The 71736-nt window shown below is 41.2% G+C and overlaps 6 protein-coding genes and 1 pseudogene across 6 annotated transcripts; 3 read left to right on the forward strand and 4 right to left on the reverse strand.

Moving 5' to 3' along the window:
- Nucleotides 1–6103: 6103 nt before the first annotated feature.
- On the reverse strand, nucleotides 6104–6766 carry LOC106826406 (keratin-associated protein 4-1). Its single transcript, XM_014833733.3, has one exon. The coding sequence runs from the start codon at nucleotides 6722–6724 to the stop codon at nucleotides 6413–6415; it is 312 nt and encodes a 103-aa protein (XP_014689219.3). The 5' UTR covers nucleotides 6725–6766; the 3' UTR covers nucleotides 6104–6412.
- A 6943-nt stretch (nucleotides 6767–13709) lies between these two features.
- Nucleotides 13710–14842, reverse strand: LOC106826399 (keratin-associated protein 9-1-like). The gene has a single exon (XM_014833727.3). The coding sequence runs from the start codon at nucleotides 14806–14808 to the stop codon at nucleotides 14194–14196; it is 615 nt and encodes a 204-aa protein (XP_014689213.3). The 5' UTR covers nucleotides 14809–14842; the 3' UTR covers nucleotides 13710–14193.
- A 4138-nt stretch (nucleotides 14843–18980) lies between these two features.
- On the reverse strand, nucleotides 18981–19458 carry LOC139040048 (keratin-associated protein 9-7-like; annotated as a pseudogene).
- A 3516-nt stretch (nucleotides 19459–22974) lies between these two features.
- On the reverse strand, nucleotides 22975–23937 carry LOC139040047 (keratin-associated protein 9-7-like). The gene has a single exon (XM_070483240.1). The coding sequence runs from the start codon at nucleotides 23902–23904 to the stop codon at nucleotides 23437–23439; it is 468 nt and encodes a 155-aa protein (XP_070339341.1). The 5' UTR covers nucleotides 23905–23937; the 3' UTR covers nucleotides 22975–23436.
- Nucleotides 23938–45027: 21090 nt separating this feature from the next.
- On the forward strand, nucleotides 45028–46160 carry LOC106826397 (keratin-associated protein 9-6-like). The gene has a single exon (XM_044745996.2). It carries the CDS (start codon nucleotides 45098–45100, stop codon nucleotides 45722–45724), a length of 627 nt encoding a protein of 208 aa, XP_044601931.1. The 5' UTR covers nucleotides 45028–45097; the 3' UTR covers nucleotides 45725–46160.
- Nucleotides 46161–50710: 4550 nt separating this feature from the next.
- LOC106826265 (keratin-associated protein 9-7-like) lies at nucleotides 50711–51714 on the forward strand. The gene has a single exon (XM_014833510.3). The coding sequence runs from the start codon at nucleotides 50745–50747 to the stop codon at nucleotides 51225–51227; it is 483 nt and encodes a 160-aa protein (XP_014688996.2). The 5' UTR covers nucleotides 50711–50744; the 3' UTR covers nucleotides 51228–51714.
- Nucleotides 51715–54675: 2961 nt separating this feature from the next.
- LOC106826402 (keratin-associated protein 9-7-like) lies at nucleotides 54676–55670 on the forward strand. Its single transcript, XM_014833729.3, has one exon. The coding sequence runs from the start codon at nucleotides 54710–54712 to the stop codon at nucleotides 55190–55192; it is 483 nt and encodes a 160-aa protein (XP_014689215.3). The 5' UTR covers nucleotides 54676–54709; the 3' UTR covers nucleotides 55193–55670.
- Nucleotides 55671–71736: the final 16066 nt, after the last annotated feature.

Genomic DNA, 71736 nt, shown 5'->3' on the forward strand with positions numbered 1-71736 from the left:
CAAGTGACATAGAATCCCTGTAGTGCAGCCTGGACGTCTCTATTTTTCAAAAGCTGCCTGGGATGTCCTGAGAAGGCATCCAGGAGAGTGCAGGGCCATGACCTTCTCTCCCAACTTTTTGTTGGTGCAATTCAAGCCATAAGAATAGGGCCCAAAATTAAATACACTGAGACTTCGTCTTCTCAAGAGGATGGAACAGGAGGAGGGGTCTGTAAGTAATAAGCCGAGGTTTTTACAACCAGGTGGGAAACACCAAGAGCTTAGTGAGTTCAGAGCAAATGTGAATCAAAGACCACTCCCCTGCGTCTGGGTGAGGACGGCCACCTCCCTGAGCCATATGGAGACTCAGCACACAGGGACAGGCAGCTCTGTTTGCTTGTTGTCCGCAGTTGTGGGAGTTCGCTGATTTAGTGTCCAGGAAAGGAGGTGCACCGATGGATACAAGCGCTCCTCTCCATCCAGCGCCAGAAGGACGAAGCCTCCCTGACCACACTCAGTGAAGGCTACGTGCTGTCAGTGAAGCAGTCTCATTCCCCCCACCATCTTGCTCGTAGAGAAGAGGTCCCATGTTGAGAGGGGCAAGCTGAGATGATGAGGAGGGGGACACAGCTGAGTACCCACTAGTGGTGTGAGGATGTCACATTAGGAAAAGTGGGTCCCTGCCCTGGTCCTGAAACAGTGGCACAGAGATTCTGCCCAGAGGGAATGGCAGATCTTAAAGACTTAAAAGTTTTGCAGCTCTTCCTGAGGAGACTGACTTTACTTGGAACAGAGTTTGGAGAGTTCCATGCCTAAGGGGATTTCCAAAAATAGGGAGATATTGTTGGAGACTAATTAAAATGAGGCTGGTACCTCCTGGATACATGCAAACAGGAGAGCATCTGGAGGTCTGGAAGGCTGTGTAGTACAATTTTATATACTTGCATATTTCTTCTTTCTTCTGTCAACTGATTTAAGAGCAATATCATAAAACAATATGGAAATAGTTGTACTGTTGGACCTATAACAACTGGATCTGTAACACATTTGACAATAACAGCTCAAAGGAAAGAGATGGGAGCAAAGCTGTATTGGAGTAGGGTAATGATATCAGATGCTACCTTGAATCTACAGGAAGAAACGAAGAAAACTAGAAATGTTAAATAAAAAGGTTAATATAACTCTGCAAATAAATACATTCTCTCCTTTCTTTGCTCATCTCATTTAATAGATATAAAATTATATAAATCAATAATTATAAAAATATATTGTTGTGTTTGAAACATATGTAGACATGATATGTACAACAATAATGGCTCAAGAAAGGGGGACAGAATGGAGTTATAGAGAATAAAGTTCCTATATTTCACTGAAACTAAATCAGGATAAATATGAAGTACATTCTGTTAAATCAAGGTATATATTGTAAGCCCTACAGCTTAACCACTTATGTAAAGGATATAGGAGAATGGACTTGTATCCAGGGTATATAAAGAATTCTTACAACTCAATAAAAAACAATTAATAACAAACATTAATTATAACAAACAAACAATAAATAACAAACAAAAAATAATAATAAACAATTAAGTAATAACAATAAAAAATAAGCCAATTAAAAATGGAGAGCAAATTTGAATAGACACCTGTCCAAAGATGATACACAAATGTCTTATAAGACCATGAAAAAGATGCTCAATGTCATTAGTCATTAGGGAAATGCAAATCAAAACCACAATATGGTACCACTTTATACCCACTAGAATGGCTGTAACTTAAGAGACAGATAATAATTTGTGTTGGTGAGCATGTGCAAAAGTTGGAGCCGTTATACATTGCTGGTGGGATTATAAAGTGGTGCACTGCATTGGAAAATAGTTTAGCAATTTCTCAGAAATTAACCCTAGAGTACCATGCACAGACCCCACAATTCCACTCCTGGATACATACTCAGGAGAAATGAAAATATTTGTCCACACAAAAAGCTGTACACAAATATTCATAGTAGCATTATTCATAATAGCCAAAAAGTGGAAACAGCCCAAATGTCCAACAACTGATGACTAGATAAACAAAATGTAGTATATCCATACAATGGGATATTATTAGTCAATAAAAAGGAATGAAGTATTAACACATGCTACAATGTCGATGAACCCTGAAACAGGATACTAAGTGAAAGAACTCAGTCACAAAGACCATTTACTGTATGATTCTACATATAGGACTGTCCAGGAAGGCAAATCTAGAAAGACAGAAAGTAGATCAGGGTTTGCCTACAGCTGGGGTGAAGAATGGGGGCATGGAGTGTGACCACTAAATGGGTATGACATTTCCTTCTTTCCAGGGAGACAAAAGTATTCTAAAATTAGATGTGGTGAGAGTGGCACAACCCTATCAAGATTCTTGAAAAATTGAATTTATATTCTAAATGGGTGAATTCAATGGATTGGGAATTAAATCTTAATAAAGCTCTCTAGAAATTAAATAAAAATACATTCGTTATCTAAGTATCAAAGGGATACAATCTTCAGTTAAAAACAATGATAACTCAGACTCGCACAAACATGCCCAACTGATTTTTTGACAAAGGAGCAAGTGGATATCTGTAGGCAAAAAAAAAGGGGGGGGGGGAGAAAAACCTCAACCTGAGTCTCACACCTCCTAAGAAAATTCACTCTAAATATGTCCCAAACTTAATATAAAAAGTAAAACTTTTAGAAGAAAGCATAGGAGAACACCTTTGGGATCCTGGAGGAGGCAACGAGTTCTTACTATTGACACCAAAAGTACAAACTCTGAAAGGAAAAATTGATAAATTGAACTTCACCAAAATTAAAACTTTTCCTCTGCACAAAACACTGTTAAGAGGACGAAAAGACAATCTACAGAATGGGAGAAAACATTTGCAAATCACATATCTGACAAAGAATTAGTATCTAGAATATATAAAGATCTCTCAAACTCAACAGTAAAAAAAAAAAACCAACAGTCCAGTTAGAGCTTGGGCAAAAGACATGAAGAGACATTCCACTGAAGAAGATATGTAGATACAAAGAAACACGGGAAAAGATGTCCAGTGTTGATAGCCATTGGGGGGTACAAATTAAAGCCACAAGGAGAGATCACCACACACCCATCACAGTAGCCAAAATAAAAAATAGGCAACCCCAAATGCTGGTGAGGATGTGGAGAAATTGCATCGCTTGTATAATGCTGATGGGAAGGGTAAAAGGATAAAAGTAGTCAAGAAAATAGTTTGGCGGTTCTTTAAAAAACTAAACATGAAACTACCGTATGACCCAGAAATTCCACTCCTATTTTCATAGCAAGAAATGAAGACTTTTGTTGAGACAATTACCTGTTCACAAATGTTGTTAGCAATTTTATTTATGAGAGCCACAGAATGGGAACAACCCAGATGTCCTTCAGAGGGTTGTTGGGGTCCAGGGCAGGCTGCCCCCAAATATCCCACAACGGCATATTAATTATTTTGAATTAAAGTTTCTCGTTTAGACTTAAAGTTTTGATCTTCCTCTCTCTGTTCCCCCTGAAAGCAAGAGATAAATCCCTCGTGTGAAAGATACCATCCCCCACCAGCAGACAGAGACATTTTTATCAAGGGAGCTGAGGACTTCAGGACCAAGAGGCCAGTGTAAACAAACCTTGTTATCTTTACTAATTTATTACCTCAAACCCAAACTCCGCTTAAATTCCTCACTAATTATACACCCTAAACCTAAGTTTCTTTGTCTTGTCAAATCTTCACAAATTTATTATCTCTTTATGTACAAAGATACATACACTGCCTGTTTTGTTCACTCTCTGAGGATCATTTTTTAATGATCTCCCATACATACTTATTAAATTGGTTTTTCTCCTGTTAATCTGATCCTATGTCAAGTTTATTATTAGTCCAGGCATAAGAACTCAGGAAGGGTAGAGGGAGGAATTTCCCCTCCCTGACAGGGTGAATGCTTAAACAAACTGCGGTACATTCATACTATGGAATATTTCTCAGCATTTAAGGAGAATGAACTATTTTTATACTCAAAAACCTGAATGACTCAAGAGAAAATTATGTTGAGTGAAAAATGATGACGCCAAAATGTTACATACTGTATGTTTCCATTACATGAAATTCTTGAAATGGCAAAAGTATAGAAATGGAGAACAGATCAGAAGCTGCTAGGGGTGAAAGAGGAGGTGGGAGGGGGAGGGAAATGGTTGTGACTATCAAAGGATGACACAGAGATCTTTGCGGTGATGGAAATGTTCTGGATCTTGATTGATGCAATTGGCATATGCAGTAATAGTATTAAAATAAAAATAAAACAGAAGATTTTCTCTGGGGGAGGTGATATTTTTATTTGTTATAAAACAGAGATAAAACAACAAAACCACAAATGTGCTGAGTTTGCTTTACCAGATTTCTCAGTCCTTGTTCTTGAAACAGGCATGTGTGCACATTCTCACATGCGTTACCAGGAGAGGAATGCTGCAATGAGAATCTTAACGAGAGCAGTGACTGTTTTAAAATAAATGACTAGCAATAAATAACTGATTCTAAATGTATGATTTTATTTATGCCATATTTTTCTAATGATATCTGGAAGTGATGTTTAATTTTTGAATGTTTTTTCCTTTCCAATTAAACTTTGGTTAGAACTAATATCCTCAACTCTTGGGCCTATTGATATTTTTAGGTTATGAAATGGAAGTTCCCTTAAAGACCCAGGAAGTAGTGATTAAGCTGTATTTCCAAAAGGAAAGGTAGTTGCTGAAGAACAGAGCTGAGACAGTCAGATGGCCACCTTAGCATCATATTGCCTTGGGGGAGACCATGAGTCTGAAGCCCCCCATCGTGGTAAGAGGCCGATGGAAACACTGCAACTTGAGCTGAGTGGAGCCAGAGCGGAGAAGATGCTTGACAATGTGCTTTGCCCAACTTACACGAATTCTGACAGCTATCAGTATAATTGCCTTACCACAACAACCAAGCCCATCAAAATTAGAAATTGGCCAGTATTTCTAGCCTCAGCTTCCTCCTGTCCTCCCCACAAGCTGCATGGCTCACTAATCACTCTCAGTGGCTTTTACAGCATCTGTGCTTCAGCTTGAAATGTGGGGCATTGCTGCTCACTGCACTCTTACCCATAACTTATCATCCTTCGTAATTATGATCATTGCTGAAAAGAATACGATTTCCTCAGTTTAGAATGTCTATAATGTTTTCTTGGTCCCTTTCTTCTAATAATTGTTTTATTCTATTAATTCATTTATTTTGCCCTGACTCAAGTGTCCTCTTTTCATGTGGAGGTGGATTCAGACAGGGCAAGTGAAGCAATGTGGCTGCAGGAGACATTTGGTCTGTTGACCTGAGTGTGACCAAGTCTCCTGAGGTTCCAGAGACCTGTGGTATGTAAGAATATTCCAAGAGTGCAGGCTCAGGGCACAGCTTTCAAGTGCAACCTAAGTCCTCTCCCTGAGGACCTCATCCTTGCCCCTCTCTCAGCTCCTTCCTCAGCTCCTCCCCAGACCTTCCTGGGGCGGGGGGGGGGGGGGGGGGGGCTTGACTTGTCCACGTGGGGCCCCCACAACCCCATAGCCTCCTCATTTGCTTATGACCTTTTTAGTACAGTGTCATGAACATGAAGGAGGTTGAGGAGGGCCAGCGAGGTTTCCTCTCGGCCACATTAGGTCAATGGAAACTGATTTCTTGACTCATCTCCCTCTTGTCATCACAAGAATGTAAATACTTTCCAGTCTCCCCTTCCTCCTCTTTATCTCATGGGTTTGTGACCCGCACTTGTTCCCTAAATTTACTGGCTTAACTCATTTTATTTATAACTATTATTCCTTCTATATGACCATTTTCCAAGACAGGGGATACATGGTTTTATTGACTGGAGAAGAAAACTATTGCTTGTTAAGTAAGGTGGGTTATTTTATTTTAAAACAATCTGAAATCCTTTGTAGAATACCAGTATTAGGTAATATTTGAAAAGTCAGTTTTCTTTCCTGGACACAGAAACCCATGCTTCTCTTCATCTTGAGAGAAGGAATGCTAGAAAGAAAACTGGCCATCAACTCTCAGAAATAATTGAAGAAGGATGCAAGAATGTATGGTATCAATATAATATTATTATTGAGAAATAGTTAACATGTAATTGTGAAGGTCAAGGCAAGCATAGCTGCAGAGGCTCAGGGGTTCAGTCCAACTTCATCACGCAGCTGAGGGCTGAGCACAGGGAAGAGACTGAGGGAGACAGGAGTGGTATTGAGTGTAGACGGGCGCCCTTTCTTCAGTGGCTTAGTGGTATCACAGGATGACAAGGTTGGTGGTCATTTAAAACATGGAAAAGTTAACACGAACGACACTTTCATGCTGAGGTGGTGGCGGCTCGCTCATGGTTGCTAGTCAGATATGAATTCAAAAAGAGGATGCACCGCAGCGGGAGCGACAGCAAGTTGTGCGGCAGCAGATGGTCTGGCAGCGGACTGGGTGGTAGCAGCTGGACACACCACAGCTGGGGCGGCAGGTGGTCTGGCAGCAGACTGGGCGCAGGCAGCTGGACACTCCACAGCTGGGGCGGCAGGTGGTCTGGCAGCAGACTGGGCGCAGGCAGCTGGACACTCCACAGCTGGGGCGGCAGCAGGTGGTCTGGCAGCAGCTGGGGCGGCAACAGGTCTCCAGGCCACAGCCCTGGTCAGAGCAGACAGAGCCACAACAGGAGCTGACCATGGTGTCAGAGGGTGGAGGTTCTGGCTGGGTTTCCAGGAGAGTGAGTTTCCCAAATGTGGGAGACTCCTTATCCCATGTCCGCTTTTATACCCAGCTGAGGGGCTGCTGTCACCAGGTTGAGGGCTATTTCTTTGTTATTGTTTATCTTAATAGATAGGCAATTAGCAAATTAGTTAACTGTAGGGAATCTATATACAGTTGGATAGAATGCATTTTTTCCTTCCTCTGAGGTAGGGTGCTTCCAATCCAGTCATTCCTCCTGAGTCACTCTTGTCTTCTTCCTTCTGTGTATCATCTAATTTCAAGGAGTCCTCAGCTTCCTCACTAGTTTGGTTGCCATGTGACACATCATTTGGAACTCAACACTCTAGGTATTGTCTTTAATGTTTTTTCTCACACCAGCCCTCAACTGGGACAGTGTGTCTGTTTTCTAAAGACTCTTGAGAAACACAAGGCGTGAGCACACCAGAACACTTGGAAGAATTTTTCTTGAAACATTTGAAGTGAAGAGTCAATAGCAATAAAGGTAAAGACTGAAAAATTGTACAACAGAAACATTTAAATGCCTACCTGGTTTTTTAAGCCTCAAACAAAACCGAAAAGCTTAAGAGCCAACTGGGAATAAATAATAAATATCTTAACTAATATAAGAGAAAAGAGCTGATTTCCTGAATGCATGAATATCTCTTATAACTCAGTAAGAAAAAAGGCCAACAACCAAATAGTCATTTCACTGAAAAAGAAATACAAATGGCTTTTAAGCTATTGAAATATGTTCTGTCTCACTTACAATTTAAAACGTTTTATTTGACCAGTTTATCCAATTATCAAATCGTCTATAGAACACCTACTGTGTGCCAGGTCCTGCCCTATGCTTTGGAGATACAACAGTGAATAGTTTAGAATGACAAATATAAAATTTTTACTTTGAAAGTTTTAACAAGTTGCTGAGGTTCTATGGAAGCAGACATTCTCATACACAGATGGCAGGAGTCTAAATTGGACCAATTTCTTTATAGCCTAATTTAACAGTTTTTATAGGATTTTTAAATGTGCATTACCTTTGATTGAGCAATTTCACTTCTGGAAATGTATTCAACAGGTACACTTATCCATGTGCTCCGGGACATAAATTCAAGATGTTGTTTGCAGCATTCTTTGTAAGAGAAAAGTCAGACTGAATTGTATTGTGGTCATGGAGGAGAATGTCCTTGACGTAGGAGAAAAGGTGTTTAGTGGTGATGGAGCATCATTTCGTCCTGAAATGAACGCTCTCTTCACTACTCTCACAAGTTCTCTAACTTTAGAATTATTTCCATAAAAAAAATTAAGTACACTTTTAAGGAAAAACAGGCCATCCGTATCCAATACAGACACCACCTTGCCTTCTAGTCTGAATTATTCAGGAAGGAGAGAAATAGGGAAGGAAGGAAAGCCACAAGAACATGTTTGTTTCTGCTGTTTTCCAGTTATTGAGTCTAATTTCACCGCATTTTGGTAAGAGAAAAAGACTTATGTTATTTCTGGTATTAAGATTTTCTTTGTAGCCTGTATGTTTTGTGAATCTTCTGGGTGTATATGAAAATTATGGAAACAATTTGTTAAACATAAGAGAGCATATAAATATAAATTAAACCTAAATTGACAATGGTCCTACTCAAATCCTCTATATCCTTCTTTATTTTCTCTTTCTAATGACCATGTTGAAATGGTTGTTGTTAAAGTCTCTCCTGCTACAACTGTGGTTTTATCATTTTTCCTTGCATTCATAATAGTATTTTGCACTTAGTTCCAATGTAGCTCAAAGTGCTTATGACAACCGGAAAGTTAATATAATGAAGACATGATTAACACATCAACGAGATGTCACTATTCCAGTCAAGACAAGTCCAGGCACTGTAGGCTTAGGATTCCGATCTAATTGGGCCCCAGTTCTATGGTGATTTTTTTGTGTAGAGATGGTTGCTTCTCTGTCTGAAGGCAAAGAGACAGCTAGGAGAGTCCCCTGCTCCTGCAAGTGAGTATCATGCTTTTTGGTACTTTGTATATAACAATTATCTTTGTAAGAACATGAATACTCTGCTTTCATCTGATCCTCTCCTTCACTTTGTCTTGTCTTGTGTGTCTGTGAGCTGTAAACCTTCCCCTGAATTTTCACATGACACAATTTCCAGTAATCAATCCTTATATATTACCCTCTTCCAATAAAATGATTCCTTTTTCTCACCAATATTATCAATATACTCTATCTGACATCTATCTTCCTATTAAATCCAAGATTTCACTGTCGGTTACCTGAGGGATGGGAACCAGGTCTCCATCAACTTATGTGCTTCTCAGAGCCCAATAGCACAAGGACCTTGCTAGGTGATCCATAACTCAATTATAGGAAAGAGGGCGTTCTTGTTTTCTCTCAGTTAACTTGATGGCAGCCATGGGGGGCAATCTGATTTGAGACAAAACTAATTATTTGGCATTTGCTCTGATGTAGGCTTTGATCCTACACAAAATCAGTTTTCTTTGTTTGCATGACGGAAACACAAACTTATCTCCAGTTCATAATCAACACTAAAAAATAATTAAGGGCCACAAATGTTTCAGATACAAAGAGAGTAAGTAATTGTCAAGACATAGCTATTTTATGACAAATCCATTGGGAAGGCCAAGCCATGCACAGCAATCATAGGAATTGGAACCTGTGCCCACAAAGTAGTGTAGACATTTGGCCATCTGACTGAACGCCAAGGTAATAGCCATAGAACTTAGTGTTTTTGTGTGGTATTTAGTTTAAATTGTTGCTTTTTAAGCAGTTGTATTTAGTTTAAATTGTTGCTTTTTAAGCAGTTGTATTTAGTTTAAATTGTTGCTTTTTAAGCGGTTGCTGTGCGTCATGACTGATGGGATGAATAAGCAGTGACACATCGGAGCAAGGCCAGTTGACATGGACAAAGGAAGTGAGAACAAGGCTGATGCTGGACTCACGGTGGTTGACTCAGGGCTGGGGGTGAGGAATGAAGTTCAACAACAAGGGGATCCACCGCAGACTGGAGGGTGGCAGCAGCTGTGACAGCTGGAGGTGTTCGGCCCCAGAATGGATGGCAGCAGCTGGAACTGTAGCAGAAGGGGTGGCAGCAGCTAGAAATGCGGCAGCTAGCGCAGCAGCAGGGGGACGCACAGCAGCTGAGGCGGCATCAGGTCTTCCTGCGGCAGGTGGTCTGGCAGCAGCTGGGCGGCAGCAGGTCTCCTGGCAGAGGCCTTGGCCACTGCCCTGCTCAGAGCAGAGGGAGCTACAACGAGAGCTGGCCGTGGTGTGAGGGGGTGGAGGTCCCGGGTGGGTTTCCAGGAGAGTGAGATTCTTAAATCCTTCTCTCAAATCCTGTTTATGCCCTGCTGAGGAGCTGTCGTTACCATGTCTTGGCTTATTTTCTTGCTATTTATCATGTTTAAAGAGAAATTATCAGACATTCTGATTGTGGCAGGACTCTGATGCAGAGTTAGCCTTTAGTATTGACCATGGTGCCAAGCCCAGAGCTGCGGATCCAGCTGCTGCCACCCTTGCTGCCTCCCTGGCTACTGTCAGACCACCTGCTGCCAGCCCAGCTGCTGCTGCAGCCCTTGCTGTGTGCCCAGTTGCTGCCAGCCTTCCTGCTGCTAATCCACTTGCTGCAGACCCACCACCCACTAGAGACATATTTCCTAGACCATTTTGCCAAAGTTACTCTTCCTGGGAGAAACTTGCTCCCTAAGCTCTGCTGAGAAACAACATGCTGCCACTGAGCTTGGTTGTCATCCTTTTCTACAAGGCTTATGAGTCTACCGAGAGGATGCAGTCTACTTCACTTTGATTTTCTTCTTCTTCATTTCCTTCTGATCATTGCAGCAAATGCTCGTCAGCTCCATCTGAATTTGACACGGATTCACAGTCTCAGGCTCAGCAAAATGATCATCACCTTTTGCGTCTATGGCAGTTAAACAGATTCTTATGACTGCATATTTAACTCTCCACAATGATTGGTATTGATCGTCTTTTTAGATATACCCATTAAATTTAGTAACTTCTGCCAGGTGACTCGACTCTTCACAATCACTCGAATTGTCTTTCCACTTGTTCTTTTCTAAGGAAATCTGTGTTCTCCTATCGTATGTGTTTTATTTGTCTGTTTGTTTATAGTACTTCCTTTATGAAGCCTTGCTTTCAAGTTTCATTTTTTATTTATTATCTCATTCGAGTCTCACAATGACCCCACAAGTTAGGTGGAGCAAAGATTAGCATTCCTTTATCATTCTCATTTTAATGATCAAAAAATGGTTTGCCATACAACTGGTAGCTGACAGAAGCAGGTCGTATGCACCAGTCTTTTGGTTCCAGGTTGAGGGCACTTTATACACTTCTTTTGCAAGTAGAGGTAACATTGGTTATTGGGCACAGAGAAAGTGTGCATTTTGAGTTGCTTCTCTGATGATGGAAATAATTATATCTTTCATATACAGAAGCCTTTTCTGCCTACAAAGCTCTTCTCAAATATTCTTCCCAACTTTATGACCAATAGTGACTGCCTTTAAGAGTTTTAGTCAACAAAGGGAGCCCTTATACCTTCTCTGGGTTCTAGTCCACCACTGGTGCAATTTGTCACCAACAAGCAATGTGAGGGTCATTGGTATTCCTGGCCCTACCCTTGTCTGGAGGAACCTGTTCTTTGGTGTCATGGATTTGGCATCCTGTTATCATTTCGTTCATCGCAACAGAAACTTGAGTTAAGAATCACCCTTGCAAAGCTCACAACCTCAGGCCATGCTTTCTGGGCTACCAAACTTTGAGGCAATTTGGTCTCCTGATCTGGACATTGTTAAAGGAAGATAAATTTGTAGAGTCCTGAGAATTGAAGTTAACCATGCAATAAGCCTGTAACCTTTGATCCAATCATAATCTTTAGGCCAAAAAAGGAAAGAACAATTTCCCAAATTCTATGAGATAAAGACACATAAACTAAAGGAAATCAAAATCAGAACTTTGAGGAAAAAGAAAAGAAAAGGAGAAGGAAGGATGCATGATTCAAAGTCAAGATGGGCATTCGGTTGGTTCCCAAATGGAGGGAACCTGGATCTTCAGATGAAAAACTGAATAGTAAAGGGAATAGTGAAGGCACCCAGCAGTACAAGGGCTATTACAGCTCTAGGAGAAAAATAAGAAGTTTTGATAACAGCCATCTTCTTAAGAGATATTAAGGTGCTTTGGGTTACTTAACACACTAGATGTGACAGAGAGTGTGATCTTCCCAGAGGATACATCTGGAATTCTTTGCTGAATTACTAAACTTTCCAACATGGGGAATGGATGGGAAGAATTACCATTTGAATCGTGCATTCTTCCTTCTTCTTTTCTTCTTCCTACTTTCTTCTCTTTTTCCTGAAAATTCTGATTTGATTTCCTTTAGCTTACGTGTCTTTATCTCACAGAATTTCCTCAATTATCTGGGATTTGCCTCTTTTGTTTACACCTGTATCCCTGACTTAACTTAAATGATACCTCAAATTTACAAGTTAAACCGCCAGACCAAGGTACTCACAAGAAGCTATAACACATCCAGAGTTTAGTGCTGATCTAAATGACTAAAGGAGAAGTGATTTCATTACAACTACACTTGATTCCTGCAGAAACCTAATGGAATATGGTATATTATCATGGAATATCTTAAACTTTATCAATTGATAGCCCCACAAGCAGCTGTCATGACCCATACAGAACTTTTACAACGGGTTAGCAACTTCTGGTCTGAAAAGGCAGAGGAAAGCGGAAATACTCCCCGCAAAAAGAACTGGGAGCAGTACACATGGTTATATATTTGGTTTGGAAGAAAAGTGGACTGAGGAAATGATGTTCATGGGCTATTGGCAAGTGGTGGAAAAGTTGGTTGATTGGTCTGAGACCTGAAAGCAGCAAGATGGAAAGGTTAGAGGCACAGAGATTGGGAGAAGAATCATGTAGATAGAACTAAGTGTGTGGACAGAATGTGTTCCCTCTCTGTGTCCCAAATCAACGATGCCCAGAGGGTATCCACCAGTTACAAGGCACTGGACAACTAGGAGTTTGGGCAACTCATCCTGTCTCCCTCCTCAGGCGCTGTAGTACTTGCACAATAGCCCACGAGCAAAGCAGCCCTGGTGGCAGGGATAGAGGTTTTGCATGGAACCACCACGGTTGCCTCTGCTGGATGTGCAGTTAGTCAGTAGCAGAGACAGATGTTGAGCCCTTAATATGATAACATCCCTCATTAAAACTCACCACATCACACTGAAGCAAGTTGGGGCGGTGAGCACAATACAGAGTCTATGTTTTGCAGGGAATTACCTAATTCCTTTTTGCTCTAAAAACTTACTCGGGAGAAGGAAGCTCTACGAGAATTTGATTTACATGATACCAAAGAACAAGTCCCGATAAATGAGCCTTTCTCTCGTGAGGACACAATGGATGCTCAAAATTATCTGATGCAGACGAATTGCATGAGGGGTTGATCAGAGCCTGAGACAAAGGAAGTTTCTCTGCATTCATGAGAGCCCTTAAACGCAGCCATTGCTCCTCTGCCTGAAACTCAGCTGCTGCTCGCTGAGATGTGGGACACTGATTTGGGGAGAACTTTGTAAACACAAAAGTTATCTGCATATATGAAAGACTACTTCTTCCACCGTTAAAGAAGAAACCCAAGAGCACATCTTGCTGGTGCTCAGTCCTACTTTCATCTCTACTTGTCTTGATATGTAAATGTAAGTGCCGTTGAGCAGAAGCAGAAGACCTAGTCTTTCTCTGAGTACGTCCATTTTCAGCTACGTAATGTTACACAGTGAAATTTTCTCATCTGAAAAATGGAGACTATAACTTGAGGGACGTTGTTATGAGGCTCAGAATGGATAAAGCATATGATATGCACTATGTATATAGGTCCTTATGTCAGGAATGCTGTACAATGAAACAAAACACAAGTGAGGGTGAATAAAGGTACAGGATTTATTATGAAATATAGGTAAGACCCCCTCCATCTAGAGAGACTGAAGTGATCACGAAAAGAAGAAAGCAGGGTACAAGAGCCATGAGTACATTGAAAAGAAAAACATGATTCTGAAGATTATTCAACAATTGCAGAAATCCATGTGAAAGTTGTGGGGATTTGTTTTTCTAAGTTACTTAGAGGAAGAGGGTAAAGATTCTGACTTCAGGTCAAAGCAGATCATGACTCCGGATGGAGGATGCAAGGATCTGGCACATGGTCCACAGACACCAGGAGGAGGAGAATTGGGGGAAGTCCTCTGCACTCCATCAAGCTTGTTCACAAGCTTTTCAACAGTCAGATGAGTAACAGAAATTTAGTGATAGCATGCTGGCTTTCAGCAACCTTGGGCAGTAAATGTGTCCTAGGAATGGCAAGGCCATAAAAAGATTGGTTTGTGCAGACGGTGGTTCTTTGGTGGGGTGATCAGCAGCAGGAAGGCTGGCAGCAGCTGGATCCGCAGCTCTGGGCTTGGCAACAAGGCAGGCAGACGCAGGTGGGGTGGTAGCAGGTTCTCCGGCAGTACACGGGTCCAGAGCAAGCTGGCTGGCAGCAGATGGTCTGACAGCAAGTTGAGGGGCAGCAAGGCTGGCAGCAGCTGGACTGACTGCAGGTTTGTCCACAGCAGCTGGACTCAGAGCAGGTGGGCTGGCAGAAAGGAGCGCTGCAGCAGGAAGGGCGGCAGCAGCTGGTCACACAGGTTGGTTGGTAGCAGGTGGTCTTGCAGCAGGTGACTTGACAGCGAGTTTGGGGGCAGCAAGGCTGGCAGCAGCTGGACCCACTGCAGGTTTGACCACCGCAGCTGGGCTCAGAGCAGGTGGGCTGGCAGCAGGGAGCGCTGCAGCAGGAAGGGTGGCAGCTGGTCACACAAGCTGGTTGGTAGCAGGTGGTCCTGCAGCAGGTGACTTGACAGCGAGTTTGGGGGCAGCAGGGCTGGCAGCAGCTGGACTCACAACAGCTGGACCCACTGCAGGTGGGCTGGCAGCAGGTGGTCCTGCAGCAGGTAGGCTGGCAGCAAGGGGAGCAGCAGGAGTGGGTCATGGTGTCAGGGGTGGAGGGTGGGCTCCTGTTCAGAGGTGAGTTTTCAAGAATCTGACGACTCCTTCTTTTCTGGGGCTTTTATACACTGACCCCCCAAATTTGGACCAATGAGCAGGACTTTGCTTGTTGTTGTTTACGTTGTCTTCCAGAGTCACTGGGGGAGTTGTCATGGAGGAAGTTGTTCCCTAAATGTCATGAATCTTTAGAAATTAAGTGTTGAATCTGTTTCCTAATTGAAAATAACTCATATAAATCTTTTTCAGATCCAAGGAAGGCAGTCACATCATCAGCATCATTCCTGCTTCCATCACAATCTGATCATGTGATATATTTCCTGCTGACCTGGGGAGTCAGAGCAGTTGTCCCTCCCCAGCTTTGTCCCTTGGGTGTATGCAGATTGGGAAGTGTCCCTGGGGAGGGGCATGATGCTGATATGTTCACAGTGAGGAACTGAATCCGTGCTGAGTCTGTTTACCCACAAATCCTGAATCAAGACAACCACAGGCATCTCTCTCTGTAGCACCCTACCCATGTGTGTATCCCAGTGCTATCAAAGACACTTGGGTGGAGGATGTTGGCACAATCTCTTCCATATGGCAAAGCAGGACTAAAGCAGGTGGGTTGAAGCAGAGGCAGTTCCCTGGGACTAAGGAAGCATCAGTCAGTTTTGGTCCTGGGTGACCAGTTGTCCTGATATGCCTAGGACAGAGGATTTTTCCCTGGAATTGAGTCTTTCAGCAACATAACTGGGGCAATTATAGATGAGTTTTGGCCTTTTTTTTTTGACCTTTATATAAATGAAAAAATATAGAATTATCTTTTCTTTACCGTATGATTGTAAGAGTCAACAATGCAATTATTTGTAGTGTATTCATTGTTTTTGCTGTATAATCTTCCCCTAAATGAATATGACACAATTTTTTTGTTACTGTCCTCTTGGTAAACATGTAGATCTTTTTGAATTATTAAAAATAGTGCTTCTATGAATGTTTTCGCACAAGTTGTTTGGTAAACACATATAAACATTTCTTTGGATATACCCCTAGAAGTAGATTATTCATAGCATTGCTTGGTCAAAAAGCTTATTCTATTCACTGTGGAGGTCTTGCCCATCTTTCACTAGATTTCTTTCTAGATAATTTAATGTTTATGCTATTGTGTATGTTATCATTTAAGTTTTTAATTTTTAACTGTTTGTGACATACGGAAAAACAATTCATTTATGTATGTTTATCTTGTGACCAAACTCCCTTATTATTTTTAAAATTTTATACATAGATTTTTTTTTTTTTTGGTTGTTGAGGAAGATTGGCGCTGAGCTAACATCGGTGCCAATCTTCCTCTATTTTGTATGTGGGATGCTACCACAGCATGACCTGATGAGCAGTGTGTAGGTCTGCACCCAAGACCTGAATCCATGAACCCTGGGCCACCGAAGCAGAGCGCACAAACTTCCTTGCTTCACCACCAGGCCGGCTCCGAGAGATTTGTTTTGGAAATTTTGCTAGCACAGTGACAGCAACTACAGATGATGATAGCTTCATTCATTTCATGGCAGTCTTTTTATCTTGTAAATTTTTTCTTTCCCTAGTGTAAGTGAGCATAAGTGAGGCCATCTTGTTAGGCTAACTGGCCCCAGCCCCTCCTCTGTGTGACTACTCGCTGCTCTGCACGTACTCTAAAAGATTCACATGCGCTCCTGATTTATGGCCTCTGCTTACATATATACTCCCTGGTACCTTGATAAATTAAAACTTTGTTCTATGAGTTTCTCTCCACAAACAGGCTGACCACAGGCGGGAGACACATCTACAAGGAGGCATCCATCACAGCTGACAGAAGAATGGAACAATGTGACGCCTGTCATGCCTGGAGACCAACATCACTGGACCCCCTCCTTACTGCCCATTTTCCCTATATAACTGTCTCAAGATTCTGTAATCCGTGAAGATGGTTTTTTTGAGACATTAGTCTGCCATCTTCCCAACTATGCCGGCTAATTGAATCAAAACCTCCTTTCTTGATCTCTAACTTGTCGTGATTAATTGGCTCAGATTGTAGCCAGCAGAGCAAGCCCAACGCTCAGCATCACTAGTCTGCTGGGGGGCCTACAGTGCAATGATGAAGTGGGCGTCTTTGTGTATTCTCTATAGAGCAGAGACAATTCTCAATATTTCACAATTAAATAGGAAGCTTTCTGACTTTTCTATAGATTCTTCCAATCAGAGTAACTAGGCTTTTTCCATTCCTTATTAGCTAAGATATTCTACATTGGAAATGTGTTGAAATTTATAAAATGCTTTTTCTTTACCTATTGAGACGATCTTATGATGATTCTCATGTTTTTTTGGCGGACGTGATTTAAAAAACATTTGTTGATGTTCAAAGGTTAAACCAACCTTGTGTTTCTGAAAACAATTCAACGTGGTTATGATCATAGGTTTAGGGCACTGGATTTGATTTGCTTATATTGCGTTTAGGATACATGCTCTCACTGCGTCCCACAAATTTGTCCCCCTATTCTTACTCAGCTTCCTCCACCTTCTTTAAATAAGTCAGCCCTCAATGGGGCAAGATCCTCCTCCCCACTTTCTGTGACCCAGTTTGACCCTGCTGTGGCTCCTTGTAGTGGAATTTCTGAAGGCACTTTCATGCCCCACGAGACTAACCAGCAGAGCTGCTGCAGAGCACGGCTGGAGGAACAACAGTCCTCTTTTAAACAGATATACTAGAATATTCCACGGGTCACTTTCAGGCACACATGCCATGGAGAAAATCCCAAGGAGAAACTTGTAACCAAATAACTGAGGTTTCTTATCTACTTTGAACAGAGGCAACAAGTTCCTAATTTTCTGAAATTAACAATTGGTCATTTCTACAGCAATATTGCATTATTCTGGAGAACTTAAGTACGTTTTGCCTCACAAAACACAGGAGGTTGTTTTGTTCAACTAGATGGTTCAGAGGTTATGGATTGCTCAGAGTCATAAATGTGCATTGAACAGTTTCTTAATCCAAAACTTTATCAATATTTAATTTTCTTGAAAACATTTTGATCAGAACAAATTGCCGTAAATTTGGGGGAATACAATATATGGTCCATTTTTTTGCAGGGAATTATTTAATTCCTTGTTCTGTCGATACTCAGGAGACAGAGGCAATTCAGAATTTGATTTATGTGATACTAAGAAACAAGTCCCTTTAGACGAGTCTCATGAGGACACAGACGCTAGCAGTACTTGATGCAGATAAATTGACAGTAAAGGCTCCCTGAATTCATGAGAGCCCTAAAATGCAGTCCCCATTGCCCTAACATATAGCTGCTGCTTGCTGAGGTGTGAGAAACTGATTTTGGAAGGACTTTGTAAACAAATGTTATCTCTATATATGAGAGCTTATTCCATCGTTAAAGTAGAAATTCAGTTGCACATCTTACTAGTCCTCAGTATTCAATAGCATTGACGTCTATTGACATATAAATGTAGGTGCCCCTGAGCAGGGACCAAGGATCCAGTCCTGGATCTGAGTCTGTCCATTAGTAGCTATATGACACCACACAATGAAATTTTCTCATCTAAAAATGTGGAAAATAATTTATAGTGAGATGTTTTGCAGCTCAAGTTGGGTAATGCATATGGTATGCAATATGTATATAAGTTCCTAATTCAGAAATACTTTACAGTAAAGAAAAACAGTATATGGAATGAAAATGGTATAGAATATCATTAAGAAATATATAGACAACTCAAAGTGATTATGGAAAGAAGAAAGCAGGATAAAGAATCACAAGTACATTGAAAAAGAAAATATGATCATGAAGAGTATTGATCAGTTGCATAAACCAATGAAAAAGTTATGAAGATTTATTTTCCTAAGTTACTTAGGGAGAGCAGGTGGCCCTGACTTCAGAGTCCAAGCAGGGATCATAATTTCATATTGAAGATGCACAAAGCTGGCACATGATCCACATACACAAAGAGGAAGAGAACTGGGGGGAAATTCTCTGCATTTCATCAAGCTGGTTCACAAGTCTTTCAACAGATAGATGAGTTACAGAAATGACGGTAGAGCATCCTGCTTGTCAGCAAAGCGTAGGAGTGAATTTGCCCCCAAAATGGCAAGTCAGCTAACAGAAGGCATTGTGTGCAGACGGTGGTTCTTTGGCAAGGTGATCAACAGCAACAAGGCTGGCAGCAGCTGGACTCACAGCAGGCTGGGCGGCAGCAAGGCTGGCAGCAGCTGGATCCGCAGCTCTGGGCTTGGCACCAAGGCAGACGCAGGTGGGGTGGTAGCAGGTTCTCCAGCAGTACACGGGTCCAGAGCAAGCTGGCTGGCAGCAGGTGGTCTGACAGCAAGTTGAGGGGCAGCAAGGCTGGCAGCAGCTGGACCCACTGCAGGTTTGTCCACAGCAGCTGGACTCAGAGCAGGTGGGCTGGCAGCAGGGAGCGCTGCAGCAGGAAGGGCGGCAGCTGGTTACACAAGCTGGTTGGTAGCAGGTGGTCCTGCAGCAGGTGACTTGACAGCGAGTTTGGGGGCAGCAGGGCTGGCAGCAGCTGGACTCACAACAGCTGGACCCACTGAGGTGGGCTGGCAGCAGGTGGTCCTGCAGCAGGTAGGCTGGCAGCAAGGGGAGCAGCAGGAGTGGGTCATGGTGTCAGAGGAGGAGGGTGGGCTCCTGTTCAGAGGTGAGTTTTTGAGAATGACTTCTGTTCTGGAGTTTTTATACGTGCAACCCCCAAAGTTGGCACCAAAGAGCAGGACTTTCCTTATTCTTGTTTACATTGTTTTCCATGACCACTGGGGGAATTGTAAAGAGGAAGTTATTCTCTAAATGTTATGAATCTTTTCAAAATAATTGTTTAATCTGTTTCTCAATTGAAAGTAACTCACAGAAACTTTTTTTTCGGATAAAAAGAAATGGTCACATTCTCAGCTTTGTTCCTGCTTCAATCACAACCTGGTTGTGTGCTATGATTCCTGCTGCCCTGGGGAGGTCAGAACAGTTGGTCACTCTATGCCTAATCTGTTTACTACCAGAGTCATTCGGGTCACTGTACTTCCTTTTTCTTCTCTTTCTTCTTTTTTTTGGTGAGGAAGATGGGCCCTGAGCTAAGATCTGTGTGAATCTTCCTCTATTTTGTATGTGGGATGCTACCACAGCATGGCTTGATGAGCAGTGTATAGGTCCACAGCCAAGATCCAGACCCATGAACGCCAGCCTACCGAAGTGGAGCACACAAACTTGACCACCATGACCCTGGGCCAGCCCCTCTTTTTCTTTTATTAATGAAGTAATTAGATTAGATGAGGTGATAACTGAGGTATCTTTGCATTCTGACATGTTCAAAACTTTTTTGAGGTTTAACATTAATTTTAACAAGTGCTCAAATTTTTTATTTCCAACTTGATAAATTCTTATCAATGTCCAACTTGATCAATTATCTCAGAGCAAACACATCCATGTCACTGTTAACAAGTTACGAAATAGAACTTAAGCCTATCTCCTTCCAATTATACTCCCATTCCCAAAGGTAGGTAAGTTTAGACTGTTTCTAATCTTTATGTAAATTAAATAGTATAGAATTGGCCACTTCCTGTTTATATTATAATTGGGAGACTGATCCATGTGATTACGTGATTATCTGCGGTTCATTCATTCTCCTTGCTGTATAATCTTTTATTGCACTAATATGACACAATTTATTTGTTCACTCTACTGTGGATATACATGTGGATTGTTTGCAATTTTGAACTAATAAAAATAATGCTGCTATGAATGTTTTAGTACAGATCCTTTGGCAAAAATACATAAACATTTCTGTTGGATAAACATCTACAAGTAGAATTGCTCACAGAATAGCTTGGTCAAAGTGTTTATACTGTTTTCTGTAGAGGTCTTTCCCATATTTTATTGGATTTATTCCCAGGCATTTTCTTTTTCATGCTATTACAGGTTACAATTTGAAATTTTAATTTTTCACTGTTTCTGACATATAGAGAAATAACTCGTTTCTGTATGTTGATCTTGTGACCAAGCTCCCTTATTATTTCTAATAGTTCATCAATAGATTTTTTTTTGTTTTTGAAATTTACCATGCACAAATCATATTAACTATAGTTGATAGGACTGCCCTTCTAAAGCTGGATTTAAAAGATACAAATAGGAGCAGAACCAATTTATGCAAAAAAGCACTTTAAAGCTAAAGAATGGTGCCTAGACTAATCACAAACATAAAATGTGGGGTATGAGTAGTAAAAATGTAGGGCTTTGAGTAAGAGGGCAAACTTAAAGTGCCATAAACTTAACGTAGATTGCTGTTTCTGTAGGTTACTACATACGAACCTCACGGTACCACAAAGCAGAGAGCTACAATGAATACACAAAAAATAAAGAGAAGGAACCCAAACATAATACTAGAGAAAGCCATCAAATCACAAGGGAAGAGAGTAAGAGAAAAAAGAAACAGAAGAACCAGTAAAACACTATGTTAACATCCCTCCCGCCTTGGGTCTCCTGCATACTTTCCCCACTGGAATCACTGGTCAGTCAGAACAGCACTGCTGAGCAGTTCCTCCTCTCATCAGAACCCTTGATATTCTGTGCTGCAAAATCACTTTCATTTTACTCTAATCTCTGGTGTGTGCTTTCCCACCTCATGGGATGCACCTCCAACTATGGACAGCTTTCCGCTATTGACTGCATGAGTTTTAAGATGCTCATTTTTCCCCAAGGCCCCCGTCACCGACCTTGCCAAATAGATCTTTGTTGTTAAGATTAAGTTCAGAGCAGTTTCCCTAAATATTCTAGATGTTACCAGATTCTGGTTTAGTGGAATGAAATATCCTTGAAATATACGGATGTCTGTTACCATTCTTATCACTCGCATCTGTGCCAATTTTGTAAGATGCTTCTAGTTGCATTATCCATTCTCTCTTCTAAGCTCCCTCAAAGATTGTGAATCTATTCATCTCTGATTTTATCTTCCACCACACATTCTCTACTGCAGAAGTAGAAGACAAGAGATCTTGGTTATGGGAATTAAAATCATATGGAACAGTATTCAAATTCCTGTTCTGCCACTCACTAGCTGTATACCTGGGGAAAAATATAGAAAAATTAGTCACCTCATGAATTGTTTCTCATATATATTGTGCCATCATCCTTTAAATATTCCTTTCTTTTCGCACTATCATCTTGCATATTACGTCCAGGCATGGATGAATCTGGAAGCATTTTCTTTCTCTTTTTTACCCTCTTTTACTGGGTCAGCCAGTCTACAGGCAGATGCCTTCCTGAAGAGACCACGATTCTTGTATTTTCAAGGGATATCACAAAAACAAATTTATTCATCACCCTTATTTTTTGTAGAGAATATTTTCTTTTCCTTTTCTTTTTCTTTGGTAATTTAAGATTTAGTCTCTTTTTTTTAATCTCTGTAACCCCAACTTAACACAAACTAACTTCAAATTTATAAATTATAAACATCCAAACGAAGGTATTAATGAGAAACTATAGCCTGTCCACGGAGAACAGCAGAGTTTAGTGCTGACCTCAGTAACTAAAGAATACGCGACAATGGCCAGCACAATTCCATTGGATTCCTGCAAAAACCTAACTGACTGTAATATACGATCATGGAATACCTTAAGCCTCATCAGTTGATAGTCTTAATAGCAGTTTTTATGCCAGATGGAGAATTTCTACTGCTACAGATCAACAGCTTCTGGTATCCAAAGCCAGTGGAAAGAGAAAATACTTCCCAAACCCCCCAGTACCTAGCTATGTATCTTTTAGTTGTGGGTCCTTATAGTTGTGGCATGTGGGACGCCGTCTCAGCATGGCTTGATGAGCAGTGCCATGTCCACGCCCAGGATCCAAACCGAGGAAACCCTGGGCTGCCGAAGCGGAGCGCACAAACTTAACCACTTGGCCACTGGGCCAGCCCCTAAAAGTAAGTGCTTTTGAGCAGGAATAGAGCCCATCCTGAATCTGAGTCTATTCATTATTGGCTATATGACATTACACAATGAAATATGTGTTTCTGAAGAATGGATACAATAATTGGGGGCTATTACAGTGCTCCGAGCAGATAATGCTTATGGTGTGCAATGTGTATTTAATCCCAGGATCAGGAATGCTGTACGATAAATCAACACAATATGGAGTGAATTATGGTGTAGAATTTATTAAGAAACACAAAGGTAAGATTCCTGCATCTAGGAAAACAACTCAAAGTGATCATAAAAGAAGAAAGGGGAATACAAGAAACATGAGTACATTGATAAAGAAAATATGACTATGAAGAGTATTGATCAGTTGCAGAAACCTATGAAAAAGCTATGAGGGTTTGTTTTCCTAAGTTACTGAGAGGGAGCAGGTGATCCTGACTTCAGAGGATGCACGAAGCTGTCACATGATCCACATACATAAGGAGGAAATGAATTGGGGGAAGCCCTCTGCACCCCATCAAGCTGATTCACAAGCTTTTAAACAGGAAGATGAGTAATAGAAATGATGATAGAGTGTGCTGCTTGTCAGCAAATTCTAGGAAGTGAATTTGCCCAAAACATGGCAAGTTCAATTAACAAAAGGTGTTTTGTGCAGATGGTGGTTCTTTGGTGAGGTGATCAGCAGCAGGAAGGCCGGCAGCAGCTGGACTCACAGCAGGCTGGGCGGCAGCAAGGCTGGCAGCAGCTGGATCCGCAGCTCTGGGCTTGGCAACAAGGCAGGCAGACGCAGGTGGGGTGGTAGCAGGTTCTCCGGCAGTACACGGGTCCAGAGCAAGCTGGCTGGCAGCAGATGGTTTGACAGCAAGCTGGGGGACAGCAAGGTTGGCAGCAGCTGGACTGACTGCAGGTTTGTCCACAGCAGCTGGACTCAGAGCAGGTGGGCTGGCAGCAGGGAGCGGGGCAGCAGGAAAGGCGGCAGCTGGTCACACAAGTTGGTTGGTAGCAGGTGGTCCTACAGCAGGAGGTTTGACAGCGTGTCTGGGGGCAGCAGGGCTGGCAGCAGCTGGACTGACTGCAGGTTTGTCCACAGCAGCTGGACTCAGAGCAGGTGGGCTGGCAGCAAGGGGAGCAGCAAGAGTGGGTCATGGTCAAGGGTAGAAGGTGGACTCCTGTTCAGAGGTGAATTTCTCAGATTCTGATGACTCCTTCTGTTCTGGGGCTTTTATACACTGGACCCCCGATGTTGTGACCAATAAGCAGGACTTTCCTCGTTGTTGTTTACATTGTTTTTGCAGTCACTGGGGAATTGTCGGGAGGAAATTGTCCCCTAGTGTTTTGCGGCTTCTGTAAATTAGTGTTTGATCTTTTTCTTAATTGGGAGTACCAGTTAAGAACCTTTTTCAGAAATGAGAAAGAGAGGAAGCATCACCAGCATCATTTCTAGTCAAGCGACACATCTGGTCCTGTGATAGTCCTGTGATTCTACTGTCCTGGTGAAGGTCAGAATAGCGTCCCTCTTCAGCTTTGTTCCTCGGGCTGTGCTTAGACTGGGAAATGCCCCGAGAGGGTCAGGATGCTGAGACATTCTGTGATGAATGGAGCCCTGCTTGGGTCCCAGTCTGAGCTCCCAGAAAGTCTTACTGCAGTCCACAACATGTCTATATCTGTGGCAACCTATTCGAAATTTGTTTCCCAGTTCGATCAGAGACACTTGGGTAGAGGATGGTTGGCACATTCTTTTTCATATGCAAATTAGTGCCAAAGAAAGAGGATAGAGGCAGAAGCAGTACGCTGGGTTTCAAACAGCATCAATCCATCACTATTTCCTAGCTGGGTCAGTGATCTCAGGTGAGACATCTCAACTTGCGAATACTCGCTTCTATAAATTGAGGTAGATAGGTTAGATAAGATGATAGCAAAAGTATATTTGAAGTTGAAATTTATGTGTTTCACCTGATGTGGAAAATTGTCAGCCACAAGTTCTTAAATGTTTTTTCTCTCTTCTGGGTACATACGTAGGAGTGAAATTGCCAAGTCATAGGGAAAGCCTACAGCCAACATTAACAGAGAAATAAAATAGTTTTTCAACATTTCACTCCCTGCAGTGTCTCCTGTTGTCTGATATTGCGAGCCTACTGAATTATACTGGTATGTACTTATGTTTTAAATTTGCATTTCTTTGATGACTAATATATATCAGACGTTTGTTGTTCCTTTTCCATGAAGTTCCTGATCGAGTCTTTTACCATATTTCTTCTTGGTTGTCAGTTTCTTATTGATTTTATAGATTCTAGATATATGTTAAATATACATACTATTTAGATTATATATGTTACAAATATTTTCTCTCACTCTGCATTCTGTCTTACCTTTTCAATTTTTTAATGTTGTCTTTTGTTAGAAGTTCTTACTTTTAATGAATCTGCCTTTTTCTTAATTTTGCTGTGTTTAGAGTCTTTAAAAATCTTTTAGTAGCTCAAGATTATGAAAATGTTCTCCCTTATTATTTTCTAAAAGCTTTATTATTTTACCTTTTACACTTATATCTAAAATATAGCTGTAATTAATTGTTATATATTAAGAGATAGAAACAAGTTTCATTTATTCCCAGCTGGATATCTTACTGTCCCAGCATCATTTATTAAAAGACCATCCTTTCCCCATTAATCCGCCTTACTACATTTGCTGTAAATCGAGTCATGTTATTTGCATGGATCATTTTCTTGCATTCTTATTCTGCTCTGTAGGTCTGTTTGTTCTTGTGCCAATATCAATCACACCATCTAAAGGACAGCAAAGTTTTAGTGTATTTTGATGTCTGGCTGTGTAAAACCTCCTACTTTGTTCTTATTCAAGATTGTCTTGGCCTTTTGCCTATTCAGATACATTTTAGAATCTCGTAAGTCCCACTCTTTCCACACAGCCCCCACACACACCCACAAAAGCTGCTTGCCTTTTAACTATATCATATCGCGATCATCGATCTTTTCGGGGAGAATTGACATTTTTCATGCATTGAGTCTTCCAACTCATTAACATAATATATCCCTTCGTTTGTTTAAATCTTTTTTAACTCCTCATAATTGTGTCTTGTAGATGTCTGTGAAGAGTTCTTGCACATCTTTTATTACATTTATTGTTAGTTAAATAATGTTTATTTATGATATTATAAGTAGAATTATTTTAATTTAGTTTTTTTACTTGGCTATATCTGTCATATAAATAAAACTTTTTTTCCTCTTTTGATAGATACCTTTTAATATCTAGCAACCTTGCTAAACACCCCTGTTAATTCTAATAATGCAACCAAAGATTGCCTTGGATTTTTATGTACACAGTAATTATGTTTGTGAATATTGAGTATCATATTACTTCTTTGTAAATCCTCTTACCTGTTGCTCCTTCTTCTTGCCTTTGTACGTGAGATAAAACCTCCAGAACAATGTGAATGAAAGTAGTGATTACAAAGATCTTCATTTTGCTCCTGATTGATAAGGAAGATTTCCTAAAGTATGATGTTTTCTATTTTTAAAAAATAATGATATATAATTCATAAGCCATCAAATTCTCAACTTTGAAGTGTACGTTTCAGTGGTTTTTGGTATATTCAAAAGGTTGTGCACCACCACCACTATATTATTCCGGAATATTTTCACCACTGCAACAAAGAAATTCTATACTCATTACCAATCATGGCTTATTCCCCATTATCCCTCTTTCTTCAGTGCCTGGCAAGCACCAGTCAACTTGCTGTCTCTGTGGATTTGCCTGTTCTGGACCCTTCATATAAAGGGAACCATACAAGAGGTGGCCTCGTGTGTTTGCTTTTTTCACTAAGTATAATATTTTCAAGATTCACCTATGTTGTAGAATGTATCAGCACTTCCTTCTTTTTATGATGGAATAATATTCTCTTGCATGAATATACCACATTTTATTTATCCATTTATCAGATGGTGGACTTTTAGGTTTTGTCCATGTTTTGGTTATTATGAATTATGCTGCTATAAACATTCCTATACAAGGTTTTTAGTGTATATGTGAACATATGTTTTCATTTCTCTTGGGTAGATACCTATGAATAGGTCACATGTTAAATGTAGGTTTAACTTTTGCAGAAACTTCCAAAATGTTTCCCAAAGCAGCCTCACCATTTCACATTCCCCCCAGCAATGTGTGAAGATTTTCTTTTCTCTATATCCTTGCCAATAGTTATTATTATTTATCCTTTTATCGAAGGCATTTTTGTGGGTAGTAAGTGGTATTATATTATGGCTGTGATTTGCGTTTGCCTAACGACTGAAAATGTTGAACACCTTTTCAAGTGCCTGTTGGTGATTTGCATACTCTCTTTGGAGAAATGTGTAGTCAATACTTTGCCCAATTTTTAATTGGATTGTCTTTTAATTGTTGAGTTGTAAGAGTTCTTCATATATATATATATATCTATAGAGAGAGAGAGAGAGAGAGAGAGAGAGAGAGAGATCTCAGATAAATAATTTGCAAATATTTCCTCCCATTCTCTGGGCTGTTTTTAGGTTCTTGATAGCGTCCTCTGAAGCGTAAAGGTTTTTATTTCTGATGAAGATGAATTTATCTATTTTTCTTTAGTTGTTTACGTTTTTAGTGTTATAGCTAACAAGTCATTGCATAATCCAAGATCAGTAAGATTTTTACCTGTGATTTCTTCTATTTTTTATAGTTTTAGCTCTTATATCTTTGTTGTTGATCTATTTTGAGTTAATCTTTGTATATGGTGTGAGGTAAGGGATTAACTTCATTCTTTTGACTGTGGATATCCAGTTATCTCAGCACAATTTGCTGAAAAGACTATTCTTTCACCATTAAACTGCCTTGGTACCCTCGTCAAAAATCAAGCGAACATAAATATATAGGTTTATTTTTGGACTCTCACTTCTATTTCATTAATCCCTATGTCCTTCCTTATGCCAGGACCACATATTGAGTATTGTATGTTTGTATTAAGTTTTGAAATTGGGGAATGTGAGTCCTCCAACTCTGTTCTTCATTTTCTAGATTGTTTTGGCTACTGCATTTCCATATGAATTTTAGAGTCACATTTCAATTCCCGCAAAAAAGCCAGCTGGGATTACGTTAGGGATTGCATTGAAAACATAGATCAATTTGGGAAGTATTGCCATCTTAAGAATATTAAGACTTCCAACCCATGAACAAGGGACTCTTTTCCATTTTTTTACATTTAATTTCTGTCAATGTTTTGTAGTTTTCAGTGTACAAGTCTTATACTTCTTTCGTTAAATCTATTTTTGCGTATTTTGTTCTTATCGATGCTAACACAAACAGAATTGTTTTCTTAATTCCACTTTTAGGTTGTTCATTGCTAGTCTGTGGAAATACAACTGATTTTTTTTAATGATCTTGCATCCTACAATCTTGCTAAACTCATTTATTAGTTCCAAAACTATTTTGTAGATTCCATAGTGTTTTCTATGTCAAGCTCACATCATCCAATTATAGACATATTTCCTATTCTTTCTTTCCAATCTGGGTGGTCTTTATTTCATTTTATTTTTAACTTCCAGTACAATGTGAAGCAGAATGTCCAGTACAATATTGAAGAGAGGAGGTAAGAGCAGACATCCATGTCTTATTCCTAATACTTGGGGAAATTTTTCAGTTTTTCATCATTGAGTTAATGTTATCTGTGAGTTTTTGATAGATGCCATTATTCAGGTTGAGGAAATACTCTTCTGTTCTTAGTTTTTTGAGTTTTTTTTTTTATCATGAGCGGGCATTAGATATTGTCAAATGTTTCTTTCTGCAGCTATTGAGATGACAATGTGGAAACTACTCTATTATTGTTGTCTTTCATTCTATTAACATGGCTTATTGCATTCATTGAATTTTTTATATGTTGAACAAACTTTGCTTCTTTTTTTAGTTATAGTACTCTAGGCCTCCTACATTTTTCCTTCATTGACTCACTTGTGATTATACAGTCAGGATGACATTTTGCAGAGTTTCTATTCTTATTAACCATCTTCTCTCCCAGTGTCAATACACAGGAAATCGCATTCATCTTCCTCTAAACTTAGGACCTATCCTCCCACTGTGTAGAATATACTTCTGCTCATGCCCAGCATGTCTCTGCCTGGCTGTTGTGAACTTTAACATAGCCATTTTCCCCCATTCCTTTTCACCAACTTTGCCAACCAATACTTTTTTCTTGTTAGAATCAAGTGAAGAGTAGTTTCCTAAATGTTTAAGCTCTTTGGAGAGGCTTCATGTTAACAGAATGAAGTCCCCATGGAACACCTAATCTTTCCTTTCCTATCCTCTCTCATTTCCATATGTATCTTTTTGTGAGCTGCTCTGAGATGACATCATCCATTTTCTGTGGTAACCTCCATCAATTACAGTCCATCTGTTATCTCTGTTTTAATTTCATTCATTTGTTCTCCACTGAAGATGTAACAAACAATAGTGTATATCTCTGGGAGCTGTGAATCAGAATCCGATTGTTGAATACTCACCTCCATAATCTGTCACTCCCTGTCAGCAGTCCTTGGGCAAGTTATTTAACACATTTTTCTAGTTGAATCCTTTTATGAATTTTTGGTATTCTTCTGTTTATTTTATAGCAGCTGCTTTGTATAGTAAGCAGATCATTGGGGCTAATCTGGAAGTTTTTCTCTACTTTTTTCCTCTCTTCAGCATCATACCAGAAGCCCAAAGCTAGTTTGTCTTCTTCACTCCCCAAAGAATATAGTTTCTTTTTATGCTTGTCCTCAGCAAGTCTAATAAGGGCCACAAACTTTGAATCTTGTTTACCTGTGTATCCCCTGCATGAACGCAGTGACTGGTGCCCAGTAGGTGCACAATACCTAATTGTTAAAGGAAAAGGTCTTTTGAAGCTACAGATTGTAAATCAGTTAGTTTTTATTGTTGTTGTTTGTTTCTAAACCCCAGTCATTGATAGCGAAATGAGATAAATGTGAAAACAGTAAGCCATTCATTTTCATGTGCAAGACTTTGTTTTGTTTTGTTTTTTCAATTATTTTATTGAGATCATAATGGTTTATGACATTGTGTAATTTCAGGTGCACATTATTATTTATCGGTTTCTGTATAGACTGTATCATGCTTACCACCAATAGTCTAATGTTTATCCATCACCATGTATATGTGCCCCTTTACCCCTTTTACCCACTCTCCAATCCCCTTTCCTTCTGGTAACCACTAATCTGTTCTGCTTATCCATGTGTTTGTTTATCCTCCACATATGAGTAAAATCACACTGTGGTTGTCTTTCTAGGTCTAGCTTATTTCACTTAACATCATACCCTTAAGTTCTATCCATGTTGTTGGAAATGGGATGATTTTGTCTTATTTATGGCTGAGTAGTATTCCAATGTGTATAGATATATATATCACATCTTCTTTATCCATTCGTCAGTTGCAGGGCACTTGGGTTGCTTCTACATCTTGGCTATTGTGAATAATGCTGCAATGAACATAGGAGTGCATAAATCTCTTTGAATTGTTCATTTCAAGTTCTTTGGATAAATACCCAAAAGTGGGATAGCTGGACTGTATGATATTTCTATTTTTAATTTTTTGAGAAATCTCCATACTGTTTTCCATAGTGGCTGCACCAGTCTGCATTCCCACCAGCAGTATGTGAGGGTTCCCTTTTCTCCACATCCTCTCAGCATTTATTATTTTTTGTCTTGGTGATTATAGCCATTCTGACAGGTGTAAAGGTGATATCTCATTGTAGTTTTGCTTTGCATTTCCCTAATGATTAGTGATGTTGAACATCTTTTCATGTGCCTATTGGCCATCTGTATATCTTCTTTGGAAAAATGTCTGTTCATATCCTCTACCCATTTTTTGATCAGGTTGTTTGTTTTTTTATGGTTGAGTTGTATGAGTTCCACATGCAAAAGAATGAAAGTAAACCATTATCTTACACCATACACAAAAATTAACTCAAAATGGATTAAAGACTTGAAAGTAAGACCTGAAATCATAAAACCGCTAGAAGAAAATATAGGCAGTACACTCTTTAACATCGGTCTTAGCAGGGTCTTTTCAAATACCATGTCTACTCAGGCAAGGGAAACAAAAGAAAAAATAAACAAATGGGACTACACCAGAATAAAAAGCTTCTTTAAGGCAAAGGAAACCATGAACAAAATGAAAAGACAACCAACCAACTGGGAGAAAATATTTGCAAATCATATATCCAACACGGGGTTAATTTCCAAAATATAAAAAGAACTCATACAACTCAACAACGAAAAGACTTTCTTGATCACAGAGAAGCCACTTTGGTCTCCTCTGCTGCATCAGAGATAAAGCGGTGCAGTAGCAACAGAGTTGTTTTTCTAAGCCAACCAAGCTGTTGACAAACTGTGCGGCTGTGTGAGTTGGTGCGTGTTCTATTGGCTCCTCGAGCTCCGTTTATTCCGCTTTAACGTGGGTGCAGTTCAGACCTCCCTTGTACACTGTTTGCGTCTGTTCTTCAGGTCCTTCTAAGTCCCTAAATGTTCTTTGTTTGATTCAAAACCAGCTGTCTCCTGAGAGGCTATTGTTTTTGAAGTCCATAAGCAACTAAATATGTAAAAATTTTGAAAGAAACATGCAGTGCTATACACACGTCTTAGGCATTCTCTTGGGAGTAACAGGAAAACTGTCTTCTGCAAAGCTTCCAGGGCAGTATTCGCTACCTTGACAAATTTACCAGGAACCGGCTTTCAGCCTGACAGACTCCGAAAACCGATCCTATTACATTCCAAAAACTGATCTTATTTACATTCCAAGGGTGAAACCACCCCTTGGGGCAGACTCACTTTCACCAAGCCCATGAAATCAGTGTGCCAATTTATTAATTTACGTGAGAAATAACTTAGAGAGGAGCTGCAGGAGCTGGAGTTTTCAAAGGGCTTTTCTACTGGCATTTTCTTCCTGTAGATATAACTGCATCTCCTGCTTTCCTGTGATTAATGTTGCGTGATACCTCTTCTTCCGTCTCTTTACTTTCAACCTGTCTATATTATTATACTTAAGGCGAGCTCCTTGTAGATAGTCTATTGTTGGGCCATGTTTTTTTAATCCAATCTGCCAATCTCTTTTAAGTAGTTTATTTAAGCCATTTGCATTTTATGCTTCTCTGTTTTTACTGCCTTCTGTAGGTTGTTTGAAATACTCATTGCATTTTTCAGTTCCAAAAGTTACATATGGTTCTTCTTCATATCTTGTATTTCTTTGCTGAGGCTCTCTAGTTTTCATTTGTGTAAAGTGTATTCATAACTGCTCACTGAAGTCTTTTTATCATGACAGCTTTAAAATCTATGTCAGATCATTCTAGATCTCTGTCATTTCAGTGTTAGCCTTTATTGATTGTCTTTTTTCATCTAGTTACAGATCTTCCTGGTTGTTGTATGTTGAATTCTGAGCTCATTTTTTGTTAATACCTGGATGACTTTTTTTTATTGTGGTAACATTGGATTATGACATTATATAACTTTCAGGTGTACATCATAATATGTTTCGAATTCTGTGTAGATTGCATCATGTTCACACCCAAAGACTAAATACAGTCCATCGCCACACAGTTGTGCCTAATCACTCCTTTCGCCCTCCTCATTCTCCCCTTTGCCTCTGGTAACCACTAATCCAGTCTCTGTTGCTATGTGTTTGTTTGTCGTTGTTTTTGTCTTCTACTTATGAGTGAGATCATACGGTATTTGACTTTCTCCCTCTGACTTATTTCACTCATCATAATACCCTCAAGGTCCATCCATGTTGTTACCAATGGCAGGATTTCATCCTTTTTTATGGCTGAGTAATATTCCGTTGTGTATATATACCACATCTTCTTTATCCACTCATCCCTTGATAGGCACTTAGGTTGTTTCCAAGTATTGGCTATCGTGAATAATGCTGCAATGAACATAGGGGTGCATGTATCTTTACGCATTCATGTTTTCATGTTCTTTGGATAAATACCCAGCAATGGAATAGCTGGATCATATGGTAGATCTATTCTTAATTTTCTGAGGAAACTTCATACTGTTTTCCATAGCGGCTGCACCAGTTTGCACTCCCACCAGCAGTGTATGAGACTTCCCTTCTCTCCACATCCTCTCCAACACTTGTTTCCTGTCTTGTTAATTATAGCCATTCTGACGGGAGTGAGGTGACATCTCATTGTAGTTTTGATTTGAGTTTCCTTGAGAGTTAATGATGCTGAACATCTTTTCATGTGTCTGTTGGCCATTGGTATATCTTCTTTGGAGAAATCTCTGTTCAGATCTTTTGCCCATTTTTTTATTAGTACCTGGACAATTTTGTACTATGTTATGAGATTCTGTATCTTATTTAAACCTGCAGTTTTAGGTGGCTCTCTCTGACATTGTTCCAGCAGGAGAATGTTGTGGGGTTTGCTGCCTGATTATTGTCACATAAGCTAGAAGTCCAGTTTCCCTGCTGAGTCTTTGTTGACACCAAAGCTGGGCTGACTCCTCATTACTGCTGAGCAAGGATGGGAGCTCTGGCTCCCTGCATGGTCCCCACTGACACTCTGTGTGTTGGGGAGCACTCATTGCTGGCAAGGGTGGAAGTTTCAGGTCTCTGCCTGGCCTTTTCTGATACCACCACAGTGAGGTATTAGGGCAACTCCTTTCAGCTTTTCAGGGATAGAAGTCCAGGCTCCCCACTCAACCTTTGCTGGCATGGTTGGGGGCCACAGTTTTCTCCAGAGTAAGGCAGTTATTGTCTAAAAGTTTTCCTTTTTGCTAAATGGCCCCTTTCCTGATCCTTTAGGATCGGGCTTCTTCAGCTCAAGTTTGCGATACATGAGGCAAAAAGGAACCCTAAGTAACTCGCCTCCTTGTCATTTCTCAGGTTCTGAGGTCCCTAGCCTGTCTGCCTTTTCCTCTCCACCTTTCAGTCTTTTTATGTTTGTTTTATACATAATGTTCAGGGTTTTTCATTATGCTTAGCAGGAAGTACATAGAAAAGAATATACATTCCATCTTTCTGTAAGATGTTTTCAATTGGATTTTTACTAAAAATAATAAATACATTAAAAACAATAAGGGAAGCTATTAGCAATATGGCCAGCCCTGATGTTCTAGTGATGAAGATTCAGCGCTGTCATCACCACAGCCAGGGTTCCTTTCCCGATCAGGGAACTAACCGCCCATCTGTCGGCTGTCATACTGTGGTGGTTGCATGTTGTTGTGATGCTGAAAGCTATGCCACTTGTATTTCACATACCGGCAAGGTCACCTGGGATGGAGAGATTTCAGCACAGCTTCCAGACTAGGACAGACTAGGAAGAAGGCCCGGGATACCCATTTCCAAAAACGTTGGCCATGAAAACCCTGTGAATAGCAGCAGAGCATTGTCTGATGTAGCGCCAGAAGGTGAGAGGATGCTGCAAAAAGACAGGGCAAGTTTTCACCTCTGCTGTACACAGAGTCGCTGGGAGTCAGAATCGACTGGAAAGCACTACCAACAAATTAGCAATATAAACAAATCCAAGAAAACACCAGTAAGAACCAAGCAGAGACAACAATATTGCATCAGTGGTAATGTCCTGTTTTTGGTAACTGGCCTGCATGATTAAAGGCATACGCTGAAGTACTTAGTGATAAGGGGGTATTTAGTGATAAAAGGAGATTATATCTGCAATTTCCTCTTAAATGGCTCAGGGAAAACCAACACGGTATTACACATATGTATAGAGATCATGTTAAAGAAAACGGTAAAATGTTAACATTTAGGGAATCTGAGTAAAGGCATATGGTAATCCTTTGTACTATTTTTGCAACTTTTCTATGAGTCTGAAATTATTTCAAAATGAAAAGTGAATAAAAGTTAAAAAATCTACCATGGAGAGAGGAGACAGAACCAAGCATAATATTAGGTACAAAACAAACACAAGAACACATATTAAATTAAATTAAATTAAAACATGTATTAAAGCACATAAATTGTTGTTGTTGTTACATGCCATCGTCGGCTCCGACTCCTGGTGACCCTATGAAAGAGTGATGTCCACAAGGTCCTGTCCTCAACAGCCTTACTCAGCTCCTGTAGACTATGCCTATGGCTTCCTTTATAGAGCGAATCTGTCTCGTATCTGGTCTTCCTCTTTCCCTGCTGCCTTCTACTTTTCCCAGCATTATTGTCTTTTCCAAAGAATCTTGCCTTCTCCTGGTGTGCCCAAAGTAGGACAGCCTCAGTTTTACTATTTTTTGCTTCCAGAAATAGTTCAGGCTTAATTTGCTCTAGGACCCAAGTACACAAGTGATGAGATAAATTGTAGAAGATACAATTTGGAAGTTTTGGAAGATCAAAACTGCAGAATCCATAATGCAAAGGAAGAGATTCATAACTGAGTGACAATGACAATATTACATATCAAAACTTGTGGGATGCTTAAAAAATGGTGCTTTTACTTCAATTCATAGCTTTAACTATTTATAATAGACAAGAAGAAAATCTCAAAATTAGTGAACTAAGTGTCCATCTTAGTGAGTCAGAAAAAGAAAAATAGAATAAACCCAAAAAAGCATAAATTAACAAAAGAATAAAGATAGAATAGAGAAGATCAAAAAAGCCAAAATTTCTCTCATATAAAAAAATACATTTAACAAACTTGATAAGCCACTAGCAGGATTGATTGAGAACAAGAGAGAAGACATAAATAAATTATATTCTGGACGAAAATAGGGACATATTTAGGAATAAAGCAGAGAATGTTCCATAACCAAAGCTGGAAAAATTATCCACATGGAAAATAACTTGGATGCTATGATAATTACATATAATATACAAAAAAATCAACTCCAGGAGTATTAATAACTTGAAAATCAAAAACAAAACTTTAAAACCCTTACTGGATAATTTATATCAATGACTTTGGATTTTGATGTAGGCAAACATCTCTTGGAAAAGACAAAAACCGTGTTAGTTTAAAAGAAATTATTGATAGCTTCAACTAGAAATTAAGAAACCTAAGAAAATTTGATCATTAAATTTCACATTTCAGACTGAGGAAATGTGTTTGTAATAAATCCATCCAATGCCTGTCTTCTCTACTTGGACTCTATTTCCTTGCATTGCCATTTGGAAAACACACAAAGGATGAAACCCGAGGTGAATTGAGCCTTGCATCATGTGTTTCTCTTGTTCAAGGATCATGGCCCAGGGTTGATTATTGTCCAATGCCTGCAGACAGTAGTTTTAGATATTTTCCCAGCTTTCATTATTGTTTGCAGCAGGAGGATAAATCTTATACTAGCTTCTATGTTACGAGTGGGATCAGAAGCCTCCTGAAGCTTGGTTGTAACTCATCCCTGTGACTCATCAACACCATCCTCCCTTCAGAGGCGCTTCCCAGAGTCAGCAGCACTAAGAAAAAGCAGATGGAGACGGACAATGGTTCTGACCTCTCCCTAAGCTAACCTGGAACTGTGAGGAGACCAAACACTATACTCAGCTTTAAAAATGAGGATTGGTGCCAACTGATCTGGGCAATGGTGACTGCATTTCTCATTTCAGGAAAATAGTTCTATTGGTTATGTATCAATTAGAAAAGCAAACAAATCAATTACCCACCAAAAATTCATAGCACTGAAGGAACAACTTCCTCCTTGAGCATCTCCTCGTGGACTAGAGGAATTAGCGTAAACGGTAATAATAAGTTCCGCTCATTGGTCCAAATTTTGGAGTACCATGTATAAAAGGTATGGTAGAGAAGGAAATACCAGGCTCTGAGAAATTTATCTCTGCTCAGAAGCCCCCCTTCCACCCCTGACACCATGACCCACTTTTGCTGCTGCCCTTGCTGCCAGGTGCCTGCTGCAGGACCACCTGCTGCCAGCCCACCTACTGTGGCCAAACCTGCAGTGGGTCCAGCTGCTGCCAGCCTTCCTGCTGCTGACCCACTTACCACAGGCCCGTTACCTACATGGAATAACCTTCTATCCTCAGACTTGCCAGACACGCACTTCTGTGGCATCCTCCCTTCCCTTTCTCTGCTGATAACACACACACTGTCACCAGACTGTTGATCATCTTGTTAACAGATTCGTGATTTTGCTCAGTAAGGGCAATCTTCTTCACTGACTTTCTTCTCCCGTGAGCCAGCTGCTGGTCAGCTTCACCTGCTCTTGACCAGGAGTCATGGTCTCAGCCTTCACAAAGTGATTACTGCTCTCTTACTCTAAGGGGGTTAGAAAAAGAAAATGCTCATCACTGTTTTATCAGGTCTTTGCAATGATACATCTCAGTCATTTTGCTTCAACGTATTTTTGCTACTCCTTCCATGATTCTTTCCTGATAACTTTGTATCATCTTCCCACCTGAAGGGAGCACTGACTATTTCTTTCCTAATAAAGCCTGTGCTATGTTGCCTCCTATATTATGTTTTGTTTCTGTGATTGCTTTGCATTTCACAAGTTACCTCATCTAAGTCATATAACAGCCCCAAAGGTGGGCAGAATCAAGACAAGCAAAGTGACCTGCATAATGCCATATAGCTAAGGGTTTTCTGATTCCAGCTGTGGTGCAGTCACATTTACAGCTTGCTACAAGAAGATAACACTGGGGACGGAGCACTGGGAAGACGTGCACTCTAAGTTGTTCTCTGGCAACAAAAACACCAATCCCTTGCATTTGCAGATCATTTCTGTTAGCAAAGCTCTTCCCAAATCCATTCTCCACAGCCTTGGGGCCAGCAGGCACATTTTAAAAGCAGCAGCTGGTTTTAAGGGCCCCAGTAAATTATGTGAACCTTTTATTGTCTCAATCTCTGCTCGGCCACTAGTGTAAATCCTTTCCTTTCAAAACTTTTGAATATCTGTTGTGTTCCCAGACTGTCCTGGGACTTCGGTGTGAGAGGTTCATCTAGAAACACTTGTTTGTTGATGTCATGGAAATAGCATTCTTGTATGTCCTCATTCTTCTGGGAACCTACAGAAATAGCGATATGGGATTAAGTCGCATCCTGTGAAACACTGCCAAATTTCATTTGCACCCAAACTTTGAGAAAATCTGTTCCTAGGTCAGAACATTATTAAGTAAGTTAGGCAATGACACATGGGGATGAGGGCAGCAGTGCAGTGCGCATCTCAGCCTTGGATCCATTTACAATCTCTGGATCACCTGAGGGAGCAAAACAGCTCCCTGATTTTGGGGAGATAAAGACCAATCAGCAGAAGGAAATAGGAGCCTGAGTTTCCGGGGTAAATGAGAATGTGGGGAGGAAGAAACAGAGAAAGGAGTATGCACCACTAGGAGCCACGTAGGTATGAGGGTGGTGCCAAAAAAGGGAACACCAGATCTCCTGAGACAGAAAATGAACAATAACAGGGAACTCAAGCTTTTGGTGATGCAAGGCCTGGTACTGCTACTGGAAAGAAGAAAAAAATAAGTCAATGACTGGGCCTTCTCATTGCGGAAGTCCTTCAGTGGACCTGACAGGGCAGAGGTGCAGCAGATGTGTGATCTTCCCAGATACAAACTCTACGGTTTCTCCGAAGAGACTTCCAACAATCCCGCTGTAACAAGAACTGGAGTTTTCATAAGGCAGACCTGCATCGAGAGACAAATGAAAACCCAGAAGTTCATTCTCTGTTTAAGATAGCGGAACAGGGAACTCAAGGGACTAATATTTAATGGCATCGAATGCATACAGTTTGCGGTAGATCCTGCCAGTGGAAATGAAAGGCTCAGAACACAATGAATCGTCCAGTGCAGCATCCGGCTAAACACTATGAGCATTTACTTTGCTGGTTTTTCTTACTCCGAGAGTTGGTCTCTTTTTGCTGGCTTTCCCCATTGAAAAGCTGCATATGCTTCTTAAAAATGTCTTCAATCGTGGCTGCCTGAGACCCCTGGTGAGAGGATAGGGTGAGACTCCAAGCTGGGGCTCCTCAGTGAGTACTCCTGTCCCAGGATTAATGTCAAGCCCAGACCATGGTACAGCTGGGTCCCACCCTAGCCACAAAGGAGGTCACCTTCAAAAGGACGCTGTGCTGTCAGATGTCCACTTCTACACCCGAACCACAGATACCTCATGTTACAGCTGAATGGCATGGGGCAGCTTGGTAAAGTACTTATGCCATTGCCTCGTGAAAATCCATAGTCAAATTTTATGTTTTAGTTTGGTTAATTTATGCTCTAATATATATTAGCCATTTATGATGTTCTAATTATACTTTGGGTGACTCAATTGTCCATCCTATATATCTTATCTCCAAAAACTAAATATAATATTTAGTGACGTAGATCTTTCTTCAGAAAGTTGCATTGACCCTTACTGATTTTGTCCATCAGGTGACAATCTGACATCACCAAGCTTGTTATGTGTGACCCACTTTGTTTTTCATCAGTTTCCATCAGTGAGTTGAGCAGGTCACTTCCTTCTGTAATTTGCGTTGAATGTAAAGCAATGCCTAAGAGAAAAATTCTGATAAAACATAATAACCTTGTGAGAAACACTTGGTATAATTTGGGATGATTGGTCTTATCTTGTTCAACTCTTTGCAAAGTAGAGAAAGCTCAGTTTTTTTCAAAAGAATAGCTCCTTGGAATTTTATCTACAACACAGATTCCAGAAACATCATTCTTAGATTTTTTTGTATGTGTTTTAAAAGAGGAGGGATATTGGACTCTCAGCCCAAAAGCTGCAAGAACAAAGACAGTTTAACTCAAGGAGAATAAGAGAGCCCTTAGAAAGGTCATTATGGGAAGTCACATTAATCTCAAATACTGGCATAGAAAAATTGAAAGGAAGTATTAATTTCCTATTGCTGCCGTAACCAATTATCACAAACTTAGTGGCTGAAAACAACACAAATTTATTATCTTACAGCTCTGGAGCTCAGAAGTCCAAAATGAGTCTCACTGGGCTAAAATCAAGGTGTTAGGAGGGCTGCATTCCCCCCGGAGAGTCTGTTTCCTTGCTTTAGCCAGCTTCCAGAGGCTGCCACATTCCTTGGCTCATGGCCCCACACCTCTCCAAATTCTGCTTGTCATCACATCGCTGACTCCCCTGTCTCCCTCTTTTCCTTATAAGGACCCTTATGATTACATTGAGCTCATCCAGATAAACCGGATAACCTACCTCTCTCAAGGTTCTTAATCACATCTGCGAAGGCCATTTGGCCATTTAAGGTAACGTCTTCACAGGTTCCTGGGACTAAGACACGGACATCTTTAAGGGGCCATTATTCTGCCTACAATAAGAACTTTGACATGTCCAGAGCTAAGTATTTGGGAATTGTGGGAGGAAATTAAGGAAAAAAGGGAAAAGTATGCTTATTCCTACTAAAATGAACACGTATAAGAATATTTCCAGGGGCCTGCCCAGTGGTGCAGCAGTTAAGTGCACACGTTCCGCTTTGGCGGCCCGGGGTTCCCCGATTCAGATCCTGGGTGCAGACACGGCACCGCTTGGCAAGTCACACTGTGGTAGGCGTCCCACATATAAAGTAGAGGAAGATGGGCATGGATGTTAGCTCAGGGCCAGTCTTCCTCAGCAAAAAAGAGGAGGATTGGCAGCAGTTAGCTCAGGGCTACTCTTCCTCAAAACAAAAAAATTTCCAGACACATGAAGAACACTTTGAAATTACAGAAATTAGAATATTGAGATTCTGAGACTGTTTACGGAGAGGTCCATGTTCTTCATTTGCTGTGTTGGTATCTTCTCACAGCTCAGCTCAGGCTATTGGAGTATTTTGCAAATTGATGACAAGTTCCTAACATATCTCTGTAATTTGTAAAAATGCTTCAGAGTTGAAATCTGCAAAATCTCTCAAGCATGAATCACAGGAACCTAAAATTAACGTTATGCATCTAAAAGTTAGGTTTTTCATTTCAGAAACTGCTTATCTCCTTCTGACACCTTATCTTCACGGATATAGTGAAGCTGATGGTAATTAAATGGTTGGCCGAATTTCCAAACCTCATTTTTCTTCTGTGATATAAAATTGAAATGTTATTTAACTCTTCTTTTCTTGAAAAGATTTTAAAAGTCACTAAAAAGAACGAAATGAAATATTTGGTGTAACTAAGAATAAATCATAGACTGGATAGGGCTGAGGAAAAACATTACTGACCTGGAATACCAAAATGGAGGATTTTATAGTGGAAATTAAAATATCTAAGAAACTAAATGATAATGAAAACACTACATGTCAAAATTTGTGAAATACCTTAAAAGTGGTATTTTGAGGGAAACTTACAGTCCTTAAATACTTATGCCAGAAAAATAATGCAAAATTAGTGAACATGGCATTTATCCTGAGGAGTTAGAGAAAGAACATGAATTAAGAAAAAATTAGAAGGAAAGATATAAGATCTTTCTTAGAAGGAAAGATATAAGTGAGAATGGAAATTAGTGAAGTAGAAAATAAATATAAAATAAATATGATCAACAAAAGCAAAACTTTATGCCTTGGGAAATCTTTTTTTAAAAAAAGAGGATAAAACTCTCATGATACTGATCAGGAAAAAAGAAAAGAAATTTAAATAATGTTGTAAATGAAAAAAGTCGTATATTGATGGATTCACAGAGAATGTTCAATAAATTGAGCTAGAAATGATGAAATTGGACCCTACTAGACATCATATACAAAAATTAAATCTGGGTGGATTAAGGATTTAAAGTTCAATAAAAATCTTTCAAACTCTCGGAAGAAAATGCAGATGAATATGTTTAAACTTGTAGGTAGGGAAAGACTTGATGACCAAGAAAATTAGTTCTAACCGAAAAAATTGCCAAATTTGATAATGCTAAAATACAGAACTAGTATTCAGGAAAAGACATGTTAATAAAAAAGAAAAGAAATTGCAAACTTGGAGATGATTTTAATGATACATATACCAACAAAGGATTGATATCAAAGGGAGAAAATTCATACAGATCAGTTGTTTAGAAAGAGCATGAAACCCAATTAAATATGAGTTAAAAAAATCCAACCAACTAAAATTTCATATTGAGGTAAACATATTTGACAAATAAATACCTGAAGAAATAATGTTCAACCTGATTAGTAACCAGGAAAATGCAAATCAAGACCACAGTGAGTTACCTTACACCCATTTGATTGGATAAAATTGTCTTGTTATATATTGGGGAAAATAGAATTGTTAAAATCACAAGGTTAGCAGCGACAGAACTAGGATATGGATCCTTGTCAGCTTCTCAAGCCTATGCTCTTAATTGCTGCAGTTTAGTCTTGAGAGAAATGTAACTTATTCCTGCATACTATTTCAGGGTTTTGTTGTTTTTTGTTATGCCTCATTTTAGACAATTCTTGGCACATTATGGTCTCTCAATAAATATTTGTTAAATAAATAAATGAATAAGTGAACTTGCACAAGTTGTGTGACAAGACTCACCAGCCTCATACCACTCCCGACATGCGCTTCGGTTTGGTCCAAGGCTTGTGAAATGATTTAGGGTTCAGAATTGAACGGAGGTGCTTGGAAAAAAAAAGGGTTTGGCTTTACTTTGTCAAGGTGCTTTCCTTTCAGTCCTCTGCTTTCTCCCTCGTTAGCAGTCTTCTCTCTCAGCTGCTCAATAGAGCAAAGTTAAATACCAGAGGATAGAGTACTAGATGGTTCGCTACAGTGATCCAATTGATAACTCCAAAATCTTTTTTAAAATTTCTGATCTTTTCAAAGTAATCGCAGTGCTACCAAAACCTAAGGAATTGTGGAGAAAGAACTGAGAAAGACATTAAAGGAGATGAGGCTGGTTTTTGATGCCTCTTTCCCCTCATGAGTTTAGTTGACCCAGAATAGAGAGGCCAGAAAGAGAGCCAGTCAGCTATGATCATTAATTTCCAGCAAAGCTGGCACCGCAGGTCAATGCAGGAAAGGCTGGCCTTTTTGATTAATTGTGCTGGGATGACCGGATATCCACCTAGGGCGAAAAAGTGAAACTTGATCCTTATCTCACCAGATACAAATCAATTCCGGGGATACTGTACGCACAAATATAAATAGTAAGGCAATAACATTTCTAGGGTATAACAGAGGATAATATCTACATGACCTTAGAATCGTCACGAATTTGTTAAACAAGACACAGAAAGCAAAAGGATTGATGAGTTGTATTGCATTAAAGTTAAGAACTTGGGCCAGCCCCCGTGACCCACCGATTAAGTTCAGTGTGCTCTGCTGTGGTGGCCCGGGTTCAATTCCTGGGCGCAGACCTCTACCACTCATCTGTCAGTGGCCATGCTGTCGCAGCGGCTCAAACATGGCATAAATGGGCAAAAGTCCAGATAGACATTTTTTCAAAGAAGATATACAGACGGCCAAAAGGTACATGAAAAGGTGTTCAACATCACTAATTTTCAGGAATATGCAAATCCAAATCACAGTGAGGTATCAGCGCACACCTGTGAGGATGGCTTTTATCCAAAAGACAAGAGATAGTAAATGCTGATGAGGATGTGGAAAAAATGGAATCTTGGTGTGCTGTTGGTAGGAATAGAAAGTGGTAACGCTACTAGGGAAAACAGCATGGCAGTTCTTCAAAAAATTAAAAACTAGTAAAATAGAATGACCATATGATCCAGCAATCCCACTTCTGAGTGTACGTCCAAAGGAAGTGAGATCAGTGTCTTGAAGAGATATGTGCACGCGCATGTTCATGCAGCATTATTTACGATGCATCCAAACAACCTGAATGTCCCTCGACAGGTGAGCAGATAAAGAAGATGTGGATCTATATACACACACAATGGAATATTATTCAGCCATGAGAAAGAAGGAAATCTTGCCATTTGTGACACCATGGATGAACCTAGAGAACATTATGCTAGGTGAAATCAGCCAGACAGAGAAAGACAAATACTATATGATCTCATTCATATGTGGAATCTAAAAAAAAAAATTTTATGTTGAAGTCATAGAAACAGAGAGGAGAATGATGGCTACCGGGGCCTGGCAAGTGGGGGAAATGCTGGTCAAAGGGTACAAGCCTTCAGTTATAAGATGAATAACTTCCGGGGATCTAAGATACAGCATATGACTATACGGCCATGTGTCACCTAACAACCAAGAAAGGTTCTGAGAAATGCGTCGTTAGATGATTTTGTTATTGTGTCAACAACACAGAGTGCACTTACACAAACCTAGATGGTACAGCCTACTACACACCTGGGCTATAGGGTACTACTGATCTTATAGGACCACTATCGTGTACACAGTCCAAAATCAATAAACCTCACAGATATCATTTTGAGCAAAGGAGCTAAACAAAAAAATACCTGGTATATAATTTCATTTTATATGAAGTTCAAAACCGGTAAAACTACTCTATGGTGTTCTAAGTCAATATGCTAGTGATCTTAGGGAGGAGGGAAAAGACAGTAATTAGCAAAAAGCATGAGGGCAGTTAGTAGAGGGCACACTGAGTTCTATCAGCTTCATAAATGATAGTGACACTATTTATTCTGTCTGTCACAGTCAGTCAAGCTGTACCTTAATAACTCATGCACTTCTCTGAAAGTACATTATACTTTAATTTTCTAAGAAATGAACACATCAGGTGTTATCCCATGGCATGTAATGACCTCATTTTATGAAATCAGACGATGTGCAGGTTTCAGTATCCCACCTGAAGTTACTGAGCCTGCTGGTAAACAGGGTTAGGAGATAAGTTGACTAATGCTTTCTGAATCTCAGTGTCCTGATTCTGCCCCCATCCTCCTGCTTTGGTGCTGGTTTGCATATGAAAAAAAATTATGCCAACTACACTGTACCCAAGTACTCTTTGATAAAAATGGGATACATATATGCAATGGCTGCCACGGATAGAGATGCCTATTACAGTTTGAATAACTTGTAGTATTTTCTGGGGGAACAGACTTGAGTCCAGGAATGGATTCAAATCATCACTATGAGTGTACCAGCATCATGCCCCTTCCCAGTGACACTTCTCAATCTATGTAAAGCCAAAGGCACAAAGCTGGGGAGGAACAACTGCTCTGACCCCCAGTCCAACAGGAACGATCACATGACCACGGGATTCTTCAGGCGGAACTGATGTTGATGATTTTTGGAAATATTCCCAATGAATTATCCACAATTAACTGCTTAAAGCACAATTTTCAGAAGATTTGTGATACTTAAGGAACAGCTTCCTCCTGTGCCTTTTCCCCACGTGCTATGGAAAAGAACATAAATAAGAACAAGGAAAAGTGCTGCTCATTGGTTCAAACTTTGGGGGTCAGAGTATAAAAGCCCCAGAAGAAGAAGTCATCATCAGATTCTAGGGAACCCATCTCTGCACAGGAGCCCACTCTCCACTCCTGACACCATGACTCATTCCTGCTGCGCCCCTTGCTGCCAGCCCACCTGCAGAGAGTCCAGCTGTTGTGGGTCCAGCTGCTGCCAGCCTTGCTGCCCCCAAACTCGCTGTCAAGTCACCTGCTGCAGGACCACCTGCTACCAACCAGCTTGTGTGACCAGCTGCTGCCGCCCTTCCTGCTGCAGCACTCCCTGCTGCCAGCCCACCTGCTCTGAGTCCAGCGGCTGTGGACAAACCTGCAGTCAGTCCAGCTGCTGCCAGCCCTGCTGCCCCCAGACCCGCTGTCAAACCACCTGCTCTAGGACCACCTGCTACCAACCAACTTCTGTGACCAGCTGCCGCCTTTCCTGCTGCCCCACTCCCTGCTGCCAGCCCACCTGCTCTGAGTCCAGCTGCTGTGGACAAACCTGCAGTCAGTCCAGCTGCTGCCAGCCTAGCTGCCCCCCAGCTTGCTGTCAGACCACCTGCTGCCAGCCAGCTTGCTCTGGACCCGTGTACTGCCGGAGAACCTGCTACCACCCCACCTGCGTCTGCCTGCCTTGTTGCCAAGCCCAGAGCTGCGGATCCAGCTGCTGCCAGCCTTGCTGCCGCCCAGCCTGCTGTGAGTCCAGCTGCTGCCGGCCCTCTTGCTGCTGATCCTCCTGCTGCTGATCCTCTTGCTGCTGATCCTCTTGCTGAAGACCAACCACACCCGTCACATTCCAACTTCCATCAACCAGCTCAGGTCCTGCAACAAAATCACCCTCCAGGCTTTGCCATCATTGAACTAGCTGTTGGTCGTCTTCTTGTGAAGGGTCTTGAGAGCCTGCTTGATGGAGGGCAGTCCTCTTCACTCTGATCTTCTCCTGACTTGTCGGCCAGTGTTCCAGGTCCTGGTCTGCTTTCTCTGTGCTTGGCTTCAAGTCATGCTCTCATGAAAAAGTGATTTTTCACCCTTTTTCTGTAGGAAACCTAAAAAACAAGCCAACAACCAGAACCCCATAGATTTTTTCCTTGACTCTCTTCAGTGATTGTCCTCCTGGTTACATGGAGTCTTCCCTGTTTATTTCCTAATAAAACCTACTCTACCTTGCATCTTTCCTGCATTTTTTTATGTTTCTACGGCATTTCCTTTATAAGAGGTTGCATTCAGCATACATTTCACATCTATCACTTCTGCCTAATCTCACGATAACCTCACAAGGTCGTCAGAGCCAAGAGCATCTTTGGCAGCCTATAGATGAAAAGGATAACATGCGTAGTGTCTGATCCAGTACATAGGTGTTCTCATTTTGTCTCAGGGGGACCTTAACTTACATATGCAAGTAGGAATAACCTAGCACTGGGAAGACATACACTTTTCCTGGCTCTGACTTCTTTAGCAGGGGAAATCTTAATCCGTCACATGCTGGGCACTTTTCTATGCACAAGTAGAGGAATATGAAGAATGAGAAATGAACGGGAGCTGAACACCACCAAAATCCGTGATAGATGTGAGAGTGACAGTAAAAGAGGTGGAAGCGGATATTTCAAAGACCTGAACGCTGGAGAGCACACGTAGGCACTTGTACTTTAGAGGGCTGTTGCTTCCTCAAAGAGAAAATAGGATTTCAGGACCAGGCAACGCTTGGTCAGGCTGACAGAGGTGAGGAGACAAGCCGTCTTCCTGGTCTGTGGCGTGGGTCTCTGAAGAGCCTGCCAAGTAATCCGACTTGCTCCTGTGAGCAGTCCTGGTGCCTCACAACGGAGGAGTCCCTGAAATGATTTATTAATATTTGCTGAGCACCTAGTAGATGGAGTTCTATGCTATGCATGTAGTGTCTAATTCTCAAACAAGCCTGCAAGGGAGATCTTCCTGAATCCATGTTAAAGCAGAGTGGATGCAGCTCTAGGAGGTAACATAACGTGCACCAACGCACACCTGCACAGCTTGTAAACAGCTTGATTGGCTTCCAAAACCCAGTCTGTTTCCACTGCACTTTCATTTAGGATGCACCAGAAGTGATCAAAGAGGTCACTCTGTGATCAACAAAGTCTTGCACATGAAAATGAAACACTCAGCGTTATCCGGTTTATCTCATTTTGTTATCAACAAATGGGGTTTTGAGACAAAAACTGAGAAGTAAGAGGGGCTGGGCCAGTGGCATACTGATTGGGTTCTCATGCTCCACTTCGGTGGCCCGGGGTTGGTTGGTGTGGATCCTGTGTGTGTGCCTATGCACCGCCCATCAAGCCGTGCTGTGGCGCCCCACATAGAAAAACCAGAAGGTCTTACAACTAAGATGTATATCCACGTACTGGGGCTTTGGAGGGAAGAAAAAAAAGGAAGGCTGACAACGCATGCTAGCTCACGGCCAATCTTCCTCACCAAAAAGCACACCTTTAAAAAAAATAAGAAGTAAGAAGTTTATAATCTGTAGATTCCAAAGGACTTTTTCCTTCAACGGTTAGGTGTTGGGCACCTACTGTGCACCAGTCACTGTGCTCAAGCAGGGGATAGGCAGGGAGACAAAATGACCACGACCCTGGCCCTTGTTAGATTTGCCAAGGACGAGCTTAGAGAGAAACTATACTCCTCTGAGAATGAAAAAGATAAGCCAGGTTTGTGCTTATGGTCCGATACTGAAGAGAGGAAAAATAATGGAGAAAAATCTTCCAGATTAACAACATAGATCCCATAACTGCATAAAACAGCCAGTATAAAATAACAGAAGGAAGACAAAAATGTATAAAAGAAATCAACTAGGAAAAAGGATTGACTATATTAAGTAACTTGCCCGTGAGTGGAAGAACATGGAGGGGAAAACTCAAAAATCAGACGAATTCCCAAGTCCCATGTACTATTGCCTGTTGCATCCACAGTGGAGAACAAATGAATGAAAATGAAAATAGAGACAGATAGAAAAGCTGTGATTGATAGAGGTTACTGCAGAAAATGGATGCTGTGCTCCCAGAGAAGCTCATAAAATGATACAAACAGAAATGAGAGGCAACAGGAATGAAAACACCAGATATTTCCTTCTATTAAAATAGCATCTAGGAAGATCTTAAACATTTAGGAAAGCATTCTGAACTTGACTATAACAAGAAAGAAGAGTTCCCTGGCAAAGTCAGTGGAAAGGAACTTGAAGAAATTGACCATGCTAAAGTTCACCACAGCCAGGGAGAGACATGCTCTGCAGGAGCAGAAGTCGATCCCACACCGTGGGAAGACGAGGACCTAAGTTTGGAGGAAGATGGATGACATTTCCTATAAATGAGAACTGGGAAGGAAGATGGCTAACGAGGACAGGAACTTGCAAAAATGCCATTTGGACAATATAATCACAAGTGAACACAAGAGAAAGCAATGAAATTTACTTGTATGTAAGGAAATACTCTTTAATATACCTACATAGAATAGGCTACTGCAGGGTACGAATTGACAGTCACTGAAGGAGACTGGACAACTGCTTTGGCAGGATGTTGTAGCAAAAATCTACAGCTTTAAGTGAATGATTTATATTCTGGATGTATAGTTTCCCTTCTGTTGAGACATCTCCACCAGTCTCTCACACTTCTGCGTTTCTTTCGAACAGACTTGGTTCTACGAAAAAGCAAGAAAATTAGTAAGCCATGGCAACATCATTCAAGAAAAATAGAGAGTAGGATCTGTAAATAATATCACAAATGAAAAGGGGACGTGACTACAGATTCTAAAGTATTAAAAGTATAATGAAATATAACAACTTTCTGCCAAAATGTTAAATCTTCCATAAAAAGGGCAAGTTCCTAAGAAAGAACTTACCAGAACTGACATGAGAAGCAGCAAATCTAAAGATTCTTACATGAATTCAAGAAATTTAATCAATGATTACAAATGCTAGTGTCCTCCTTTCACTTACCCTACCCTTCTCCCACACACACACACACCCCCCTACAGACGCTAAAGGTTTCCACCAGTGTAATTTATCAATGAAAACATATTCAAGGAAGAAATCATAGTGTCTTAAATTCTTTTAGACATTATGAAAGGGAATATCTACCCACCTCCTTTGGTTCTGCTTTGTCTTTTTTTTCTTTTACTTTTTATTTTTTTCGGATGTACATCATATTTCAAATTCTGGATACATTACATCATGTTCACCACCCGAACACTAATTATAGTGCATCCCCTCACATGTGACCCTAATCACCCCTTTTGCCCTCCCCCCTCCCCCTTCCCCAATGGTAACCACCAGTCCAATCTCCAATGCTATGTGTTTTTTTTTTTTGTCGTCTTTATCTTCTGCTTATGAGTGAGATCATATGGTATTTGACTTTCTCCCTCTGACTTATTTCACTCGGCATAATACCCTCAAGGTCCATCCATGTTGTCACAAATGGCCGGATTTCATCATTTCTTATGGCTGAGTAATAGTCCATCGTGTATAAATACCACATCTTCTTTATCCATTCGTCCCTTGATGGGCACCTAGGTTGCTTCCAAGTCTTGGCTATTGTGTATAATGCCGCAATGAACATAGGGGTGCAAGTATCTTTATGCTTTTGTGTTTTCAAGTTCTTTGGATAAATACCCAGCAGTGAAATAGCTGGATCATATGGGAGATCTACCCTTAATTTTCTGAGGAAACTCCATACTGCTTTCCATAGTAGCTGCACCAGTTTGCACTGCCACCAGCAGTGAACAAGGGTTCCCTTCTCTCCACACCCTCTCCAACATTTGTTGCTTCCTGTCTTGTTAATTATAGCCATTCTGACCGGAGTGAGGTGATACCTCATTGTGGTTTTGATTTGCATTTCCCTGATAGCTAATGATGTTGAGCATCTTTTCATGTGCCTGTTGGCCATCTGTATATCTTCTTTGGAGAAATCTCTGTTCAGATCTTTGGCCCATTTTATAATTGGATTGTTGGCTTCTTTGTAGTTGAGCTGTTTGAGTTCTTCGTATATTTTGGATGTTAACCCCTTATCTGATATGTGGTTTGCAAATATCTTCTCCCAATTGTTAGGTTGTCTTTTTGTTTTGTTGATGGTTTCCTTTGCTGTGCAGAAGTTTTTAGTTTGATGTAGTCCCATTTGTTCGTTTGCTTTGTCTTGTGGAAGAGATTGTGCCAACATCCTCCACCCAAGTGTCTTCGATAGCACTGGGATACACAGGTGGGTAGGGTGCTACGGAGAGAAATGCCTGTGGTTGTCTTGATTCAGGCTTTCTGGGTCAACTGACTGAGACCCAGCATGGACTCAGTTCTTCCCTGTGCACATATTAGCATCACGTCCCTCCCCAGGGACACTTCCCAATCTGCATAAAACCCAAGGAACAAAGCTAGGGAAGGACAACTGATCTGAACCTCCCCAAGTCAGTGGGAAATAGATCACATGACCAGACTGTGATGGAAGCAGGAACGATGCTGATGATGCGACTACCTTCCTTGGATCCGAATAAAGTTTCAATGAGTTATTCTCAATTAGGAAATAGGTTAAACACTTACTTTATAAAGATTCATAACATTTAGGGAACAACTTCCTCCAGGACAACTCCTCCAGTGACAATGTAAAAAAAGGTAAACAACAATATGAGTCCTGCTCATTGGTGCCAACTTTGGGTGTCAGTGTATAAAAGCCCCAGAACAGCAGGAGTCATCAGATTCTTGAAAACTCACCTCTGAACAGGAGCCCACCCTCCACCTCTGACACCATGACCCACTCCTGCTGCTCCCCTTGCTGTCAGCCTACCTGCTGCAGGACCACCTGCTGCCAGCCCACCTGCAGTGGGTCCAGCTGTTGTGAGTCCAGCTGCTGCCAGCCCTGCTGCCCCCAGACCCGCTGTCAAACCACCTGCTGTAGGACCACCTGCTACCAACCAACCTGTGTGACCAGCTGCCGCCTTTCCTGCTGCCCCACTCCCTGCTGCCAGCCCACCTGCTCTGAGTCCAGCTGCTGTGGACAAACCTGCAGTCAGTCCAGCTGCTGCCAGCCTAGCTGCCCCCCAGCTTGCTGTCAAACCATCTGCTGCCAGCCAGCTTGCTCTGGACCCGTGTACTGCCGGAGAACCTGCTACCACCCCACCTGCGTCTGCCTGCCTTGTTGCCAAGCCCAGAGCTGCGGATCCAGCTGCTGCCAGCCTTGCTGCCGCCCAGCCTGCTGTGAGTCCAGCTGCTGCCGGCCTTCCTGCTACTGATCACCCCACCAAAGAACCACCGTCTGCACAAACCAATCTTTTTCTCACCTTGCCGTTCCTACGACAAATTCACTTCCAGACATTGCTAAAAGCCAGCATGCTATCACTAAACTTTTGTTACTCATCTGCCTGTTGAAAAGCTTGTGAACAAGCTCGATGCAGTGCAGAGGACTTCCCCCAATTCTCCTCCTCCTTGTGTCTGTGGATCACGTGCCAGCTTCATGCATCCTCCATCCGGAGTCACGATCTCTCCTTTAACTCTGAAGTCAGCATCTTCACCCTCTTCCTCTGAGTAACTTAGAAAAAGAAATCCTCCTCACTTTTACGTAGGTTTCTGCAGCTGTTGATTAAGCTTCACAATCATGTTTTCCTTTTCAATATACTCATGTTTCTTGTACCCTGCTCTCTTCTTTTCATGATCACTTTGACTTGTCTCCCTGGATGCATGGAGTCTTCCCTATATTTCTTAATAAATCCTGTACCAATATTCATCCTATATTGTGTTTTGTTTTATAGTGCAGCATTTCTGATGTACAGATTTATCCACATTTTGCATAGCACATGCACTATCCATTCTGAACCTCATACAATCCCCCACAAATTATCTCCGTTTTTCATATGAGAAAAATCATTGTGGAATGTTATGGTGCTGATATGGACAGACTCAAACCCAAGACTAGAGCCACTCCTGCTCAATGGTACTTACAAGTAGGAAAAAGCCCTGAGACTGAGCTCTAGGAAGACGTTCACTTGGGTTTCTTCTTTGACAAGGAAAGACTATTCTCTTGTACGTGCAGATAACATCTGTGTCCGGAGTTCTTCCCAATCAGTGTCCTGGACCTCAGGGAACAGCGGCTACATGTGAGGGCCCCAGGGCTGCATCTTAGAGCTCCTGTGAAGGCAGGGAGCCTTCCTCACTTCAAGGACCCTCCAGTCCTTCAGTAATTCATCTACATCAAACATTTTTGAGCATCTAGTGTGTCCTCACAAGATAGAAGCTCATCTAAAGAGACTTGCCCTTTGGTATTGCACGTGGAAAAACCTTCAGCTTTTCCTCTCTGTCTAGGGAACATCCAGCTCTTCCCTACTATGTCTTTCTTCCCTGTGCGTCTCCTCTACTACTCACAAAATTTCACTCCTGGTCAGCAAACATGTGGAGGGTTTTCCCCACACCAAGCAATTCTCTGCGACACCAGCTGAGTATCCTACAATGCAACTCAGTTCTGGGCTCAGTCCCACAAGACTGTCCCCCGCTCCCACTTCAGATGCCAGGCACAAGCCTAAGTTACCTGTGCTTCTGGCCAACCGGTTATAGATTGGAGGTTCCCACGCCCCTCTCCTTGGACTTCAGACACCAGTCACAAGCCCAGGTTGTTACCTAGACTTCTGAGCAACTGCCTATAAATCAGATTCCCTTGACCCTCTCCTTCCTTGGGTTCCATTAACTTGCTAGAGCAGCTCACAGAACTCAGGAAACATTCTGCTTACCAGATCACTAGTTGATTATAAAAGAATGTGACTCAGGAACAGCCAGACAGAAGAGATGCGTAGGGCGAAGTGTGTGGGAAGGGATGTGGAGCTTCCATGACGTCTCCAGGCACACCATTCTCCCCGCATCTCCACACGTTCACCAACCTGGAAGCTCTTAAACGCCATCCTTTTGGATTTTTTATGGAGGCTTCGTTACATAGGCATGATGGATTAAATCACTGACCACTGGTGATAGAACTCCATCTCCAGAACCTCGACCCTCTCCCCCCACCAGAGGTTGGCCTGAGGATGGGACCAAAAGCTCCAAGGCTCTAATCACATGGTTGGCTCCACTGGCAAACAGCCCTCCATCTTTAGGTGCTTTCCCAAAGTCGCCTCATTAACATAACAAAAGACCTTTATCACTCTCAGCATTTAAGAAATTCCAAGGGTTTTGGGAGCTGTGAGCCAGGAACCCTGAAGGATGACCAAATATATATATTCCTTATTATACATCACAAGTATCATGTAATCAAATTCTTGTGTGGGCTACTTGTCCAGAGTACTTATTGACAGAGTGAAAAAGGAATTAATTAATTCCTGCAAAACATATTATGGTCCCCAACTGTAAGAAAATTTGTCCTCCTGATCAAAATGTTAAGAAAATTAAGTAAGGAGAAAGGTGGGGATTGGGAAACTATGCAATAGGCATGTATGACTTTGAGGAATTCATAACCTCTGAACCATCGAAGGGAACAAAACAACCTCCTGTGTTTTGTGAAGCAAATACAAAGCATTTAAGGGAAATAAAAACTCGTGTTTCAGGGGAATCAAAAGAATGACATATGAGGGAGCTGGAGTCTTTACAAACCAACTCTCTAGAAGCATTGGTTGAATGTTTTCTCAGTGTGGCATGCAAAGGCAGCAGGACTTTCTGTCGTTGCATGAAGAGAGCCCGTAGACACAGAGTTGAAGATCTGGCAGGGGGAAATTGGCCTGAACACGTTGAGATCCAAGATAGACGGGCGGGATATTAAAAAACATAATCTACAATCTACCATTTGTTCCACTCAGATCAGTGTGGTAGACAGTCACAATTTCTAAAACAAGAAGTGGGAGGGGGCAAAGGGGAGAGAGAAGAAAGAAAGAGGAAGGAGAAAAGTAAGGACAGAAGGAAAGGAGGGAGGGAAGGGAGAGAGAGAAAGAGAGAAAGGAAGAAAGGAAGAGAGAAAGAAAGAAAGAAAAGAAGGAAGGAAGGAAGGAAAAAAGAAAAGAAAGAAAGAAAGAGAAAAAATGTGTAGTCAGTGAATTGACGACAATTGGTCACTCAGGATGTAAACTGACTGATGCTTCCTTAGTCCCAGGGAAGTGCCTCTGCTTCAACCCTCCTGCTTTGGTCCTGCTTTGTCATATGGAAGAGATTGTGCCAACACCCTCCACCCAAGTGTCTTTGGTAGAACTGGGATACACAGGTGGGTAGGGTGCTACAGAGAGAGATGCCTCTAGTTGCCATGATTCAGGCTTTGTGGGGAAACAGACTTGGACTCAGCATGGATTCAGTTCCTCACTGTGAACATATCAGCATCATGCCCCTCCCCAGGGACACTTCCCAATCTGCATACACCAAAGGGACAAAGCTGGGGAGGGACAACAGCTCTGACTCTCCCCAGGTCAGCAGGAAATATATCACATGATCAGATTATGATTGAAGCAGGAATGATGCTGATGATGTGACTGCCTTCCTTTTATCTGAAAAAGGTTTCTATGAGTTATTTTCAACTAGGAAACAGATTAAACACTTAAGTTCTAAAGATTCATAACATTTAGGGTACAGCTTCCTCTATGACAACTCCGCCAGCGACTCCGGAAGACAACGTAAACAACAACAAGCAAAGCCCTGCTCATTGGCCCAAATTTGGGGGGTCAGTGTATAAAAGCCCCAGAACAGAAGGAGTCATCAGATTCTTGAAAACTCACCTCTGAACAGGAGCCCACCCTCCATCCCTGACACCATGACCCACTCCTGCTGCTCCCCTTGCTGCCAGCCTACCTGCTGCAGGACCACCTGCTGCCAGCCCACCTGCAGTGGGTCCAGCTGTTGTGAGTCCAGCTGCTGCCAGCCCTGCTGCCCCCAGACCCGCTGTCAAACCACCTGCTGTAGGACCACCTGCTACCAACCAACCTGTGTGACCAGCTGCCGCCTTTCCTGCTGCCCCGCTCCCTGCTGCCAGCCCACCTGCTCTGAGTCCAGCTGCTGTGGACAAACCTGCAGTCAGTCCAGCTGCTGCCAGCCTTGCTGCCCCCCAACTTGCTGTCAAACCATCTGCTGCCAGCCAGCTTGCTCAGGACCCGTGTACTGCCGGAGAACCTGCTACCACCCCACCTGCGTCTGCCTGCCTTGTTGCCAAGCCCAGAGCTGCGGATCCAGCTGCTGCCAGCCTTGCTGCCGCCCAGCCTGCTGTGAGTCCAGCTGCTGCCGGCCTTCCTGCTGCTGATCACCCCACCATAGAATCACGTGACACAGATCAACCTTCTGACAACCAACCTGTCAGCTCTCCATTACTGCCACTGCCTCCGTCCAGCATGCTGCCGCCATCTTTCTATTAGTCATATTCTTGATTAAAAGGCTCTGTGAATAGGCGTAGTAAGACACAGTCAACTTCAGTCTAATTTTCTTCATCTTTATTTGCTGTTGATCTCTGTGCCAGCTGCAGGTCTTAGGTCTCCCTGACCTACGGTAACTGTGTCAGTCTTGCAAAAATGATCACCATTTTCCCTCTAAGTAACCTACAGCACAAATTCCTGTGACAGGTTTCCTAGGTTTTTCCATGTTTACTATTTCTCCATAATCATTTCTTCTAGTGGACGCATGGTTCTTCTTATTTCTTCTTCTTCCTGGTTACTTTGCATTGCCTTCCCAGCCTTGGGGAAGCTTCTCTGCTTCTTTCCCAATAAAGCCTTTGCTATCTTCCAGCCTATAGTGTGATTTTATTTTTTGTACAGCATTTACTTTCAAATCCTTACATTATATTTCATTTCACAAGTATGATTTATTCTGAGCCTCAAAATGACCTCTGAACTGACAGAACCAAGATGATCACCTTCCTCTTACAAATGAGTAAAAAGCACTTGCTAGTTGTGGACAGAATTTACTCAAGGGCTAGGGCCTCTGATTCCAGCTCCAGGTCTTGTACTCACTAGAAGCACAAAGAAAACAGTGGTCAGAGGACTGGGAAGGTGGTTGCCTTGGATCACCCGTGTACAATTGAAAATAAACTTTTCCAAATGGAGAGAATTTTTCTGTTTACAAATGTAGTCTCCCACCCAGTTGCAAAGACTATTTGCACCTCAAAGACTGTTTGCACATATGAGGCCAGTAGGCTGGATTTAAGAGCCATCCACTCTATTTAAGCGTCCACTGTATTCCCGGCACTGTGCTGGTATATTTAACCCAGAGGCTCATCTAAAGACACTTGCTCTTCCATGTCAAGGGATGGCATCCCAGGATGGTCTCGTTCATCTGGCCACATTTAGTGTGAAATATAAAAACGGGATCAAGTAAAACACATACTCTCAGCCACGTTTTATGTACCTCTAAACTTTCAGTCCATTTTTTCTCTTAACCAGAACATCAGCGAGGGAATAAGGAAAGACATAGTACTGGGAACTGATCTAATCACATCATGGAAATTTTACCTTTGAGCCATTCACAACCTCTACGAAACACCATCGTGAGCTTTATGAGATGAAGCTGAAGCATGGATCAAACCCAGATATATCTGAGATTCTCTGAAAAGACTGCCTAGCTCATAACAGGGAAGGAGATAAGTTGAGATAATAATATTTGTTCATTTTATTTAGATGTTGGTCTAAATCAGGGTTCCTCAACCTTGGAGCCGTTGACCTTTTGGTCAAGATAACTCTTTGTTGGTGGGGACGAGGGGCGTTGTTGCGAACATTGAAGAATGTTTAGCAGCATCCTGGCCTCTACCTGCTACATGCCGGTAGCACCCCTTCCTAGTTGTGACACACAGAGCTAAGATGGGTGGCGAAAGTGGATAAACGGCAAAAACACAGAGTGGAATGTGTAGAGGAATTGTCTAAATGTACAGAATTCGATAATAATCAAACGTGACACCAAATTCACGGGATGCAACAAAAGCAGTGTTTTGAGGGTAATTTATGTGTTTAAATCTTTATATTAGAAGAGAGGAAAACCTGAAAACTAACGAGTGAAATGCCTTATCTTAAGAAACTAAAGGACAAGCAAAAGCATTGCCCCCAACTGCGTAGAAGAAAACAAATACTTAAGAGTGGAAATGAGTACAACAGAAAATAAAGGAAAAACAGTGAAGTTCAACAAAGCCAAAAGTTTTGTCTTTTTTAAAAAGTGAACAAAATCGATAAAATGCTGGGAAGATTGATGAGCTAAAAAGGTACAAGACAAAATTAAATAATTTTGTGGGAAAAAAAGTTGGGCATAAAATATGGATAAGATAGATCTTTAAAGTAATAACAAAATAAAATTATTTTATCTCTTGTCGTGTTACAAACTATGTGTTACTAAAGAACAACTATTTACTCTTTCTCACAATTTCACAGGCAGACAGAGCTCAGCTCTTTTGTCCCACATGGTATTGACTGAGAGAAGAGAGTCACAGTTCGCACATGGAGCAAAGGATCTGTCTCAAGAACATATAAATAACTCCCACAAACCAGTAAGCATAAACGACTCAATAGAAAATTGGGCAAAAGATGTGGATAGGAATTTTACACATATAGCCAATAAACATGGAAAAACCCTCAAAATTGTAAGTAATTGAGAAAACAAATCAAAACCTCAAGAAGATTCCAATTGACACCGCCATATTGGGAAACAATTTAAAATTCTGACAAGACCAAGAATCAGGGAGGCTGTGAAGCCCCAGAACCTCTTGCATGTTGGAGGAGGGGTAGAGAGAGGTACAAATTTGTACAGCCACTTTAGGAAACAAATTGGCATTTTCTCCTAAATGAGAGGCCTGTCAATCAAACTTGCCGATAAGCTCAGTCCCCAGGCTTTGTTGACGATCAAACATTCTGTTAATTACCTTGCTAAATTGTGAGGTTTCTTCGTGGAGTGGAGCCTGTTTCACTTTTATTTGTTTCTTTGCTGCTTCCTGTAGATGAACATGCCAGCTGCTGGTCTGCTTGGTCTACCTTGACATCAAATCATGATCTCAGCCTGGGAACAGTGCTCATCCCCGTTTCCCTCGAAGAATCTTAAAAAGCAAATTCTCAGGACTGTTCTCTTAAGTCCCTGCAACTGATCAATATCAATGTCTCATTGGTACAGGCTCTTAACACCAGCCCTGATATCAGTTCCCCCACATTGAACCCAGCATATACGGGGTTAAAACTAAAACCCACCACCCCCTTTCCTGCTTCTCTAGCTCCACTCATATGTAAATACCTGTTTCTTTAACCTTTGACTCCTTGAGCTCTACAACTAAATAGGAGTTATAAATTGCTAAAAAGCCCAGGTGGCCTGGAGTTGGAGGCACACTAAAGTTTAGCTAATCATGTGTCCTTGAAGTTTGCCAGGAAAGCTGCTGTCTCAAAAATATCAAGGAACGGAGGCTTCCCAGACCTCAGCTGCTCAACCCGCCTCAAGCAGGAAGAGGAGACAGCGGCAAAGGACGCCCACCTGCCCTCCTCCTGTCTCATCATCCCTCCCGCCTCGCTGCAAGCAGCCTCTCAAAGCCAAACGCAGGCTGGAGGAAAAGCACCGACCTGACAAGCTACATGTTCCCCATCCCCTACCAAAAAGCCCAAATAAAAATCGCTACCCGTTCCTCATCAGGGAGCTAGCAATTTTTGAGGCATGAGCCCTTGCTTTGCTCCTCTTCCACTCAAGACTCTGTTCTCGTTATTTGGATTGGCATCGGGTTCAGGGACCGAACTTTCGGTTACATTACCAATGTATTCCGCATTCCTGAGTCCTACTCCTTGCTTTCGAGATCACTGAGAATGATCTCCCGAAGTCTTTACTATTGTGGACCACACATTGGGATTTAGTTTTGCACAGCTATTCCTTTAAACGTCCTTGCATGTGTATTGCATTTCTTGTTATCTCTTCAATGTCATGGTAACCCCCACATGCTGGGCAGAGCAAGGACGACCATTTCCACTTTACAAACAGGAAACGTCACTTGCCTCATGTCCTACAGCGAGTAATTGGGTCCAATAGGATTGGGTCCAATACCCAGATGGTCTGACTCCCGATCCAGGACATTTTTATTCAGATTTTACTGCAAGTAGAAATAACTTTGGTGACTGAGTTTTGAGAATGTGTACAATTTGAGTTGCTTGTCTACCAAAGGAAACAATGATGCCTTTCACATGCAAATCACTTTTCTTCCCAGGACAACAGCTCCCAACACCATTTTCCACATGCTTACAAACAATAGCAGCTGGTGTTAAGGTCTCAAGTAAATGAATTGAGATCCTCGTTGTCTTAGGGCTCTGGTCTGCAACTGAGCAATTCATCCTCATGAAATATTTCCTGGCACTATCCTAGAACGTTGAGAAGGAGGCTCACCTAAAAATACTTTTTTCCTCTATCTGTGTCATGAAAATGGCAGTCTTGCTTGGTCTCATTCACCTGGTGTCCCAAATTGTATTTTCCAAAAATGGCCACAGAAGTAGCTAGAGTCCTGCTTACTCAACAGACAGTTACCAGGTTAATTTCTCTCCCTTCAAATATCAGTGAGGGTTTATGACTGTTCTGACAAAGAGCACAGCAGAAGAGATGATCTGTGACTTCCTGGCCTGGTCATTAGAAGGCTGTAACTTCTTTTTGGCTCTCTGGCTCTTTGAGGATGCTCACTCTGGGGTTAGCCAGTCACCATGCTGTGAGGTCTACGCCAAGAGACCACGTGGAGAGAAACTCAGTTCCCTCCTCCCCCAGCTGATAGCCCTCAGGAACTAACAGAGAGATGAGTGAACAAGTCTTCAGATGATTCTAACTCCAAGCCTTTGAGTATTCCAGCTGATGCTTGAGGCACCAGAGCATCGTTGTCTGAATTCCTGACCCACAGAATCTACAAAGACAATAAGCAGCTGTTTTACATCATTAGGTTTTGGGGTAATTAGTTATGCAACTTTAGCAGTTAGAATATGGACCAAAAAAAGACAGAAAAACACTGCAAAGCACACAAGGCGTGGGTGCCTTCAAACTCTGCATCTATTTAGTTCCTGATCAGAGCATTACAAGGAAATGATATACTTACAGAATCCTAGGAATTGAAGTAAGAGCAATGGGTATATAACCCTCTGATAAAACCAGTTTCTGTATTTTGTGGGGCAAAGATGAAGCCGAAGACACTCAACATCAGAATCAGAAAACAGAAGGATTTGAGGAAAAACAAGAAAAGAAACCGAGCGCTCCTAGAAGCCCCAGCGGATGAAACAGACACAAGGGTAGGCCTCCAAAGTGGGAGCCAGATTTTCTGAAGAACAACTGAACAATAAAGAGGATATCCACATATTTCCTGGGGAAAAAACCCTGATGCTGGCTCTGGGAGGAAAAGAATATTTTGTGGCCAGAGCCCTCTCCTTGTGGTTAGGTTCTAGAAGTTTCAACAGGTAGGAGGAATTCTGTGAAGAGGTTACCAGCTTATTGGACTTGCTAAGTGCTCGTTCCCCTGACGCATGACGTGACAGGGCAGGGATGAGCTGAGGGACTGTCACGTATCACGTATCATGAGTGACTACAAATATGAGGTGTGATATTTTCTTATCATTTCTAATTCATAATCCAGCAAGGTTTTATTATTCCCATTTTGCAGATGAGGAAACAGAGACTAAGGGGGATGAAGTAACTTGCTCAAAGTTGCACCACTAGCCAACAGTTTATCGCTTCAAACACTGGGCTGTTTATGCCACACTCACTGCGTGTGCTGTGCTCCGCACCCCCCCCCCCGCCCCCCGCAACCCAGGCTGGGGAGGGAACATGGGTCTATGAAGCCCTGAACATGAAAGTGCTTTACTTGGTGCTTTCACATTTTTTCATCTCTCTTTCCTATCAACAATTGGGACTTTCTGGGGGAGAATGAGAACTAACAGTTACATCTGGATGTTAAGCTGGTCCTTTATTTCAACAAGATGTATTGGGTACTTGCTGTGTGTTAAGCACTGTGCCAGGTGCTGGGAGTATAGAAGAGAACAAGACATTCACGGTCGCCACTCTTATGGTGCTTCTAGTGGAAAACAAACAGGAGATGAAACTAGACGCTGGAAATGGGGATGATGAGCCTATATCACTAATGATAGAGGAAGAGTAGTTCGAGAGGGCTGTGTCTATGCGGGATCATGTCTGGCCTACCCAACCAGGGAGGGAAGGAAATACAAAATTCCATGTTGATTCCATGAATCAACTTAATATGTAGTACAGCAGGCACGATACTGAAAGAAGAATTCAGGTACAAAGTTCCCCAACGATATATATGCAAAAACAATGAAAACTCATTGGAATGCATTGAGTTATTTTCCCGAAAGCCTGCAGCTGTTAGGTAGCAGAACATGACTCAAGTGACAACTCATCTATCTGATTTCGATCTCCGTGGTCCAGCCTCTGCTGTCTTCTTCTACAGTGGAGAACACACGGATGAATACAGAAGGAGAGATGCAGAGATGAGACTCTGTGTGGGCATGCTATACTTGTTCCTGACCAGACACAGAAAATTGATGATGCATTGAACATGCACGTCACAAAATAGGCACATATGCAAGGAAAAGGGATGAAGGGGCATCCATATCTCTAGGTATTGCATGGGGGACCTCGGTGCAACTAAAACAGGAGAAAGTTCTTAGGCACTCGGGTAAACCACTCTGAGCTTAATTTTAACAATGAGGAGGACCCGGTGAGCAAAGTTAATGATGATAAACTTGCCTCAGAAAGACTATCTTAAAATTCGTGATAACCAGTTAGGAGCTGCATTACAGAGCAGGAAGATAATTGCCATCATTAGAGGAAAAAGAATGTGATTTCCTGGCAGAGGCTCTGAAATAGAGGGTAGAGCTGATAAGGGTAGGGAAATGTTCAGAAATGCCATTCTGACTGTACAGTCACAGATGCTTCTAGTGGAGAAAAAGTTCAGGGGGCCTAGAGTGAATGTAACCTGAAATGTGGAGAAACTTTTAAAGTGCTGCCTAAGGTTGGAGCAGACCACCCTGGGTGTATGAATTTTTGATTACTAGACATTCAAGCATTGGAACTGGCCACCGGTTGGCAGGAGGTTTATCAGGATTCCTTCCATGCCTGAGATTCTTTGAGGCCCCTAAGCACTCTCTGCCTGGCCCCACCATTATTTAGTTGATTGCTTACTAACATGTTATCATTCTCTGACATCCATAAGTATTCAAATGCATAATGCTTTAAAGAAAACATACACACCATTGTGATCACTGGCATTCCCTTGGAGAGAAAAATAAAAGATTGTCTTCCAAAAGGCTTTCAGTGCAAACTTCACAGCCTTGATAAAGTTATTGGGAACTGGCCTTGAGCTTTCATACTTGGGGAGACCTGATCGTGTTTATATACCAAAGGTGAAGCCACGTCTTGGAGCAGACTCATGGCCAACCCACAAAGCAAGGACACCTATTTGTGAACTTTCAGGAGAATTAAACTGTGACAGGAACTTTTCAACCACCACATGAGCAAGGGATCAGTATGGAAGTTAAAGGAAGCAAACGTTGGATGGCATGTGATGCATCCATTTCACAATAGGTCTCACCAATGGATCTTGAAAACTCACAGTCCTGTGACTAACTCTCCCTCTCCCCTGAGCGGTGCTCGTCTGGGCACTGCCCACATTTATCTCAGCGCTCATCTTAACTCTGAGCTTCCACGGTTTCCAACACCCTCATTTAAGTTTTACATTTTTTATATCTTCACTAAGATCTGAATCAATTCCTCAGACTTTAAAGATATCCTGCTTTTTTTTTTTTCATGTTGACTTTTTTTAATTAAGATTATGATAGTTTACAGCCTTGTGAAACTTCAGTTGTACATTATTGTTAGTCACTTGCAGGTGCACCCTTTCACCCTTTGTGCCCTCCCCCCACCCCCCCTTTCCCCTGGTAACCACCAATCAGCTCTCTTTGTCTAAATGTTAACTTCCACCTATGAGTGGAGTCATACAGAGTTCGTCTTTTTCTATCTGGCTTATTTCACTTAACATAATATCCTCAAGGTCCATCCGTGTTGTTGTGAATGGGACGATTTCATCCTGTTTTATGGCTGAGTAGTATGCCATTGTATATATATACCGTATCTTCTTTATCCAGTCATCAGTTGCTGGGCATTTAGGTTGCTTCCACCTGTTGTCTATTGTAAATAATGCTGCGATGAACATAGGGGTGCATGGGACTTTTGGAATTGCTGATTTCAAGTTCTTTGGATAGATACCCAGTAGTGGGATGGCTAGGTCATAAGGTATTTCTATTTTTAATTTTTTGAGAAATCTCCATACTGTTTTCCATAGTGGCTGCACAAGTCTGCATTCCCACCAACAGTGTATGAGGGTTCCTTTATCTCCACAACCTCTCCAACATTTGTCACTTTTTGTTTTGGATATTTTTGCCATTCTAACAGGTGTAAGATGATATCTTAGTGTAGTTTTGATTTACATTTCCCTGATGATCAGTGATGATGAGCATCTTTTCATGTGTCTATTGACCATTCATATATCTTCTTTGGAGAAATGTCTGTTCATGTCCCCTGCCCATTTTTTTTTTTTTTATTAATGTTATGATAGATTACAACCTTGTGAGATTTCAGTTGTACATTTTTGTTAGTCATGTTGTGGGTACACCACTTCCCCCTCTGTGCCCTCCCCCCACCCCCCCTTTTCCCTGGTAACCACCGATCAGATCTCCTTATCAATATGCTAATTTCCACCTATGAGTGGAGTCATATAGAGTTCATCTTTCTCTGACTGGCTTATTTCGCTTAACATAATACCCTCGAGGTCCATCCACGTTGTTAAGATATCCTGCTTTTTAAGGTGACTTTACATAATTTGGTTTTGGTCCCTTTTAGTGTAGATTTTGAGTCTTGAGTGATATCTCCCGGTGGTCCTCACTTGTCATGCCTCCTCACTCGTACCACTGCATTGTGAGAAACCATGATGATATTTATGTTTTGGCTCATTTCTACCATATCTGTTGGCTATTTATGATATTTCTAATTGTATTTTGGGATGACTTGGGGTTTATTCACCTTTCTCTTCTGTTCCAAAATATTTTTAAAAAAGAATCCTCAGTGATGTAGCGTTATCATCAGAACGTTGTATTGATCTCACTTCTTGTGTCTTTGTTCACTCTCATAACCTAACGTTACTAACTTGTTATGAGTGGCACAGCCATCATGCTCCTTCTCTCCCTCCCATGAGTTACACTAGTGATTATATTATAGTCAATTTACTCTTCTTATGATTTGGATCCAACATGAAAGTGAATCCCTAGATTAGGGCTGTAGCGCAATGTAACACTGTTATGGGAAGAACAGATTAATTTCAGAAAACCAGTCTCAATCTTTGTGTCCTCCATTCAAAGTAGGAACGCTCAGCTCTTTCACCACTGGAAACGTTCTTTTTGGAGTCTCTCCCACAGTACATGATTCAGAAAGTGCACCTTGGGATTTTTCTTGTGTATGTGCTTGAAGCAAGAATGAACGTTAGATTCCAAGCCCAAACTCTGGCATAGATTTCATTTAATTTAGGGAGAATGGGAAAACTTTCAGAAATAACAACAAAAGAGGTCACAAAATTAGTCACAAATTAGTCACCAAAGAAATAGGAATCTTACAGGCTTGGCGGTAACACATAGAAAATATAGGATCAATTATCAGAAGTAAAATTATAATGATTCCCACTTAAATTAAAAAAATCTAGACCTTCTTCTAGGAAAATAAAGGGTATTCTGCAAATAGAGAAATTTAGAATATTAAGAATTGTCAGTTTTAGTTGATCAGAGAGTTGATTACAACATTTCAGCCTCTTTGTGTAGCCTTAGCGCTGGTGGTTGGAGAGCTTTTGTAAATGATGACAAGACCTTCTTTCCTACTGAGATTCCAGCTCAGTCCTATAATATTTCTTTAAAAATCATATCCTCAAGGCTGAATGTTCAGGTCCTGGTAACTGTAATTTCTCGATATTTCTACATAATAATGTTTTTCCCCAATTGCTTCATTATTCCTGTTTCCTTTTACCTACCTTTTATGATAACTTTGAATGGTCTTTCTAGCTATAACAGGGCCTTTCTGGTTAATTTCCTAATAATCCCTACTCATCTTAAAAACTCAGAAGGATATGAGCCCTGAGTCCTTTAAATACTTCCCTTAGGAAAGCATTTTACACACTTGCAAAGTACTTCCAATCTCTTCCCAGGTCCTGTGACCAAGGCCACATTGATAATTTTATTTGGATACAGAAGATCATCTGAGGTTGTCCACGGTTTAGGACAGAATAACTGAGCCGGGTTTTATAAGATTAATCACAGATCTTCATTGAAATTGTCCTTTCATTCCCATTTACTAGTTCCCCACACACCCACACCATTGCATTCAGGCTTCATGGGGAGTGGGGGTCACCTTATGGTTAGAAGGCTGATCTTAGGTTCTTGATTCCTTTTGTTATGAGGCTGAGTTCCTAATAATTCATTCATAAGTAGGGACTAAATTAAGTGGAATAAAAGAGGCTCAATTTATAAATCTGACATAGTTGCAAACATGGGCATGTTTCATAATGGATGGTGTGGTTCAAACACAGGTCTTTTGCCTTTGCTCCTCAAATCCCTTCAGCATTTTGGTATCTGTGCCTGCAGTCCACTGCTCTCCCTCTTCCCGGTCCTTTGATGCCTCAGATCTCCAGTCCCTCATCTGAGATGCCCAGGGAGGCTCCGCGGCTCCTTAGCTTCTGCCAGACCAGTGAATCAAACCCAAAATTTTAGGTTGCCCTCTTCGTTTTCCCTCTAGCCACTCTGCTGCCTAGAACTTATGGGAAGATCTGAAAGAGTCTACAAAACGTGTGTCCGTTTACAAATGTTAGTGGAAACTAGGCCCTAGAGGGCCCTAGAGACCCTGTCTAATCTCAAAACTGACGTAACAATCTCTTCCCAGTCCCATTCTGTCCTGATACCACGAAGATCTCTCAAGGAGAGGCCTTTCCCAGGAGTAGAATCCTGCGTTAGCTCTCCCCAGGCCTTCTCCTTTGAGGATCCTTGATTTACAGCACCAGAAAGGACCGTTATCAGTCTCTTCCTTCATGCCCAAGATATACTTCAAAAAAGCCATGGGAGTGCAGATAGTGTAATTCGATAGGGAAAGAATGCATGTTTCATTTATCCTTTATTACCCCTGTGTTCACGGGGGTCGTAACCTGTCCCCGGCCAGAAAGCCTGCAGACCCTCTTTCTAAACAGAAGCATTCCTCATCCAAGATAAGGGCATGATAAAAACCAAGTTCTTCAGCCTCATTCGGATTCTTGCTTAGACCAAAGATTAAGACGGAAAAGGGCAAATTTCTGTGATCTTCTAGCTCTTAAGGATGCTTCTTAGCAGTCAGCCCAGTTCTTCCTAAGCATCCCCTCTAGGTGCCCCATAGTAACAAATATAACAAAGCACAAGTATACTTAACGTCTAGAACAAACAACGAAGTAAGGCCAAAAAAAAAGAGTATTTTTTTCTCACACAAATAAGTGATTATAAGAAGAAATAAGATTTCATTTCAGATCCACTGGGAAAATTATGCTTGTGACATAAAAAGGAGGACTTCTCAATATTGCTTATGTGTGCAAAGGTAATATTTGAACAGAATTGCGTAGAAAGAAAATTGGAAAGAAGAATTAATGGTCCCAAATGGGTGCTATGTTAACAGTGTAGGAGAAAATTTAGTTTCTCTAAATGCGTCCTAGTTTTCTGACCTCAGACAAATTACTTCCCAAACACTGAAACACCTGCCAAGGGAGGACACTGAACACTTGCTGGCAATATTTGAAAATCACGGAGAATCTAAGACATAAAGAGACTGGACGAGTATGAGCATCAGAGATATTTTTCATACCATCTGAGTTGACTGGAACAAGGAAGAGCCTCTCTCAGGAAGTAGTGAGCGGCCCGATATTTGCAGTATGTGGTACCAGGGTTTCAAGTACAAGAGCTGTTTGGCACGCTGACCCTCCAAATAACTTCCAATGTTCATGAAGACTTTTAACAATCTATTTCTCAGCTATTGCACCAGTAGCTAGTAGACAGTAGGGAATTTATTATTGTTGTTGTTTGTAATCACATTTATACAGTTTTCTGTTTTTCAGAATATAAAATCACTGCTTTCTCCTCTTTGTCTTTGCTCTAAACTGGTAAATATTAACTTTCTTCATACAAGTCTGTCCTCAGAGAAGCACACCTGGTGCATCCATGGCAGTTGGCCACCCTTGCATTAAGTGACTTACTCTCCCTTCCCCCTCTTTCCTGGTAGTTCAGGTCAATGGAGTTAACTCCTTTCCTGAGGGTTTGAGATACGTGTAAAACAGGCTACTTATATATCCCTCTGGTGGAATAATAGGTTATCAGGAAATAACAGAACTTACTTTGAAAAAACATAACATAACATAAACATTACTTCATTGCCCTTGTTGAAAAGTTAGGCTTCCTGGCCACTAGTGATAGTTTGGGATTAGCTAATGAGTGTCATTAGAAATTGGATAAGCATCCGATTCTGCATCCCCATCCTCCACCCCTGCTGACTGTCTGAATAATTGGTTAATTTTTTCACCTCTAAAAATGTCTTCCTTTCACACTTCTTCATTGTGTTCATAATTTGTTTTCTACATCTATGGTCATTTGAATTGTCTTCTTTGCAACCATGTCATTTGCCAATTTATCACCTAATAAACTCTACTTGTCTTGTATATCCTTTTGTGACCTAGATTATGTGTACACAGTGTCCTCCATAAGCCCTTAGATTTAGAGATCTTTTATATTTTACAAAATTCTTCCACGTCTATTCCCACACCACAAAGGCAAGAGGCCAGACTGTAAGGCGTTGGGCTCAGATTATGGACCCCATCCAGGGCTGCCTTTGACTGTGAGTTAGGAGCCTGGCTAAAGTGCAACACCCTGATTTTGTTTGCAACAGCTCTGGACTATTCATCGTAAAATCACTATCATCAAATATTTCTCCAGCTCCAGCTAGGTTCAGGGCATTGCCAAGAAGCTCCTGAGAAAGTGAGTTATAAGAGAAACTTACTTCCTGATGTCATGAGACTGTTATTATAAGATGAACCTATTTACATGGGAAGACTGATGAAATAGACAAAAATAACACCAAATATCATATACCACAAACATATTCACATGTTATGTCTGGGATTTATAGGCTTTTTATACACATTTTTTGGGCCATTGGTATGTCTCAAACGTTACCTTTCATTGTATTTTCCTAATTCATAGACACTGGGATGGCTCCCTACTGATCTTTGGTTTCAAAATTGACCTTTATGAGGTTACTCAGTCATCACACAGATTCTCTTGCCCCTAATTTTCTTTATCAAAGTCCATTATGCCACTCTCACACTTGGGATCACCAAAATAAAACAAACAATGTGTAGTTTTTGCTCTTTGGGAATAGAATTTCTCAGGACAAGTCTGATGAGTACCCTAGTTAAATAGATATCAAGACGATCAGAAAAATGACAGGCAAAATTTCATTCTAAAAGGCACTAGGAGAAAGAATGGCTCAAGTTGTCTTAATTCCTTTTTAAAATATTTCTTGTGTGTGATTGTCATCTTAATGCCTTTTAAATACTTTCCAGTATATAAAAAATACCAGAGAGAGTTATAAGGAGCTGTCTATTAGGATGGGATTGAAAGAGGCCAAGCAGGGAATATGTTAGTTTGAAGCATATGAAATTTTCATTTTTATAAATCAAAAATAATTGAATATCTGAGAAGTGACAGAAGTGACTCATACAGGAGAACGGATGCCAACACATTCAAATCCCAACAAATTTCCTGGTGAGGGCTCAGATATCTAACTTAAAGAACAGTTATATCTAACTTAAAGAGTGATTATATTAGAAAGTACTTATTAATTAGGAAGAAGGTTTCGTGAACTGGGCATTCAACAGGGATGGTACAAATCCATGAGAAAAATAAAAGAAGCTCCAGACGCTCTGAGGCTGGCAAAAAACAAAGACAAAAACCCACAAAGGAAAAAGAAAAAAAAACACAATGAGAGGTATGTTTTTTATAAAATGATTGTAAGCAACGTAGGAGGCCATCAGATGGGACAGAGGTCTATTACTTTGTGTTGATAATCTTGCATTTGTGCTTGAGATATGGAAATCAATGTTCCTTTTTCTTTCTCTTCCACTTTTCAGACGGGGAAAACAACCAACCATCTGTAAAGGGAAAGAGAAACCCAAGACGAGGGCACAACATACAGAAACCAGCAGTTTGTCCCACGGGAGAGGGATTCATGTGGTGCTGGGGGACCAGGGCTTTCCATTTTTGTTGATACATTGTTTTCCCCCTGAAGCACAAATTATTTTTATAATAAAAGAAAAGTGAAGATTGTAATGTTTCCGTCTGAACCAAATGAGAAAACCTGCAACAGTGAGAGGGAGAGAGATTTTAATTTCTTTTGATCTGAACAAGGAGATCAAGCTTATTTCAAAATAACACCAAGAAATTTAATATGACATAAGCTCCTCAGTGTGATTGCTGCTAAATTTTCTTTTTTTTCGTTTGCATGATGCATTTGCCTCTACCCCTCACCTAAGTCAAGATCCATGAGCTATCAACATGTCAGTATCTGGCAAGGAAAATCCAGGCTTAAAAGGGGATCTGCTCTCTTTAGTTCCCGCTGAAACCTAGGAATGAGATAAGATCTGAAGTCTCCCTGTGGAATGTAGCAGAAAGAATGTGAAGCCTATGCTAGAAAGACTCTTATTCGGTGTCTGTCTTTTCAGACAACAGGGGATAATCAAATTGGAAAAATGACTAAACATTTATAAGGACAAATAGATTTCACAAACACCTAGATTTTCTAAATAAGTTCACATATGCATGCTGTGCACCTTATGTCTCAGAGTCCTTAGAAACTAAAAGTAAACCACACCCTGATATTTGAGGAATCTTAGACAGCAAGAGACAACGAATGTGTTGAGACAAGCAAACACCATTCTATTTTCAAGTAACCATACACCTATAAGTTTGATCTCATCTCAGAAAGATTCTAGAATGAACTGTTCAAAAGATCCTTTGTGAACCCCTAGAAAGAGGTGGAATAGTAGACCACTCAGACCAAGTCATGTCAAATAATTTAATTTTTTATTTTTGCTAGATTAGTTGATCAATGAAATTCAGTAGAAAATGAATCTGGATTTCAAGAGGGCTATTGATAAAGGATCTCATCTTGTGAAGAGAGTGCAGAAATATGGGCTGAATTCAATGGCAACTGCCAAGACATGTTTCATTTCCAGTGACAGCATCCACTTCATACAATAATAATAAGCACTTGACCCCAAACTCCAGCTGAGACCCTAGATAAGAGATGTCCTAGAGGGACATTTGGCAGACAGCTCAGGGCAGGTCCACTGGATAGTCTTTTCTGCAGATACTCGAAGCATCTGGAGGTTACTAGGGAGGAAGCACTATGGTTAACATAAACTCAAATTAAAGAGCCGTATATCTGAAGTTGATATTAAACCTGAACCTGAAGAACTCTGTCTTCCGTGCAAAGACAATAAGGACATCAGTATGACGAGGGGAGGAGTATGAACTCAGCAACAGGCATGCAAAGGCGGGAGCAGGGGATATCAACAAGAGGGACGAGAAAACCATTTGAGGTGTGACAGAAGTAGCCCCTACAGGGGGACAGATGTCACCTCACTAAAGAGAGACTTAGTCATTCAAATCCCAGTGAATTTCCTGATGGGGGCTGAGATATCTAACTTAAAGAATAGTACTTAATTATGTCATCATGCAGACGTGACCTAGGGAAAATATGGGCTATACTCAAAAGAGGAGAGGACTCTCCACATCCTGGGCCAGTTAGAAAACAGCTAGATCTTGAGTTAGGCTCTGATCATGTCCCTTTTAAAGGAATATTGAATAATTGGAAAGCGCTTTGAGGAGGGCAACTATCCTGAGAATGGAACTGAAATCGAAATCATGTGATGAAGAATGGAGATATCCGGTGATAATTATCCTAGAGAAAAGAAGACCTTTGGGAGAAAGGGATGCCCCAGTGGTCTCTGAATATGGAAACATCTGTCTGCAGATGTATCTTCTGTGTGGCCTTATGGAGTCAAGAAACAAGACCAATCATGAGAGTTATAAATGTTAATTTAGGCAAAAATAAGTCAAAACTCACTCTTGGAGCTGCCCAGAGAAGCAGTGTTTCCTCGGGAGGTGGAGTGTCCCATTCTCTGGAGATGGTCAAGCATAAACTCAAATAAAAGTAATAGGAATGTCACAGAATGATCGTGTAAATAAGTTGGCGATTTGGCTAACTGATTTGCAAGGTCCCTTAAACCATTATGATTTTATGATATCAATGATGATCCAGGCTTTGTTGCCCTGAATTTTGCCCAAGACGCTCATCAGAGTAGGAAATCTACTTCTCAAGGTGGTTTTGCCACTAACAAAATCACTCTCCTATTTCATCCTTCAAAAACATTAGTTGCTTTGGGGCTGGCCCCGTGGCCGAGTGGTTAAGTTCGCGCGCTCCGCTGCAGGCGGCCCAGTGTTTCGTCGGTTCGAATCCTGGGCGCGGACGTGGCACTGCTCGTCAGACCACGCTGAGGCAGCGTCCCACATGCCACAACTAGAGGAACCCACAACGAAGAATACACAACTATGTACCGGGGGGCTTTGGGGAGAAAAAGGAAAAAATAAAATCTTTAAAAAAAAAAACATTAGTTGCTTTGAAGTTCACACCATCAACTTGTACTGCAATTACCTTTCCTTTTGGCTGTTCTCTATCAGTTTCCAG

Source organism: Equus asinus, chromosome 13, assembly GCF_041296235.1.
Source record: "Equus asinus isolate D_3611 breed Donkey chromosome 13, EquAss-T2T_v2, whole genome shotgun sequence".
In the NCBI taxonomy this organism is placed as follows: domain Eukaryota; kingdom Metazoa; phylum Chordata; class Mammalia; order Perissodactyla; family Equidae; genus Equus; species Equus asinus.

Coding starts and splice junctions, on each gene's coding strand:
- LOC106826265 (XM_014833510.3), top strand. CDS start 50,745: ATGACCCACTCCTGCTGCTCCCCTTGCTGTCAGCCTACCTGCTGCAGG.
- LOC106826402 (XM_014833729.3), top strand. CDS start 54,710: ATGACCCACTCCTGCTGCTCCCCTTGCTGCCAGCCTACCTGCTGCAGG.
- LOC106826399 (XM_014833727.3), bottom strand. CDS start 14,808: ATGACCCACTCCTGCTGCTCCCCTTGCTGCCAGCCTACCTGCTGCAGG.
- LOC106826406 (XM_014833733.3), bottom strand. CDS start 6,724: ATGGTCAGCTCCTGTTGTGGCTCTGTCTGCTCTGACCAGGGCTGTGGC.
- LOC139040047 (XM_070483240.1), bottom strand. CDS start 23,904: ATGACCCACTCTTGCTGCTCCCCTTGCTGCCAGCCCACCTGCTCTGAG.
- LOC106826397 (XM_044745996.2), top strand. CDS start 45,098: ATGACTCATTCCTGCTGCGCCCCTTGCTGCCAGCCCACCTGCAGAGAG.